Source organism: Piliocolobus tephrosceles, chromosome 5 (assembly GCF_002776525.5).
Source record: "Piliocolobus tephrosceles isolate RC106 chromosome 5, ASM277652v3, whole genome shotgun sequence".
NCBI lineage: Eukaryota > Metazoa > Chordata > Mammalia > Primates > Cercopithecidae > Piliocolobus > Piliocolobus tephrosceles.
The window spans coordinates 100,939,467-101,011,555 of NC_045438.1; the positions used below are offsets into that span (position 1 = coordinate 100,939,467).

The following is a 72,089-nucleotide window of genomic DNA, read 5'->3' on the forward strand; positions in this document are numbered from 1 at the left end:
CTTCATCACATGGTATTAGAACATGCCACCTAACGCCCTATGCAAATACCTCAAATAAAACAAAATATCATTGATTTGGGCCCAATGCTGTAAACTTCAGTTTCCAAAAGCTTTTCAGTGTCAATTACCTCCCACAGCAAAGCAGTCCACAAGCCTCTTGATGATGTTCAGAGTCTTATATCATTAATTGCAGCCCTGTTTATACTTCACAATAAAATCTAATTTCTTGTAGTTACTGTTAGAGTTAGGCTGCTTTAATGAACTGAATTCCTAAAGAAAATGATGATCTCAGAAGTAAACCCGAACTTATTAAAACAAGCTTGCAATCCAAATTTCCAGCAGCAATAGGACTTCCTAATTCAGTTCATTCAATACATGCTACTCAGCAGTTTTAAGGATATACTTTGCAGAATATAGTGAGATCTCTCCCCATTAGAGGTAAAAAGTGAATGGAATGCAATTCATACAATATTAATAACTTGCTCTACTTTACAGCTTAGTAATAAAGTTATTTATGCTCCCAGAGGCGTTTCATGACGTTCGCATTAGAAAGATGGCAGTAGACAGGTGGGCCGGGCCTGTGACATTTAGAAATAGCAGAACTGTAACACTTTCCTGCAAGGCTACATAGGACGATGGCCAAGGAGAATTACCCTGGGACAAAATATTTATATGCAGCACACTGAAGAAGAGACATAGACTCTAAATAAACTTCTGTCCTACCTTTTGGAGCAAGTTAATAGCAAAAATTGTAATTTAGACGAACATAATCTGGACATAGATCAACTAGCTACCACACCACAAATTTATCTTTCCCAGATCAACTATATCCTTTCAAGATTTAAATTACACATTTCGCCTAGCTCCTCATACATTAACATAAGTTATACTCAACCTCCACTATACACATAGATGAAATTTTTGTCTTTAATTATATACTGTTTTATGTTCTTTTATCCATACTATTTTCTGTTGTTTCCTATATTCAGTTCCAAGCACCTAGAAAACAATAATCACATCTTATCCAGTGTTCTTCTATCTCCCATAACACCTGCCACAGTAGTAAATAAAAGACCAATGCTGAAGAAGTATTTGTAAATAAAGAAATAAGATGCCAAAGTTTTGTCTGATAATCATTTTCCATGATCAGATGTAGGATATGCAAACAGAAGGAAGTGGTGTCATAAATAATTCAAAGTAGCAGATAGTTGGAAGGTCATTTCTATTTTACTTTGAAATGCATTAAGGCTGGCCGCAACTTTATAGAACAGCCCACTTATAGTCTCATCAGCAAATGATGAGTTATGTGCTGTGGTAAGCTAAAAGATGAAGAGGCATGGAACACAGTTTCCATATTTTGTCTACACAACATTTATCACCCACTTCCTTCTAGCATCCTATTAGCCTTCTAGGTAATTAGCTCCCCTGTTATGTTCAATCCTGCTGGGAAAGTGAATCCAGGCATCACTGGATTCACTAATTTCAACTCATTTATCTCTTATTCCCTGTCATAGCTAAGGGCTGGTGCATCACTTGTACTTGGCCAATCAGACCCACTTTTCCAGGGCTTGAACTTCAGGCCATGTTATGCCAAGGCAGAAAGGAAAAAGAACATTCCAGGGCTGGTAACATATATGGGCATCCATCAGATCTTGCTCCTAAGACTTAGTGGAAATTTTTAGGTCTCTGAATTCCAAACAGGTTCTGGTAATCTGAGTTTGTAATGAATTCACTTGTAATAGAATATAATAGACTTATTTTCTATTGTTTACAACCAAAACACCCTAACTGCCCTATTGGGCCATTGCTTCTCTGAGAAATGTGGAAGTGGAAAACCAGGACACAGACACAGCATAGCACAAGAATAGAGTCTGAGAGGATATGATGAGTAGAATCAGGGTCAGAGAAGGCACAGAAAGTGCGGGAAGGTTATCATTGTGCAGTAGTCAAAGGTAGGGAGGTTCAGAGGAGGCTGATGCGTAGGGTAAGGTCAAGAATCATACAAAGAAGATATGCCTGAAGCATAAGACCCTGCAACCTCTAGGTGGCCTGGCTCCCAGCGGCAGTTCAATTCCCAACCCTTTTTCTCAGAAGAGCCCACTGTGTATTTCCCTGGATTTTCATTCATTTAATAATCTCCTTTGTACTCTTCCAGGGCTTTCCAAAAGAAACATATAGTGATTAAGTTGTGAGCTCTAGGGTCCAACTGCCTATGTGAAAATCTCACTCTGCCACTTATTTAAATTTTCCTATCTGTAAATTGAGGCTACTAATAGGTACCTCATACCTCATAGGATTTTAATGAGGTTTCAGTATGATAATCCAAGCACCCTGCGCTCAGCCCAATGCCATTCTGATATATCAGAAACAAATCTCATGCATCTCTTCAAATTATCTCTACTTCTCACCTCCTAGACAGCCCACATTTCTGGGAATGCAGGGCCCTCACCCTTGGCCAACCCAGGTAGCTGGGCAAAACACCCTGAGCAGCCACCGAAGCTGCCTTGTGATGCAAGCTAGAAGTGACATGGAGTTGAACCCCCGTTGGAGCAAACGCTGATCAATGGAAAGGGGATGAGAGGGAATCAGGCAGGTATATTCCCCTCCTTCCTGCATCCCTGGACTGCTGCAAGGTACAATTTCTCCCTATGACTTGTCTGGAGAAGTTCCTGGTAGACCGGCTGAATGACTGGCTATCTGGACACAGCTCCCAGAAAGCAGGAGCCAAGGTGGTAATGTTTCCCATCCCAGTGATTTCCCATCCGTCCTTGCGTAGTTTCCCTTCTTCCTCATTCTGGCTCCCCTAGTTTTGCACCTGTCATATAAAACTCAGATTTTAAAATCCCTGTTCAATTCAATCTCTACTTTCCAGGTAACCCAGTCCAATATAATATTAATAGTGTTATTATCATCACTTGAACTAGCTGAATTGGGCATCTGTTACTTGAAACCACGGGAGTCAGGATAGAGCAATGAGGCAGAGTATGCATTGTCACTCTGAGCTCAATACTGATAAACAGGTGAGCTACTCAGCTACTCAACGCTATGACCAGAAAATACTTTTTAGAAGGTATTGAAGGCTTGAAGACAACTTTAAAGACTAAAACTAGACGCTTTTAAAAATAGTTACTAATAAATATAATAATATGCAACAAGATGCTGTATGTTAAAAGCATAGATGTTTCATATAAAAATTCTCAGATGAAAACTTTAGAGAAATACTGAATCAAAGAAACAATTTATTTTTCTTTTTCTCCCTTATGGAAATATTCTTAAGCCATTTACCAGCTTCTTCCCCATACATTGATGCTCATAGTCTTATTCTCTTGAAAAGAAACATTTGCAGGATGATAGTTTGCATGGAAGATAATATTATGAAGTGTTGAACAATACAGTTATATTATCATAGCTGATGAGAAAGCTAGTGCAGTTATATGCTATATGTCACAGATGTTTTAAAATATAAAATATGTCTTATGGCTGAAAGGAAATAAAAAGGTTCACAATGGTAGTTGCTGGCTGATAAGCAAAAGATAATCTCAAAATGGTGATTATGACACAGACCCTGGACTCAGGCAGAACAGGCTCTAATCCCTGCTCACTGCATTCTAATTTTGTGTCCTTGGCCAAGTTACCCTGTAGTTCTAAGGTTTAGTTTTCCTTTCTGCATTATAGTATATATATAAGAACAATATAGATATAGGTTAGGTATGTAGATACAGAATAAAATAGATACAGGAATAGGATGGGATAGGTGCAGTAACAGAACCCAACCTAAAGGACTGCTGGGAGAAATGGAGTCTTCCTCATCTCAGTAAATATTACCGTTAGTCACCTACTTGCTCATCCTTGATTTCATTCTTTCCATAGCTTTCTCTTATCACCCACATCTAATCCATCACAAATTTCTATCAGCTCTCCCTCCAAAATGCATCTTGCATCCATTCTCCTCTCTTCTGCCTTCGATGCTCACATCAAAGCTACCATCATCTCCTGCCCGAGGTACAGAAATAACTTTAATTGTTCCACTCTTCTCCTTATATAATCCGTTTTCCACACCGCAACCAAGTGATCTTTTATAGCATGAATTGCATCATGTTACTCCCTGCTTAAGGCCTCCAGAGGCTTTCCACTGCACTGAGACTGAGTGGAGAGAATTACCATTGCCCACAGGCTCTCATGACCTTGCTCTTGCCTGCCTCTCCTCTCTCCTCCTCTAGTCCTCATCCCCAGCTCATAGCACTGCCCTCAAGCACATATGCTGGTCTTCCTTCTGTTCTTCAAACAGATGCCGTCCATTCCTCCTTCAGGATCTTCATATCTCCCCTTCCTCCTGCTTAGAATACTCTTCTCTCAGGTCTTTGCATGACTTTCTCCTTCTCAGCATTCAGGTTTGTTTTTAAATCCTGCCTTCACAGGCAGACCTAGCCACCTGTCCCTTAGCAGACCCTGCCCCATCACTCTATTCCTTAATGTTGTAATATTTCTTCAAATGATTTCTTGCTATCTATAATTATCTTATTGATTTAGTTATTTAATGCCTGTTTACCTAATTTGAATTAAGATCCACTAGAGCAGAGACATTTTCTATCCTGTTTACCACACTACTGTCAAGGCTGAATAGGTGAATGTGTGCAGTGCTTAGTATAGTCTCATTTCCCTGGCACTTCCCAGTGCTGGGATCATGAATTGCTTTTATAATGGAAGAAAATACAAGCTACTTTTTCTTTGACCAGGAAATGATGGGTTTTTGTTTTTGATCTGGAGTCCCGCTCTGTTGCCCAAGCTGGAGTGCGGTGGCACGATCTCGGCTCACTGCAACCTCCACCTCCCGGGTTCAAGCAATTCCCCTGCCTCAGCCTCCTGACTAGCTGGAATTACAGGCGCATGCCGCCACACCCGGCTAATTTTTTTTGTATTTTTAATAGAGAGGTTTCACCATGTTGGCCAGACTGGTCTCGAACTCCTGACCTCAGGCAATCCGCCCACCTTGGCCCCCCAAAGCGCTGGGATTATAGGCGTGAGCCACTGCACCTGGCCAAAATGTTGTTGTTTTAAAGTCATCTGTCCTAAGTCCAAGTACTTGGAAAATTCTTTCTCTGTTGTCCTTTAGTAGCATCTTGGATTTCACAATAAAACCTAGTTTCCAAAATACCAGGACAACATGAGGTGTTCCTGGAGTGGAGACAGAATATGTACAGATAACATGGAGGGACAGCTGGCTGGAATAGACAGTCCTTAGGACAGGTGTCCAGAGGTGTGAGGTCACAGACAACGTTATCAGGAGCTGCTGTCGAGGAGCTGGCTCATGAGCTGGTGACTATGGAAAATGAAAGCAAGTTCACGCTGACAATGCCCTTAAAGAGCTTTGTGAAGCCATGACAGTGCTCTTCAATTTTAACATGAAGAGAGGGCATGTGAGTTAGCAAGACTGGCCAGAGGCCAGAGCCCAGGGCCAGCAAGCCTTTCCCTGCTGTGAGGTGGGCAAGTTAGTAGCTCCAAAAACAAGATAAAGTGATTGAGTTCTTTTCTCAAGAGGGAGTTGGAGTTTATCTGCTCTGAGGTAACCTGCATTTAAATCTTTACTATCTGTTCTTTGAGAAATACCCAACTTCTCAGGTGATTGTAGACCTTTTCAGAGTCATCACTCAGGCCCTTAATGCCTTAGAGAGGGTTTCTGATTTGCCTTCATCAGTGTCTCCTTTGCCAGGGATCTGCATTCCCTTAACCTGATCTCAGGGTCAGGAACTGGGGAAGCAAATGAGTTGGAGGTGGCCATAAGGCCCAATCTCAAAAAACATGGCCAAGGAAACAGACACTCCTGGCCAAGGCCCTGAAAGAGAATAAGGCTAGTGGAGAACCTGCATTCGTTCTCCAAGTAACTGACATAATACCCCAATCCAAGCCTGGGTAATCTGAAAAAGTCCGTGAAAGTCCTAGAAGCAAAGAAAGCAAACTAGTTAACTTCCAGGAGACACTAAGTCTTCCTCCCAGACATCTTCTGATATCACACACAGCTGGCCACCTGGTGCAGGGATCAGTGAGTCCATATGATACAAACCCCAGCATGGTCTAGATCCTGCCAAAGTAATTAACTTATATCAAAAAAGTAGATTCAAAATTAAAACAAAGGGATTTTAAATGTTAAACTGTAAATGTAAAAGTGCACAGCTGCTTATACTAAGTGGGTAAACTGCTTTGAAATTGGTTCTGAATTGGCTTTGGGTTCATAATGGGACTTGATTATTTCCACATGGTACTTAGCAGGCACATAAAATTCCACTAATATGAAAGAAATGTGTTTTAAATGTTGGTTGATGGAGGAAAGAATACTTTTATATTACTAAAACAAAGACACAATGCAATTGTATGGCAACTGAAGTATATTATCTCAGAATACTGATTTAAAACTCTTTGAGTAAGATAGAATAACTTAAAATGATCATTTAATATTAATGTGTATCAAGTTGATTAGGATAGAACCCTTTTTGGTTTGTAAGAAACTGATTTAGACTTTTAAATAAACTTGAATTACGTTTGAAACCTTCTGGGAAAAATATTTCCCAGAGATTGACAAGACTCCTTGATCTAGGCGTCATTTGCTGTCTGGATTAATTTCCAACATTTAGGTCCTTCTGCATTTGCACTGTGGCTTGTCCATCCTCATGTTACTCTGTCCTGTTTGGACTTTGGTGACATAAAAATAAACAACCATTACTCAGCACAGTTTAATTGCTAATGTCTTAGCCTCTGGAGTCAGTCTAGCTGGGTTCACATCCTGGCTAGGTCTCTTATTAGCTGTGTGACTTTGAGCGAATCACTTAACCTTTTGTGAATTTGTTTTATTCTCTTTAAAATACAATACTTCCTACTTCAAAGATTGGAAACCAAAGAAAAGTAATTCAAAATCCCCCTCAACAGGGTCATCCAACTAAAAACTCTTGAGGAGTTGCATTGATATGCAATATGGACATGTCCAAGGCCTCCTTCCAGACCACTAGATTCTAGTAATTTGAACCGGCTTCTCCTCTCCCTCAAATCAGCTCTGCTTAGTACAGTATTTGGCACAAAGCAAACATTCAATAAATGTTAGCCAACGTTAGCTGCTCATCTGCTTTCCTTAAAAGCAAAGTCATTTCAACAAACCACCCCTGCAGCCCCAAGACACAGAAAAACAGCATCCAGTCCAAGCCCTCTGGCCCAGGTGGGAAACAGCAATCAGACTCTGCCAGACATATCGCATTGATAAATGTGTGCCTGCCTCCTTGGACCACATAGTTGTAGCTTTTAGAATTAAAGATAGCTCCACTTATGTGCCCCGGTATGCCAGGATATACTTGTCATTTATAACACGATCTCATTGAATCTTTGCTTTTAATATTTGCACTGCTGTGGGAGAACACAAATGTTAATCTCTGATGTTAGTATCTTTAAGGAAAACTAATTTCATTTCCCAAGTTCCTCAACTAATGATACTTTTTTTTTTTTGTATCAGGATTTGATAAGTATGCAATGATTCAGTATTCAATTATACTCTTGCTCAGTATTTTTATGAGAGAATTATGACCTTCAAAAAAAAAGTTACTATGTAAAGTGTGGCAAAAATTTTAACTCATTTTTTAGGCTTTACTTTTTATTGAAATGTGATATACATACCAAGAAGTGCACACATAATAACTAAACAATTTGCTATATTTTCACAAACTGAACACAACCATGTAACCGTTATCCAGATAAGAAAACAAAACATTATCAACATTGCAGAAATACCCTTTGTACTCCCTTCCTGTCACCAACCCTTCCCCAAGGGTAACCATCATCCCGACCTCTAACCTCACTGATGTGTTTTCCCTGTATTTGTACTCCATATGTATATAGAATCGCAGAGCAGAAACTCTTTTGCATCTGACTTCTTTCACTCAACATTCTGTTTGTGAAAATTGGCCTCATTGCCATGTATAGTTGTAGATGGCTTATGATCATTACTATGTAGAATTCCATCTTTGAATATACCATATTTATGACTTCTGCTATTGATGGGCAGTTTGAAGATGTTATGAATAGTTTACATCTTTTGGTGCACATATGTACACACTCCAGTTGAGTATCCACCCCGGAGCTCATTGCCAGGCCACAGGGTATACATACGTTCTGCTTTAGTAGCTACTGACAAATCATTTTCCAAAGTTATACCTGTAACAATTTACAGCCCACTATTAGTGAATGAGCATTCCATCCACTGTTCTTCCACGTTCTAAACAAAACTTGACATTTTTCATTATTAAAAAATTGTTTGCCATTCTAACTAGTATGTATCAGGGCATCTTTGACTTACTCCTAAGTCAAAGTTCTTAAACCTATTTTTTCTCTGTGGCACGAAGTCTGCAAATTCTATCACACTCCCTGGTGGTGATTCAGAAGGACAATGCACGCAGACTACACTGAGGCACCTGGAGCACAATCTCAGCACAGTTTCACAACCTGAAATATACAAATCTTAGCCATGAAAAAAAAAAAAAAAAAAACAAAGCCTTGGAAAGTCACAGAGGGCTTCACTCAAAGGGCTTCCTCTCTTGAGGAAGAGGTGGTGGGAGAGCTATAACACACAACGTACAGCAGGGTTTCCTAACGATGCTTTTACCACTGTCATGTTAGGTGCCCCCTTCCTCCTCAGGACTCCCTTCTCTTGTTCTCCTCTTTTCCATGATTGGGCTCCTCCCCTCCTTTTATCCCCATTCCTTTCTTTGATCCTTTATGTCCAATTGTTGACTCCCGGGCTCTCTCCCCGTCATTCCTCATCCTGGGCAGCATTCCTCAAGTCTAAGAGGACGGTCTGGCCAAAAAATAGCCCTTTCTCCCTAGAGAGAGAAGGAAAGGCAGATTGTAAACATTATAACTGACTTCTTCCTCCCGTTAGTACTTGTGCAGCAGAGGTTTTTGAAGTACCAGTGTATGCTGCACTCTTAGCTTCACCTATCTCCCCTGGTAATCCCTTTCCATGGGTATCTTGACCAGGCAGAGAACAAAACAGCCTGAACCCAAAGGACTTTTTCACTCTTTTGTGAAATACTAAATCCTCAAATGGGATTTTGCTGGGAGTCCTGGAAGAGGACGGGAGAACAGTGTCTTTAAGAAGCAGAAATGCTGAGAGAAGGGATTTCTTTCTCATGCTGTGGGAGGAAGCACAAGATCTGAGGACTCTGTAAGTAGCAGGAACTTGGGCTGCGCTCTGTAGCAGTGCTAGAAGGTGGTGCTGGCCACATCTAGTCTAGGTAAGTCTACATAAGAAGACTCTGCGCCAGCTGAAAAGGTGTCCCCTCTAGGCAGATGTAGCCCAACAGGCATACAGCTTGATGAGCAGCAGATGGTACCTTTGTCCAGAGGAAAATGGATCAGCCCATGCCAAGGCACAGGGCCTGGCTGCCTCTAGGCCCCCTCATCCCCTCAATGTAGCCCTATGGGCATTGCACAAAATGCACCTCTGTGTCTCTACAGAAATATAGCCAGACATCAGAGGGAAGTCTCTGTAGTGCACCTAGGGAGGAGAGACCCCGAGTGTTGACAACCTCAGCTTTAGCAAAAGCCCAATACCCCCCTTACTATGGAGCAGGGAGCCACAACACTGTAAGGAACCACAGATGTTGAAGTTTAACTGTGATTTGTCAGCTGGGGTCACAATGATCTAGCAACTAGAGACCTTGGTCTTGATCCCATACCATTCGACTTCCTGGAGATTGATACAATTCTGGAGGATCAGGGATCTCGAAAGTAATTGAAATTTGGTTTCCTGGCAGCCTGGTGAGGGGGAGTAAGGGTCTGTTTAATATGATTTAAAGGCAATAAGAACTGGGATGTTTCTTGTATACTTGAGTTGATTTGCTACACCTATCATACCTGAATTACAGTTCCTTTTAAAAAATAAACCATTTTTGTTTAGTGAAACTATAACATTTAACATGCAAATGACAACAAAATGACTTATGTTTAGGTCTACATACATAGTTTTTTATTTAGTCCATGTAAACATTAGAATGCATTCTTAACTTCGAATGTATTCCTGTACAATTTTATTGATATTGTTCCTACAAGAGGTTATAGTGCTCATCATATAAAACATGAGGAATTCAATATTATAATGGACAAGGGCCTGACATTTCCAAGTATTCACTTGGGTACTAAAACAGATTACTTTTCAATATTTTCTCCTCGTGGCACTGCTTTTTAGATTGTTTTCTTTTTTTTTACCTGAAAAGCAGAAATATCTGAAATGTTACTGCTCTCATATTTACAGTTACTCTGAACTGTTTGCAAGTGTCTACAACTGAAATGTTTATTTTTTCAATACACAGTAGTGATTAGTTTTAATGACACTTAAAAGACTAGTACTTGAACATTATATAGCTTACTTTTGTGACAGCCAAATTAATGATTGAGATTGAAAATTAATTTTATAACTCATTGAGAGGAACAAATATCACAGTCAGAGACATCCAAAAATACTTAATAAAAATTAAATGAATATCATTCTCATTTAACCTAAAATAAGGATGATTTTCAAATAGCTTTTCCTTGTGAATAAAAGTCCAGATAATAAAACAAATATTTACTTAAAACATGTGATACCTTTTTTTTCTTGTAAACTTTTCACAAAAAGGACTGGAAGAATAATTATTTTATCTTGTTATAGTGAATAAAATCATAATAGTAAGAATGAAAAAAATCTGATATTCAATTATGCCATAGATCTTTAGGTTCCTTTTCTCTCAAGAATTAATATTTGAACATGGCTTATCTTCACATAGTCCATTTTCTAGAATGGTAAAAGACAAATATGACCATTCCCAATGCTTAAACAAGAAAACTAGAGCACCAAGTTTTCATAAATTCCCCAAGACCATAGTCAACTATTAAATTCTCCATATAAATGTACAGTTTAATGCCTCCATGTTTTTCTTTTACCATAGGATGATTTTTCCTTATTCTCTCTGCTTCAAAGTGCTTTTTATACTCTAAGATCAAATTGGAATATTACCCCTTACATCAAACCCTCCCTAACCTTCAGGCAAAAATAACTGAGTAATCATTCACCAATTTCATTAGCTTTAATTATGGAATCTTATCCCTTTGAATTTTGAAGAGTTTTTTTAAACTGTGTCCCAGTACACGCCAAAACTGTATAGAAAATACACCAAAATTGTTACCTCTGTTTGTGGTTGTGAGTTGTACCATGTATAACTTTTCAGTTTTTCTATATTTTCTAAATTTTCTGTAAAGGTCATATAATTTATGACTAGAAAAAGCAAAACAAAACAAATATGACATATTAAGTTTTATGAGCTATAATTTATAGCTAAGAAAAACCAATACTCTTAAGACTAAGCCGTAAGTAGAGATATCTGAGGATGAATAAAAGGACTTTGGATGAAGGAGGAACAAAAAATCCCCAAAGAAAAATGTTACCTCCTCCATATATTATGTCTGCATACTATGCCCCTCAGGCAGCTCAGGGGTCGTCAAATAGACCCTGGGAATACCTCCATCATTTTCAATAAAGGGTAAGACAATAATCCAAATGGACAGAGGACTACTGACAAAACTAATCTACCTTCCTTAAATAAAATGAATGGAATAACTTAGAGCCTTCTGGGGTAACATAAGACTCAGTGAAGAGTCAATGTCAAATGGCTGGAGCTCCAGACTAAAGCTTCCTGCTCTCAAATGTGAAGCTGAATCTAAAAACGGCCAACAGTGCCTGCTCATGTGTACTGAGTAGGGGAAAGGCCCAGCTGCCACATGAAGAAGCCCCAAAGTACTGTGGCATAAAGAAAAGAAGGCTCCCCTCTCTCTCATAAACTGTCCGGAGGAGAGCAGTCTGGTCTAGGGCAGTTCTGTTCCTTGCAGCCATGTAGGCACCCAGTTTCTTTCCACAGTTTCTTCACCACAAGGCAGGGATTAGAACACTACAGGCCATGGACCAAATCCAGCCTGCCACCTGGGTTTGCACATAACATTTATCAGAATACAGCCATGCCCATTTGTTTACATATCATCTTTGGCTGCTTACACACCATAGGGTAGAGACTGAATGGTTACAAAGCTGAAAATATTTACTATTTGGCCCTTTACATGAAGAAAAAGTTTGCCCACCCATGTTCTAAAATATGACCATGCTGAGCAGGGTTGGAGGCAGATTTAAGTTCCAGCTTGTGAAAAGAGCACCCAGCCAGCATTACTAGGCCCAAGCTCAGAAGCAGCACATATCGCATCCCTCACACTGTACCACAATGGTATAGTCACAAGTCTTCACGTAGTTGTAAGAAGGCTGGGAAAGGAGTCTCTGGCTGAACAACCATGTGTCCAGCTACATCTTTACAATGGAACAAAAGGAGGGCTGTCAGTAGCCTCCACCACGTGTTGTGTTTTGTCCATCTGCTTCAACTGACATCTTTAAAGTAGCATATATCCACCTGAGTGTCATGTCATAGGCAAGTGGCTATATTTTTGTCCACACCAGAAATGTACTTTTGCTGCAACCAAGACAATATACTTTCTAGTATTGTCTTGGGAGAACATTGAAGTATGACTTGGCACAAGAAGGAGGCAAGTATAAGAGCTATCGAAAGTGCCAAGCCAACCCAAAAACAGATTGTGTTTTCTTGGAACATGCAGTGTCATAAGGAAGCTGGTTTAAAATGGTATCCGCTCTTTTCAAACGACATCGTGGTGTCAAAGGGTGGCCTGGTGAGTGTGCCACATTAAATGTATTTGGAAGCTAATGCCTTCAAAAATGTGCTGTCCAAAATTCTATTTTGTAAAAATATTCTTCAAACACACACAAAAAGTTTGAAGCCATTTACAAAGAATTGACCACACACAAAATAAACTGTAAGTCTCCAATCAGGCTCCGTTTAAAAAGAAAAAAGAGTGTACGTAAAAGGATCCAATGAGTAGTAACAATTTCCATAGGAGACTTTATAGTCCATTTGCTCTACCACCATAAGAGATTAGAAGTAAAAAGGCATCTAAGCTGATCTTTCTGCTAGAACGATTCCCTGCAGCAAGTTTTACAACCTTCTTTGATTCCGTTTTAAATGTCTGGAGCAGCGTGTTCTCCCCATCCTTCTCCAAAGGCAATTCAAAGTCCTGTGGGAGATTTTTGCAACAGCCATGGTGTAAAAAGTAATAGAATGAGGAATGAGGAATGAACAGTTAGAGATTCTGGTCCTCACTCTTCTGCTTCTCAACCACATGAACTTGCATGATTCATTCCATGAATTCACTCAAATTGTGTCGAGGCCTCTCTGTGGGAGAAATAAAGATGACAGAAACTAAGCCCAGCCCTTTAAGAGTTTGTGATCTAATGCAGGAGTAACTGCAAGAGAAAGAAAATGCTTTGATGAGTGGCTGGAATCACACCTGTTGTGAGTGATGGTTGAGGAGAGGCAGGCAAACTGTTATGGAAGGTGGATGAGACCTGGAATGCAAAGAGGAAGGAAAAGGTGGAGGTAGAAGAGGAATGACTGGTGGCCAATTTCAGCTAGAATATGTATCATTCACAGGGGAACAGTGGGAAATCAGGAAAGATAGAATGGAACCAGTCCTGGAAAACTAATGAATTTTGTGACTGAAGGTTTCTGAGAAGGGGGATGATTTGATTAAGGAATAGCTTTAGTAGGATTATTTACATGGTGATATTCACACGGTGAATGAATTGGGGGTAGGGAGACTACTTCGAATCTCATTAGAAAGCCATGATAACAAGACAGATGTGGAAGAGATTATCAGTAAGGAAGAAATTCAAGGAACTATTTTCCCTGTGTTGAGCATTATCCAGGTGCTTATTTTAGAGATGCCACAATCAAAAAATGATGAAGCAGAAAATACAATACTTAAGATGACAGATAAATACTTGAAATTGATATGATAGAAAAATAACAGACTAGAAATGCATTTCCTTCTTAATTTAATGTTTATGAGGATTTTAAACTATTTTGTAAGCTATGAAAGGCTGTGAAAATGAAACTCTGGGAAGGATGTAGGAGCAGGTTCCTCTTATTAAGAAGATAAGAGTCATAGGGAAGAAATTACTATCCTCTCTAGGCTTTTCACATTTATGCCGAGTTAGATGGACCTTTTTTCATATCATAGAACTATATTTTGCATACAATAAAATGTACCTATTTTAAGTGTATAGTTCAATGAACTTTGATGACATATACCATATAATCATCCCCATAGTTAACCTGTGTAATGCTTCTGTCGGCCTTTCCCTTCTTTCCCCAGGCCCCACCACATTCTCTCATACCTCTGCAATCAAACTCCAGCCCCTTCTCAGGCAACTGCTAACCTGATATCTGTCACTATAGATTAGTTTTGTTTGTTCTATAAACTTCATGTAAATGCAGTCATACAACAGGTATTCTTTTGTGTCTGGCTTTTTTTGCTTAGAAGGTTTTGGAGCTTCACCAATGCTATTACATATAAAAGTAGTTTATTCTTTTTTACTGGTACGTTGCATGAATATTCTACAAATTGCTTATGCATTCATCTGTAAATGTATATTAGGGGTGTTTTCATTTGGGAGCTATTATGAATAAAGCTGCTGTGAACATTAGTGTACCTGTCTTGTTGTGGACATAGGGTTCATTCCTCTTGGACATAGCTTTTCATATACTTCCATATGATCTAAAACTGAGTCGTATGGAAGTATATGTTTTCCTTTATAAGAAACTGACAATGGTTTTTCAAAGTATTTATAGTATTTTGCATTCCTAGGAGCAGTGTATGAGAGTTCCAGTTGCTCCACATGCTTTCCAATACTTGTTTTTGTTAGTCTTTTAAATTGTAGCCATTCTAGCAGGTTTGTAGTAATATCAGGGAAATTTGCACTTCCCTGATGATTAATGATATGTTCATGTCCTTCTTGGCCACTGCATATGTATTTCTGTGAAGGGTATGTTCCAATCCTTCACTCCCTTTTTAAACTTGTCATTTGTCTTGTTTTTGAGTGGTGAGAGTTCTTTACATATGTTAGTATGTTGAATGTAAGTCTATACACACATCTATATATTGAACATATTTCTGAACTCTTTGTTTACTCTATTCCACTGATCTATCTTTATACCAAGACCAAACTGTCTTGATTGTGTAGCTTTGAAGTAAAGCTTGAAATCAGAAAATGGAAATCCTCCAAATTTATTTGTCTTTTAAAGGACTATTTTGACAGTTGTAGGTCCTTTTTATTTCCACATATCTATTAGAATCAGCTTGTGGGTTTCTACAGAGAAGTCCTCTGGGAGGACTTGCATTGAATCTAAAGATCAATTTGGGGAAAATTGATTTCTTAACAATATGAGTTTTCTAGTTCAAGAATATGATACTTTTCCTTTTTATTTGACTTTTAAATTTTCTCTTAACAATCTTTTGTAGTTTTCAATGTACGGATCTTGTACATATGTTGTTATATTTATCCCGAAGTATTTCAGACAGCCTATCTTAGGAGTTAACTATTGAGGAAAGTAATCTCTTTCATTATTTGTCAGTTTTATTAGTTTAATTACCAGAATAACAATTTCTTCAAATTGGTGGTAGTAGAGGAAGGGTTGTAATGGAGGAGGGGTACTTCTCAATTGGAATGATACATATCCAATTAGAGATATAGATATATATCCAATTATATGTATATACACATATATGTATAACCAATTAGAAGATAATTTCCTGACATACTAGAAAAAAATCTGTCTAGATGAAGCCTCACTGAACCCCAGTTTGCAAGCGTGTCAGTACATGGCTATAAATGAACAGGTCTCCCTGGTGTCAACTATGAAGCTACTTACCAAGATAATTAGGTCCAGCTCTTTTATGGATTACCCGCTCTACAAATCTACATATAGTTACCACTTAAAAATTATCAGATTTGTCACATGAATGGGCACTACAAAAATGTTTTTCTAGGGCTGGATTTGGTTTAGCATAATTCTCATGCTTTAGTTTGAATCAGCAATTGCATTTGTGCAATTACAGAGTGCTTGTAGGAGGCCTAAAAACTAAGAGTAGAGAAAAAATGTTTTATCAGCAAAAATTTTCCTAGATATACAAAATTCTCCTGAAAACACTTTTGGGAAATCTAACTACCTAACTGATGTTTTTCTTTCCACACAGAAATATTGACGATAAAGAGGAAACTAACTTTCTGAACCATTAAATGTGATATCGTTTATCTCACCAAATCCCATGATGGGTATTTTATAGATGGTTCTTAATTTTAAAAGTAGATTACCCAAAATTCCTAGAATGATTATATTATAAATATAGTAATAACATTAACTTATATAATGTTTCTTCCATTTGTGATCTCAGTCTTTTCTCATATGAATCAAATTAGATAAAGAAGGATTCAGTGTTATTTAATCAGGAAAAAACTCTAAACAAAAGTCAAAGAACAATCTAAAATATTAAATAGAGATATTGCTCTGTGTCTTTTCTTTCTTTCCTTTCTTTTTTCCCTCCTTACTCTTCTCTTTTTGATTTCAGGCTTTAAAAGAACACTCAGAAACCACAAATATTCAAGAAATATTAATAACATTCATATATTATCCAGTCTGTGTCAGGAATAAACATTCCAATTTTATAATCTTCAGGCCTCTGCCAGGTATTATTATTTCCACTTGACAAAGAAACTGAAGCTCATAGAGTGTCACTTACCTTTCCCAAAGTCACATGGCCAAATCTCAAAGATAAAATTCAAATTACAGGGCCAAATCTCTCTCTATCATACAGATGCCTCCCACATTGCCCATGGCTTTACAGAAGCTTGGAGTCTAAATGATGTGGCTGCTGTTAGTAACAACTTCAAGACTGAAGGCTATTGGGCTATTGGGTCCACCATGGGCACCACTAGGTTTAAACTCAAACAGCCAGATGAGACACTTGAACCTTGGCAGTTACCAGTTCAGAGGAGCAGCCTAACCCAGCCACTCCACAGTTGCAATTTGAGAGCATCTAGAGAACACCACATACACCTTTTCACCTGGTCTCTGCTGCCACAGATGAAACCTCCTGAATGCCCCCAAGAAGCCATCTTGGACAGGAAAAAGAGAGGTGGGTGTAAAATTTGGATGACTAGTAATTTGCCAAAAGAAATAGAGTCATTCCAAAGAGGCTGTTATACTGGCCCTGATTTGAATTTCAAATAGTCTGGATGTTTAAACTAAAAGGAGAAATATAAGCATGAAGTGATAGTAGTTCCCACTGGCAAAGGGACAATGTCCCTAACCGTGAGGCTCATGAGGATCAGATAAACTATTAAGAACAGGCGCTGCATTTCTTGACCTATCTGAGTTTGGTGTGAATGATCTTGTGACCTCATTACAGTTTTTATAATTTAAATTCATTACCATAAGCTATAAGAGGATAAACAAAATGAGGAACCACCCCTTTCACAAAGTCTTTTAGGTGCAAGTGTTTTCCAGCCTGCAAAACACTCAAGCTCAGGAAGGTTAACGGAATTTGAGTGATCATTTACTTCCATCGACTAGAACATCCCTAGGGTTTCTATTTAAGAAAACCTTCGCCGGGCGCGGTGGCTCAAGCCTGTAATCCCAGCACTTTGGGAGGCCGAGACAGGCGGATCACGAGATCAGGAGATCGAGACCATCCTGGCTAACACGGTGAAACCCCCGTCTCTACTAAAAAAAAATACAAAAATCTAGCCGGGCGAGGTGGCGGGCGCCTGTAGTCCCAGCTACTCAGGAGGCTGAGGCAGGAGAATGGCGGGAACCCGGGAGGCGGAGCTTGCAGTGAGCTGAGATCCGGCCACTGCACTCCAGCTTGGGTGATAGAGCGAGACTCCGTCTCAACAAAAAAAAAAAAAAAAGAAAAAAGAAAACCTTCAAATAAGTGAGCTTTTAGTTTCAATTTGGTTGTCAACATGCAGCAAAAAGGAAAGCTGAAATCAAAGTTACAATACAATCTGAAAATTAAACATTAAGGGAAAAGCCATACCTTGAAGAGTAGCCTTTGCTGTCAATCAGAATTTCTGTCTACATTGTAAAAACAGAGGAGGGGAAAATCAGCTTTGCTGTGAGCTGCCAAGGGAATTGTCTTTACTTTGCCAGATGCTCCAGATGGTTTTCTTACAGAGAGACTTCGTTTCGTGCTCACACTTGTTTATTTCCATGCATCTAACTCTCAGTCAGCCACTGAAACAGATACTTCATTGATCCACTAAATATGATTGTAAAATTACTTCATCTTATTTAAAATTGCAAGCCAAGCAGGAAAAGTGGGACCATGTACTTCCCTTCCTTTCTTTTAACCTCAAATTTGAACCTGCTTTTAAATCAGTTTAAAACTAATTAATGATGCTTGTTGCTCAGTGACTCGAGAAACCAGGAAGGAACTATGATCTGACTTTGTAAAACAAAACATTAAATACTTATGAAACCTTTCCATATAAATCTCTGTACTATCATACAAATAATTTACTTTGGAGGCTGTTTGTCTTGAAGAAATCTTATCTCAAAAAGGGGTCATAAGTAGCTGCCTGTAGACTTATATATCTGCTCGTATATTTATAAGCAGCTGTATATTTATTTCAAGATATTACTTGTTTTAAGATATTACTGCTGAACATTTTTTTAAAATTCAGTGACTGTTTATTGAGTGTTTATCATGGACCCTGTTAGGCACCTAAGATACAAAGAAACACCATGGCATTTTGTGAAGGCTGCATGCTTTCTGGTGGCAGAGGAAAGAATTTGGAGTTTCTCGCAATAGATAAACATCTGTGAAGGCACTGGAGGTGATGATGAAGTAAGGATTGGAGACAAATTCAAAGAATAGCATTGACAGAATTTGTATCAAATTACATGTGTTGATGAATGAAAAGCCAGGAATAGCTCCCTGGCTCCCAGTTTGGGGATCACGCTATGTCATTCAATGAGATTAGAAATGTCAGGGTTACAGCAGTACAGCAGGCTCCACATTATCCCAGAGATGAGATCTGGAAGAGCTACTATGTACAGTAAGGCATGCTGTCAGAGATGATTATATCCAAAGACCATTTTTCAGAGACCCAGTGGTTTGTTTCCCAAATGGAAGTATTTGGACCTACTTCAGAACCTACCAAACATAAGCACTGGCCAGGTAGCAAACACATTAAGTGGTGAGAAAGCCTCTTTAATGAAGAGGACTCTGGTCTTAGGTTAGTACCGCAGCACAGGTCAGCCCACTGTCTGGGCTGATGCTCTTGAATGCATTCTATTAAGAGGTGTTCACTGAGTTAAAAAGAACCACACATAGCAAAGCCACTGAAAAGAGTCACATAGCTTGGGTCCCCTCAAACTCTTGCATCTGCAGCTTTTAGAGGAGCAGAGTTATGACACCTGTCCATCCCTCACCTTCATTATCTGCAAAATTAGGATCCACACTCACTGCCATCTATACAAGTCTATAATTTCCCTTCTCATTTCTGGACATCGAAACAGATAAAATGAGGAGAAATTAGTTGAATGCTATATATATACATATATATACACATATATATATACATATATATATACATATATATATATATACACACACACATACATACTTTTTATTTTTTTAGACGGAGTCTCTGTCACCCAGGTTGGAGTACAATGGCACGATCTTGGCTCACTGCAACCTCTGCCTCCCAGGCTCAAGCGATTTCCCTGCCTCCGCCTCCCGAGTGGCTGGGATTACAGGCGCACGCCACCATGCCCAGCTAACTTTTATATTTTTAGTAGAGACGGAGTTTCCCCATGTTGACCAGGCTCGTCTCAAACTCCTGACCTCAGGTGATCCACCCGCCTCAGCCTACCAAAGTGCTGGGATTACAGGCATGAGCCACCGTGCCCGGCCTAGATTTTTGTTTTTCAAAGAAAATAAAAATGTTCAATTTCTATTGGAAACAATGAGAATTTATTTCATTTCTTCTGTATAGTACAGGGGTGGTGCTTTGAGGGGATAAACAGCTGAACAAGACAATGACCCAAGACTTCCAGTGGCCTCATTTTATGTCACAGTATGAAAATATCTATAATTTTGAATTTTGAAAGACGAATGTTTCTTTAGCACAAAATTCTTCATTCTTCTAACTCCAGTTGTAAGAATGTAATGGCAATTAGGCCACCATGTTCATAGAATTAATTACATACACATTTTTAAATAGTGTTAACTTTAAGTGGCCTCCCACTAAGATATGAATTACATATCTATTTGGAGGATTGGAAATTAAAATTTCCAGCTTTCAATAAGAATCAAACCGATAGCGTACTAAAAATAAACTAAGGTCATCTGATTGAAAGGCTTCACGTCTGTCTCACACTCCAGCTGTTTCCTTGGAAGAGAAGAAACCATTTCAAAAAATTATTAAGGGAGCAACAAAGGGCTGTTGTACATTCATTACATTCACAGTGAGGGAAATTTTCTGTCCTGTCAATATCAGTGTGTCTAATATAAAATCATTAATTCCATACCTGCTAGCTTTTTTAGTAAAACTATATTAAAATTAAAAGTAAAACTTACAGTATTTGTTTCAACCTATAAACCTGGTTAACATCCATTCGATTAATTTTCATTAAAATAAATGCTACACAAGACCTGTCATAACTAAGCATCTTCTTGTTGTTGTTTGTTTTGTTTTTCTAGAGCCCTAGCAGCTACTATTAACGAGTGTCTGGAATATGTTCCTGGCATTTCACCTACACTCTCTCCAATCCTTTCAAGAAACTCACAAAGCAGGTATTCTTACCAACAAGAGACCAGACACCCTGAGAATTTACACTCCTTCCCCAAGACCACACAATTATAATTGATGATGTTGCCACTTGTACCAAAGTCCATCTGGCTTCAAAGCCTGCTCTCTCCCCATTCAACGAAATGTCTCTCTGCCCTTACTTTTTTTCCCTTCAGGGCTTTTTCTTGAACTTCTCTTCCTCACAACAGTTAAATCATCCATTTAAAGATGTCAGACAACCTCAGTGTTCTAAGGTGAGTTGTCAGATCTCATTTGGTTCACCTTGTCTACCACTTATCCTTTGTTTATTCATTCTTCTTATAACCTCTTTCTTTTCCAAAGCTGAGAGCAGACAAAACTAGCTATTTCAATGACAAAAATATATACCATTTGAGGAGAAAATATTTGTATATTATTTGGTAGTGAATATGCAATAAAGTTGTAAAAATAGAAGAATGTTAACTACTGTAGCAAAATTAATAAACCCAGTTTTCCTGAATAGTTAAGTTGAATCTATGCTCACTCTCAAATCTGTCTCTTTAGTGTCCTATTTTAAAATGCTCTTGTAATTAATCCTACATATTCATGGGGATAATTCCAACGGCAGGGTAATCTTTACTTGTTCCCCATATTAGTCTGACAACTCATTCAGTCAAGTTGCCAAAGCCTAAAATTACCCACAAGAAGCCAAACTGCCTGTCACCATTTTTATCCAGGCTGGGATTTCCCTCCATGCCGGAAATACCAGCTTGTCTGTTTTGCATCCACTTTAGGATTAAAATAAGGAAAATGTTATGAATCTTTTCCCAGAATCTCTCCCATATTAAAATTTACATTCCTGCAGAAGTGCAGGCTCAGTCCTGCATTTATTACTATCCTGAGAATCTTCATTTTCTTTGACTTTTTCAGTACCTTCAGACATTCAATCTGTGGGGAAAAGAAAATCGTATTTTCTGTTACCAGAATGTATTCATTCTTCCCTTATGAAAATGACTGCATGTGTGCACTTCTCTCTCTACTAAACCATTCATACAAAAGGCTGAAGTTAAAATCATGCTCATTCACCACTGAGGCTATTATTTGCTATCAGTTTCTCAGTTATGCACAATCTAACTTCACTCTCTTACTACAACTTATTCTTAGTTCTTTCATCCTCTCTCCCTGCTTATATGGAATGCAGCCAAGCTCAAATGTTATGCTTTTCCTCATTTTTGTCTACATTGTCCTGTGATTCTTAGAGTAACCTCCTCACTTTCATCTTGCAATTTCAATTTTTCTTAATGAAAAACTTGACTACTTAAATATTAGCCCACCTAAGTGAAAAACATATTTCACCTTCATTAGCTATTCATATTCATTCATCTGTAAGAAAAATACTTTTAAAACTGCATTACACAAAGAGATAACAATCAATATTCAAGTATTTATATATGTGATCTGTTCTGTAGAATCTGACAATAGAAATAACTTCATATGTTATTTGAAGGGTGAATATGATTCACCCTTCACAATATTTATTTTTTAGGATAAAAGAAAATAATATTAGTCTTATATGTTAATCATAAAAAATACATGTTTAATGACAGGAAAACAGCAAGTCACTTTTTCTAGTTCTTTAAAAATATTTTAATCGTGCAAAATCACCATAATGTACTCTAGCACAATGCTAAAATGTTACCTAAGATATAGTGGCTTTTATTAGTTTTACAGGATGTATATTTGGCAATAGTTATTAAAAAATAATTACTCAAAAGGAACTCTAACTCTATTATTTTAGAAACAATATTTTAAAATACAGCAGTAAGCAACAGAAACTATTGCTCTTTATACATTTTTGGCATAACACTGCCATACGGTTACAGAATTATAAAATAAGTATTTTATAGTACCATACAGATCCAGAAACTGGTTACAACTTCTACCACATACACATGGTATTGGTACTAACAAACATGCACAGCATTCTGTAATTCATACTGCAGTTGAATACAGAGCACAGAGAAGGCCCAGTGGCCACTGGAGAATCAGAGCTTATAAGTAAAACACACGTCTATGTAACAATTGTAGCCATTTTCCTGAAATACTTAAAACACAAGGGACATAATAGTTTCCAAAATGACATAATCTGCCATCCTTCTTCTTAGATAATACTAAAAAAGAAAGATTAACTTACTTAAGAAACAACTTAAAGCCCTTTTGAAAAACAGGAGGAAAATGCTTGTCAAAGGACCTAACATTTTGCTCTCATTTGTTTCTCACAATTATAATGCCACACAATACGCTGTCAGCTCTTGATGGTGTGGGAGTTACTTCACTCACAAACCACCTGTCACTAGTCTTTCTCTTATCTGCAGCCAGTCCATCAGTTTAACTTGTAAAACTACCAACTATTGCTACACACAGGCAAAGGAATTAAACTTGGTAGCTGGTCATTTAATTATATCTATCAGTCTACTGGAGGGCTTCAAAGCAGAGTAGGTGGAATTCATGGTTCAAATCAGAGTATTAATGGGATCTGTTTGCACACCAATACCTGATCTCCTTGGCACAAATACAGAGCTGATTCTTAAAGCATGTCCCCACAATAAAGTTTTTCTTAATCATTCGTCACCTGCTTCCAATAATTCTGGCACTTACACAAACTTATCAAGGGTTTTGTCTTTATTTCTGTAGTGAGTTTCCTGTTGCTGTTTCTAGACTTTTATTTCATTTGTGTTTTATTTTTCTTCACATGAAACAAAATCTGTTAGCACTGGAAAAAAATGTTCATTTGACTAATGAGTGCAGAACGTAAATGTTTCTTAGTACCAAAACTTATTATCTATCTAATTTCTCTAGTTAATGTAAATTGTTACACAAACTATAATTTAAAAAGTAAAACTATGACAAACCCTAAAGCTTAAATATTTTTAGAAAAAAAAGGTATTTTAGCACAGTAAGTGACCATTACTGCCTTTTCTCTGAATCATTTTATAAAAAGAGATTTTATATTAATATACAGCTATGAATGAACAACTTCCCTCATTTTTTAAATTAAATAAATAAGGGTGAGGGAAAAACTCATATTTCAATGTTTCCCAAGATCGTTAAGATGTAACTACAATTTACTAGTGCCCAACTTCTCACAATTTTCTAAATAACTACAAAATAAATTATAGCAGGTATTTTATGAGAACTGATATCCACCAAAATTGTGTATGGAGTCCACGATGGCCCATCCTCCCCAGAAGTCAGAGCTCACAGTGCCCAACACCCTCATTATCCAGAGCGGAATCTGAGGACCCATCATGCCAGTGGAGAAGGGTGGAGCCCAGCACTGGCATCACCTTCCTGAGACACCTACACTGATTCTTGTCCCTTCTCCCTCTCTGAACTCTACTTCCAGCCAGTTTGGGTCATAATACAAAACATTTCATTGTATTCTCCACATGAAAACTTTAATTCAGGAAAATAAACATATTAAGAGGTTATTTCCCTCAAATAACTGAAACAATAAACTTCACAACAGAATAAGAAAAAAAATGACAAAGAACACTCTCTGTAATCTAGGAAAAATGCAAAAACAGTGCTTTTTACATGATTCTAATGAGACTATGGCATAAAAGTTTTTCAAATTAGCTTCAGATTTCTCCAACTGCCTACTGGAATTAAACTTTTAATAATTTCTCTAATATAATTCTATTTCTGCATCCGTCTACATCTAAGAAGAAGCAAAACAGAAATAATACTTGTAGTAACTAAGGAATGTTTAAAATGAAAATTGGGCTATGTAGCTAAACTACCAAAAGCATAAATAAATGTAACAGACAGTATAGTTAGTCTTTCTTACTCTAAACACTTTTTGTCAAATATAACACATTGTTGAATATCATGGTGAGAACACTTCTTTATGAACTGATGCTATCGTCCCAAACAGCAACTTCTCCAAAATGATAAAGCACCAACTAAATTTCATTAAAAGAACTGATATTCATGGTTTAGAAAGTTCCCAATGATGAGATTTTATAATGGAGTAAAAATGTAAACTTCTGAATGAATACCATTTACATTTGTTAAGGCACATCTGGATACCTCCAGACATTCATATTTATAGCTATATTATTATTAATTTCAATAATAAGGGATATCGAAAACCACATTCTGTCCCTGAACACAATCTGCTGGGTGGGTTGGATAACTAGTACTCCCTGTCACCCGAGAGATTACCCACACAAATCTGTTCCTGTAATAAACAGTACAAAACTCAAAGAGAAGCCAGCAAATGTACAATCCTAATTTTCTAGATCCTACATTGACCCAGGCTATTTTTCTCTACAACTTCACCTACATTTAATGATTCTAGCGTGTCTAAATACAGCCTACCTTATACTCAACACATATACCCCAAATGAGAGAGGGGAATTTCCTAAGTGGAAAACAAAATAGAAATCTTCAAAAACATTCCTACAAAAGAGGATCGCCACTCACCCCAAACAGACATTAAAGACCTGTAGATGTAGTTACAATCAAGCAAGATCAAGAATATCCTTTATATCTTAGATTAGAAAACAAAGCTTTAGAAGAGCCTCAATTATAGTTTTAAAAATGCTTGATTACTCAATATGGATGAATACTCAGCCATAACTCTATTATAAACTTGAAAATGTAATATTCAAACAATTAACCAAATATTCTCCCCCCCCCCCCCCCACCTTGATTAAACCAATTTTTGACCACTCAATGTTGAGGTTCATTTACTACTATGATTTTTCAAAGACTAACTCAGATGTAACACTGTACTGCTTTTCCTTTCCACCACATCATACTTTCACTCAGATTAAAGTATAAAAGCTAGAAGCAGGATAGGTAATTTTATATGAGAAAATATGAAACAATGACTATGACAGGCATTATGGCATTTTCGTATGTTTATATTTTTAATACTTAGCAAAAAAATACTTAGAACTTCTCTAGTAACTCCTGAGTTGTAGATTTTATTTTCTCATTGACGCTGGAAAAAAAGTAGTCCCAAAACCTAAATTCAAAATAAAGCTATACAACATAATTTTTGAGTTGACAACCAGACTTGATTTAGAGAAAGTAAACATATTTTCAACTCTATCATTAATCTTTTGAATTTCTTATGAGATCGAGCATGAAAATGTATAATGGTACAATTATAAACTCATGTTATAAACTCTCTACTGTACAGAAATATATCTTATAACTATATGTCACTTTACAGTATTTCAAAATAGTTTCACATAATCTCCTTTGATATATGAAAGCACAAAATATTAGAAATGTTCTAGACTAATCAAGCGATATAACATCTATTTGCCATGAAATGCAAGTTAGTATTTTATCAATAGCCAATATTTAGTATCCTTGTACTCCACAGTACAACAACAATAAAGACTATAGATTTGTAAAGATCCAGTAATATTTTTAGCTATTTGGTCATGCTTCACTGCATTTTTTGTAACAGCTTCTCAGTGAATTTCCGCAAGCATGTCATAGTTTTTAAAAATACAAAACATAGGAGTCAAACCCAGAGAACTGTTTCATATATAAGACACACATAAATACATATCTATAGATCTTATTTAAAAAACTAATATACAAAGCATTAATAGAAAAAATTCTAGACACTCAATGTTTTTCTCCAAAAGGAATGATATCCTTTTACTTGTTCTCCACTGAATGATTATAAGTTATTTAGGGATTAAATGTAAGAAACATACTATTATATGTGAATATGCATTTTAAAACACCATAGTGGGAAAAGGCCACTATTTAAGATGGATGCCAGGAAGTTTTCCCCTTGAGACTAAATATTCTCAAATTTAATGGTACAATCTAATCAAAATCCCTAAGTAGGAATAGTATTCTTAAAGGTAAATTGCTAAATGAAATGTTTTTACACATAAGGGCTCTAATATACTATAATTTCTAAGTAATTCAGATTATATTCATTGATTTTAGTATCTGGTAACTATTAATATCATAATATCTGGTCACAGTATTTTAATATTATGCATTTAGAAAATGGTCTGAACACTTTATCATCTATATAAAATTGGTAAGTTATTTTGAATTAAATTTTGTTTCTACAATTCAGCCTAATTTGACAATCGCTTCTCATCCTGTAAACCGTGTAGAACTATTTACTGAGCTCTATGGAAACACAGCTACAAGCACCACATAAGAGTGTCCATGTTTTTCTTGCATGTAAAATAGAAATTGAAATGCAAAAGCTGACTGCCAAATCCTAATACTCACAGAACACTAGGAAAACAAAAACTGGCATATTATGGGAACTAAAAATGAGAAAGTGTTCCATACTATACTTATTGGAATACAACGTACAACAAAAGTGCTACTGAGATTCATATAAAAAATTAGAGTTAAGCAACTGGCATGTTTCATGTAAACTTCAAAGCAGTAAAATCATATTTCTAGAGGCATACTGTAAGTGTGATTATTTTCAAGAAATCCATTGCAGAAAATGTAGATCAATAGAGGCAACAGAAGATGATGTGTGATATGAAGTAGGACATATTACAAATTCCCTAGGGGAATAAAATGAATAGAACTTTTCTTAAAAGCCTAACAAAAATGTTAATTCATTTCTAAATGAAATAAAGTATAAATGTTTCATCTATTCATTGCTTTAACCATATTTGTATGTATGCTTTGAAGTTCTTATCACAGTGTCTTTTGATTTATAATAATAATTAGTAATAATATAGAAAACAAAATTGTTCTTAATCAGTGCTATGTAACATAATAAGTGCTTACTAGAGTTGCATATATGAACTTTTAAATTTGTTCTCAATTTTGAAGTTTGGTAACTTAGAGATGCACAAAACTATACTTTTGTAAAAAGACACATTTGAGCTAAACAACATTACTAATTTCATAATCCATAGAACACTGACATATTCATGGTTTAAGGAACTATTGTCCTGTCCACAGTGCAAGAGGCATGCCTTTTAAAAATGAGTAATTTCTTATTTTTTAATTCTTCAGTCATTTACATTCAGAATCAACCATCAAATTTATATGGAACAGCCACAGAGAGCAAAGTTCTTGTCTTGAACTTTTCAATCAAAATGTGTTTTTAAGCACTTAATACTGAAAACAGTGTTATTAATTTAAACAAAGCAAAATCTTGAAGTCATACAATTAGAAGTCCCACACTGTTCCATGTAGATTTCAATATAGATCATCCTAACGTACACAGTGGTCCCTTGATATCTGTAGGGGGTTGGTTCCAGGACCCTCTGCAGTTACCAAAATCTAGGAATGGTCATGTCCCTTATGTAAAATACTTTAAATCATCTCTAGATTACTTACAATACCTAATACATACAATATAAATGCTATGTCAATAGTTTTTATACTGTATTGTTTAGGGAATAATGACAAATAAAAGGACTGCACATATTTAGTAGAGATGTAACCATCCATTTTTTCCAACAAATATTTTCAATCTGCAGTTGGTTGAATCCACAGATGCTGGACCCCTGAATATGGAGGGCCAACTACACTAGAAACATACATGCTAGCTGAGAAAGATGGTGGCTTAAGGACATGGAAAGAGGCAAGGAGGTGAGGACAGCAGGACTGACAGATAAGCTGGGGAGGTCACAGTTCCACAAGGACATCCATTTCACTTATCAGAATCTACAAATAAACACGTTGAGGTACTAGAATCAAAGAATCCAAATTAGTTTCTGAATACATTTGAAAAGATCAAACTCTTACAGTTAAAAAAAAAATTAATCAGCCGGGCGTGGTGGCTCATGCCTGTAATCCCAGCACTTTGGGAGGCTGAGGCGGGCGGATCACAAGGTCAGGAGTTCGAGACCAGCCTGACCAACATGGTGAAACCCCCATCTCTACTTAAAAATACAAAAATTAGCCAGGCGTGGTGGCACATGCCTGTAATCCCAGCTACTTAGGAGGCTGAGACAAGAGAATCGTTTGAACCCAGGAGGCAGAGGTTGCAGTGAGCCAAGATCATGCCACTGCACTCCAGCCTGGGCAATAGAGCGAGACTCCGTCTCAAAATAAAATAAAATAAGGTAAAATAAATCCATAAATCAGGTAAAGGTGTAGCAATCCAATGAAATTATCCTCTTGATTTCCTTTGTGTAGACTATAATGTCTCAAAAGGATGTATTTTGCATACCAAATACTACATGGTAATTTCTAGACACTCTGAAAATATTTTCAAAGTAATTATTATACACAAAATTTGAAAATTCACATCCTAAAAGCATTACAGAATACATTCATTTATGGGGTCTTATCTTAAATCTCCTTATTAGTTATTGACTTCATTGTCATCCAAAATAAAAAAACAAACAACAACAAAATGCTTATGACAGAAATCACAAACAGATGGCTAAAATTTAAAATTGACCTCGTCTCTGTTCTTTAGGATAAATGATACAGTAGTTTTTTCCTCTCTAACCTAAACTGGCCTGTGGGTTTTCTGATAATTCACTGTGCTAGTACAACATCATGGCAATTTGTATCTCCAGGATTTTCACTGTCTTGGTTATGATTTTCACCTTCTTCATTATTTTCAGGAGATACACTCTCCTTTTTTTCTGTGGGATTAGTACCTGTTTTTTCGGGTTGAGAATTCACATTCTCAGCATTACTGTCCTTCTCTGTATTTCTTGGCTTGGCAGCTTCATTGCTGGGCTCTGGGCTGGGCCTGTCTGTCTCTTCCACAGGCTCTTTTGGTGCCACTTTTTTTTCTTCAGCTGTTTTGCTATTTAAATGAACAGCTGAGGAGGAATTTTTGGAGTCCTTGGCTTTTTTGTGCATAGAAGTTTGACTGTTATGACTGGAGGCGAGAGGGGAAGACATTTTCTGGGCTTTGCTTCCCTCCGACTGTTCTTTTCGAGGCGGCCCCCAGATAAAGTTCTCTGAAGGCGTGTAGTGTTTCTGGGCAAACCGCAGGAGCTTTCTCCTTTCTCTTCTGTCTCTAATTGTATAAACAAAATACTCTAGAGCACTCTGCTTAATATTGGGAATAGTATTCTCCACAAGAGCTTCATGAAGAATAAATTTCACAAGAGGAGATTTAAAACTTTCATATCCAAGCTCACCAAGGCTTTTAAGAATACGAGTGATTCTTAAATAGTTGTGCTGGGACCTGGAAGAGAGGATTGAATAAAATGAGTGGGGGAAATCAGGTGTAGAAAGGCAGGAGAATGAAAACTATTGGGAAAATATTTTTTATGGAAATGTAAGCCATGGAAATTTGCCGTGTAATGACTTTTTAACGCCATATTTGATACCATTAAGAATAATCCAGAGGGTATTAAATCCTTAGGCCACAATGTAACGTCAATCTATGTGAAAGTCAAATTTATAAAATAAACTTCCCTTGTCTATTGAGTTCTTCACATTAGAAAAATATTTAGATTTAAATTTATTACCACTGTTGAATTGTTGTTTATTACCGAAAATACACTGAAGATGAATTTTCTAACAGAGCATTTATTTGCACCAACATCAGTGTACTGTACTCATCACAGGTAACCATTGCTAAACATAAACACATTAGCTAACAGCTGACTGGTGCAATTTATAGTGCCAGCTGATCAGCAAAATCCACCACATAAGCCAACTCATAAGGAGGGTGGCAAAAACCACTCTACTTTGCTAGAACAGTTCTGACAAAGGATACAAAACTGACTTATTTAGCAGAGCACAGTTTAACAGTTAAGAGCATGGGCTTTGGAGTCAGACCCAGAGTTCACACCCTGGCTCTGTAACTTACCAGCTAAGTGCAACTATGTTTCTCTGTGTCTCAATATCCTTAACTGTAAAATGGGGAAAAGTGCCCAGGACTTACTGGACTATTCTAAGAATCAAATGAGATGATACACATGCTCGGTATAAAGAACTCAGTAAGTACTAGATACTATTTAAAACTATTAGTATTATAATTTTAAGATACGAGATTAGGGACCACAATATTTGTACCTATCCCAACTTAACCTAATTTTCTTCAATCTCTGGTCATTCTCTCCTCCTCTTTCCCTATCTGAAGATTTTAAATCTTATTTCTAATGGCCTTGATTCCAAGGGTACATTTTCCCCCAGATTACACTAACATCTTTCTTCTCTATCACAAAACTAATGCCATTACTGGATGAATGTTTGCCAAATCTATTTTGTCACAATTCATAATGTAACTCCCCAAACTCACTCAGCTCAATCTTTGCTTTATTACACATGCCTTGTCAAATTCTAAAAGAATCATCAGCCACATGTATTAATCATAGGTGTTGTCAACAGCCCAGGTATTTATTTACCCAATATTGCCACATAACCATAACCATCACTTATTTCTAACTTCCTAAAGCCTGTTTTATACCTCAGACACGGAAATTTCTGCAAACATTATATATACCTGTCCTAGCTTCCAAAAATGCTTAAAGATTTCATTTTGAAATAGTTAGCAAATTAGTTGGGAAGCAGGGATAAAGATGTTGATGAATTAAGGGATGGCAGGGTATGGTTCCATGGTCTTATGTTTCAATGAGAACATTTCTTTGCACAAAACAAAAACCTTATTTCAGACTAACCAAACACTGGAAAAGCTAAGCCCAACAGTTGATTATCTTCATCTTTCTGGATGTTTACTAAAAAATTATTGTCTTAACATTCAACTCTGAAGCCCAGAGGGTAAAATGCAGCACAGATGTCTCAGTTTTATACATCTGTATTTTTAAATAGGAAGTAACACACTTGAGACAATACAAATTTGGGTACAGTTAAGACAATGTATCACTAACAGCAGCAGCAACTTAGTTGTTACATTCCTGTGGAGTTTGCATACTCTAAATACTTAGTGACAAAACCTTGGGCAATTCTGCTTCATATGTCTGTGAGAAAAAGATGTATAGAAAGGTGGAAGAATTCGTTTTTTAAAAAAGAGGAACTCTATGACTAAAGAAAATTTACTATATTTGCAACCAGCTCAACTTTATATAGCCAATCCTAGATGAATGCTGAAGTTAAAATTTCTGTACACATTTACTATATCTATATATTCTCCAATTAAAAATATTTATATAAAAGTATAAAAGGACAAAAACTTGGGTTAAAAAATGATGATGAGCATCCTAGAACAAAACTACAAAATAAAGCAATTGGGTATTTCAGTATGACTTGTAATAAATGTCATAGTGAAAGACTAAATGGTATAGAAGAGACTGGCTAAAATCCTTATTGTGTACAAACCATCTTAGGATTACACAATAGGCAAAAGAAAGAAGCTGAGGTTCCAGACAGAGGTTAAGGGTAGCAAATAGTGTTGAAATTGCAGGAAGACTAGGGAGGTAAAGAGAGAAGACATACAAGGTGAGAAGTAGGAAACAGAAAATAAAAGTTAAAAGGCATCCCAGAGTCTAAATGATTCAGTAATCCAAGTTGATTACAAACAAAATTGAAAACACAGTCTAGTGGTTGGTCCATATATTTGTACTCTCATGTTTGAAAATATTTTGCCTCTTTTAAGGTCAGTTGTTCACTCAATGTTATTTTATTTCACCTTGATTCAATATTTTCCTCTGCTTAGCTACTATAAATATATTGAGTTCCCTGCCTACTCTAAACTACTCAAGATGCTATACACATTAAAATACAAATAAGTTACGACATTTAACAATAAGTCAGAAAAGGACCCAATTGAAGAAGAAAATAGAATAGACGTTTTCATAGAATCCTCTATCATTTGTTCAAATCTAGTCAGTAAAGATGTTTTGCAACTAAACTAGAGAAGAAACAGCATGTTTTCTGGCAGATTCTCAGTTACAGTTAATTCACAGCTCGAAAAGCTCTATGCTGACAATAGGTGGCAGAAAGAAAGGATGGGGCACAGGAGTGAGAAGTGACTTAGCTCAGGCTCCCCTCCCCTGCCTCAACCCTGGAAATTGTTTAATTAAAGCCTTAAAAAGAGATTCTGTTTCCACCTATAAATCAGAGGATATGACAACAAAACTCCAAGGAGGATTTAAGCTGAAGACCATATTTTATTCATCATTTATTCATTCAATAAAAATTAACTAAGCAAGATTGCTATTCCAACCAAAAATAACAAGTTTGAGGTGAGTCTCTAAACTGGTAGTTGTTATATACATGAAAGATGAGGTACTATCAAATCCTTTCAAAAGATTTACTTTTGCTGTCTTTCATGTCAATAGGCTGCTTGCATGTAGTTCTTTCACAGTGTAACGTAAGTGTTTAGAAACTTTGTCCAGAGCTACCTACCTGCATTGCTTAGGTAGAGGTATATATACTTATGCTTTAAGTGCCCTATATAAGTCAAATTTAACTTCAGTTGTAAGTTAATGGGTCTTCTAGTCAGGAACATAAAGCTTTATGTCCATATCTTTAGTGTTTTAGTACAAATTACCATTTTAATATCATTGATTATAAGTAATAAAGTAAAAAGAAGGCTTAACATTAATATTTATACCCATCTTACCAAAGCAAGATGAAAGTTCTATAAAAACACACAAAAAAATAGTTAACTGGTACACAAAACTCAGACTGCTGCGGCCAAAGGAAAATTCCTTAGGTTTTAATTTTTTTGCTCTTAGTATTTGCTCAGTTTAGCTAATTATAATATGCTTAAAAGTACTTTAAAGCTGGTGGCTGTCTAGGTCAGCATTCATAAATAATACAACTATGATTAGTTTAAATGTAACTATAATTCGTTAAAATTTAACTATAAAAAAGAAACAAGTTTGCATATGAAGAAAATATTAAGAAAAATACACTTTGGTTATGAGCACTAACAGAAGTTATAAACATCCACCCAAATGAATACAGCAAAACAATTCCACATAAACTATGTTAAAATGTTCATAAGTTTTGGGACTTATTACCCAAAAATGATTTTTTTGTTTTTTACCTTAATATAGTGAAGACAAGTGTAATTTTCTCTCTGTTTTAGTAAAAAGTATGGACCCATCTCATTCTTATAAAATGATTTTTATCCATCATAGGCTTAATTCATGCATTTAAGAAGGCATCAGGCTTAGAAATAGATTATGCCCCAAGAAGCTTACAGCCTACAAGAAGGGATACACAGAATTGTACACAGGCAGTAACAATAAACTCCGAGAAATGTGGCATACGGAGGAGGGTGAGAGGCAACATTTGGCTGTGGGCAATAGGAAGGTTTCAGGGAGAAACACATCTGAAACTGAATAGCTGTGTTTCTACCTAGAATTTTGTTCCTTTTTGTTGTTGTTTTGTTTTGTTTTAGAATGTGGTACAGGAATGTAATGCATTTCAGACTAGCTTTTGAATCCAGATTCCTGGGCCTATCTCGTCTGTTATTGTTTCTGTGTTTCACAGAGAACCCTGACCAAGGGAAAATAACTATGCTGGCCCCTGATTTATCACAGGGGCTTTACTTACTCATTCAGGTGCTGAAATCTTTCCTGCCAGTTAACAGCCCGAGCAACATTTCCAGTTTTATCAGTCAGTTTTATTCCAAAAAATTCTAGCATCATTTTATAAGCCAGGAGAAATCTTCTAATCGCTTCTTTTGTTTTTTTGAATTCCTAATATAAAAAGTGAAAAAAGTCAACTGAAATGATTCAGGAGCTATAAGGACAGTCAAATAGCAATATTATTTGGCCACCCTGTATAAAATGAAATGAGTTTGCATTACCTCAATTTCATACGTAGTTAGTTCTTTAGCATAGAAGTTCAAGCCTTGTTCTCTCAGGGGGAAAAGCCTATTTTTTAAAAAAATAAAATTTTTCTATGAAGATTGGGAAACATACATGATTAAATAGGACATGGTTCAAGACAGATAATATGTAACTGACCATTGAATGTAAGTGTGGTTGTGCTCCAGTTTTTCATAATCTCCTTTCCATTTATTTAGAACTTCTTCAATGTAAACACCTAAATAGTGAATATTTAAAAATGAATCAGACATTTAAAACATTGTGAAGGCATTTTAAGACTTGAATCACTTGAGTTTTATATTAAAACTTGTTTAAATTTAATAATAGCACACAAGAATAATGCTTTTAAAAAGATGAATACCCTATGCCCATATATTCAGTTATGTGATAAATCTAATTTAAAAAAAATAATAGCACCTCAAATTGCAGAAGGCTTTGTTGGGCAATGTACTCTAAAGCAGAGCTGGGCAAACTGTGGCCTGACAGCTGTTTTGTAAGTAAACTTTTATCGGAATATAGCCATGCACATTCATTTATGTACTGTCTATGGCGGTTTTTGTACTACAATAGCAGAGCTGTGTAGTTGCAATACAGACCCACTGTCCCCCAAAGCCTAAAATATTAACTATTTGCCCCTGTACAGAAAAAGTTTGCCAATCCTTGCCCTAGGAGTTATATAGTTCTTTAAATACTAGATTGGTTCAAAATGAAATGCATCCTAGGGAAAAAGAAAGAAAGGGGAGTAGAAAGGGAAGAAAAGAAATGAGAAGGAGAAAACAAAGAGGAAGGAAAGGGAGAAAAGAAAAATATAGGAAAAAGTTGTAAGTGCTTACCCAATACTGTGCCCATATTACATAGAGTGCACATTATCTAGCTTAGTCTTTACAGAATGCTCCCAGTGTTATGATCCTCATTTTAATAATGAAGAAACTGGGCGATTTGTTCAAAGTTACACACTAGTAAAAAAAGTAAATCTTGGAGTGCAACATAGATCTTTCTGGTTCCAAGAAGTAAGCCCTCTTTACCCCATCCATTTTTCTCCTACAAGAACTCACAAAAACAAAATCCTCCTGGTTCCTATGTCTGTCAAAGTCCTTACAATTGACTAGTCATTCAGTCAGTCTTGTAGGGAAAAAAAACCACAGCAATATAATATTTCTCCAAACATAACTCATCTCATTCTTGTTTCCTCCAGAGATCACCAGTTTACAGTAGAGGCCCACTCTCGGAAGTCTTGGTAAAAAGTTGTTTTGAATCATATTGTTGGCTTTATTGGCATGTTGAAACCATTTACCTCTGTAATTTTCCATTTGTTTTCCTTTCCAATTAGCACTCCTCCTGCCTGATAAGTGAAATATACTATTGCAAGATTATGCTTACTGGCAAGTAGTTTGTGTGTGTGCATATGTGCATGTGTGTGTATACTAGGGAGGAAAGTGAGTTAATATAATTTATATAATAAACTAGGATAACATTTTATGTGACTTTAGCTAAAACTTCTGACCCCCACCAATCATAAGATTTCAAAATACACTTTATAATAAAGATGAACAAAAATTCAATATATTGCTTGAAATTACTTTTTAAATTAATATTTACAAAATAAATTCCCTAGTAGAAAAAAATAGAGTTAAATACTATCATAGTTTTATGTTCAATATTTTTAATACGTGAAGGCATTCCTTTAGGAAAATTGTATGAAATTCAAATCAGACTCAAATTAACAATCTATCATTGCATTTTTTCAAAAGATTTTTTTCTACCCCCAGTCCTAACAAAATGAATAATTTAGCCAATATTTTTCCATTAGTAAATAAAGCAGCACATTTCTATCATTAGTAAATATAACTGTGCAATTTTATCCAGAGGTTTCCCTCCACATCACAGCAGACTTTTGGGATACCAGAAAGCTAAAGACAAGTAGATCTGGCCACGTCAACAATGTTCTCAAATATTAACTCACACTGGTAGGTCTGCCGGTATACAATACTGGGACTCCCTCCTCCCAAACTCCATCCAGGCTTTAGACCTCTTGCCTCGAGTTAGTTCACCAAAGAATGCAAGGTCCTGCCCCTTGAAAGCCTTGCAATCTATCACCTTCATTCCATGACTCACAGTGCTGTGGAACTGGCTCAGTTTCCACTGAGAGCAAATAGCAGAAGCCAGGGCAGTATGACCACCTCACACAGAAAAGGGCTCTTGGGAGAGAAGCCAGCTTTGCTAGAGTGACCTAGATAAAATTAGGATGACCACCATGAACCACAGCATGATGCCTCAATGAAATATGCAATGTTGTGGTCATATTACCATAGCAGCTGCATCTTCTCACTATGGGTTTGGAAAATATCCTAGGAGAGCAATTGCAGAGTTGGGAAGGACACAAGTGTATTTGGCAGAGTTGGATGGAGATCTACTGTATCTGCAGTTCCCTTCCCAGAATATTGGAACTCCAAACAGGAATTGCTGTAGATTCCTGATACCTGAATCTGAAAACTGACAGGAAAGATAATTCTAAATACAAACAGCACTTTTCAGTCACATGCTAAATAATTTTCAGCTATGGTACAATGGAAAGAACAGTGGACTCTAGAACCTGCAATCAAGTGACCTAAGCTTTAAGTCCTAGTGACCTAATCTTTGACATGAGAAAGCTGAATTTGATCTTCTCTACTGTTCCTTAATTACCTAAAATTCTGTGGTCTATACATCTCCTCTCTCTTCCTCGCACAAAAATTGTCCCTACTATCTTTCAGATAATAGCGATGTAGACAAGGAAGATACCATTAATCCATAGCTCTTCCTCCAGAATTTACCAAGTGCATGCTCACAAACCTATGGTCTAGGATGTGGGGGACACATTAGACTGCATAGCAAAGTAAATCCAATCAATGGAACAAACCACAAAATAAACAAAGAATAACCAAGTGTATGTGATTATTTAAAGTGCAATTTATCAAGTAGTACATTACTCACCATCTGGCTTGAATGGAATTTTATTCTTATAAAAACGAAGATTGCTCAAGTCATTTTGATATCGGATATCTTTGAAGTTCTGCTAAAGGAAAAAATAAATCAGTCTCTAGCACATAGAAATACAGTAAAGGTACAAGGACCCTTCGTGCATGTTTTCTCAGTGGCACCATAAAAATTTAAAAACAGAAGGAGAATAGTTTACATTTTAGAACATAACATTCTATACTCTTACTGGGTACTGGTGTCGGTACTTGTACAAATCCCTCGCAGCATAAAAACTTCTCTTTGGTTTGGCAGTTGCTTCAGTGGAATCACCACCCTGAAATAAAAAGTGAAACTCTGTTTATATGTTGACGCAAGATAATTTCACAAAGAAATTTCCAGAACAAACTTATAAGGAAGAGCCATAAAGAAACACTGAAAATTGTCAATCTGTTCAGATTAATGAAAATATTATAAATGTTCCTTTAATAACGCTTACTAGCAATATTTCTTAGGGTCCTGTTTTTCTTATTTGAACCAATAGTATTTGTCCTAAGATATATTACTGAAAAAAACACTTTATTATTAACCAAAAACCGAAAGAGGCCAATGTTATTGATCAATAGCCATCAGAAATAGAATTCAAAAGGAATTCAATACATTTATTTACTAGAGGATTATGCAAGTGATTCTATGATAAAACTTACTTCAGAATATTTTACATAATATTAAGAATGTGATAAGATACTAAATCAATTCTGCAAAGAAAATTTTCATTAAATTTGCAACATTTAGCTGTACTTGGAAGTCAAGTAATATTTATGAAAAGAAAGGATTTTAAAACAAACTATCTTTCTAAACTCCATCCTTTATAACACCATGACAGGTACACAAAGGCATGAATAATCATCTGTTCACTGAATAATACAATGTGATATAAACATTTAAAATATATGCACACAAAGCAATAAAATGCTCTTAAATGGAATGATGTCCGATTGAAATAACTTATATGTAGAAGTTTACTCATACTATTTAAACTCTAAGCAAAATTCCTATCATCATGAACTGATTTTTAAAGTATAAGATGTGGGTTAATATAATCGATTTGCATTCCCTATATGTACTATTATAATGTATGAGAAAGTGCTGATGACACAGATGAAAAAGAAAAACTTTAGACCTTTAAGAGTCATTAAAAGCTTTGCCCAAATTCTTTTCTCTTCAACCCCTGTCCTCCATCTGTGTTGACAGATTGGCATCCTCTAAGTAATTTTCACACATTTTTGAAGTAGTGTGATTCTCACTATTACTACAAGTACCGAGTTACTTCAACACCAAATCTTCTGATGCTTAACATTAGTTACTCTGTCATGTTACATAAGCAAGGAAAAGCTTCAATTCTGGTCCTTGCCACAAGTTTCAAAATAGCTCTGCCTAGCAAATTTCTGAATCTATTTAGCCTGAGCTACAACCATATGAATCATCATCCTACATTTGTATAGAAAGCACTCTCCATTTACAAAGCACTTACATATATAGTGGAATAGACAACAAACAGGGTTGACAGTCAAAAGGCATTATTTCATTTGATTCTTAAAACACACCTGACTGACAGTTAATTAGTATTTCCATCTTAGAAACAAGGTATCAGGAGCTTAGACAAGTTGCACACCATCCAGAGTCCAGTGACAGTGCAAGAACAAGAATCCCAGGCTCTGGGTTCAAGTCCAGGTCTGAATCAATCTCAGTCACACTAAAAAATGAAGGATATATGGAAACCTTGGTGTAGTATCAGTAGCCCAAGACTTGGAGTCAGAAGACTAGGAATCTTAACGCTGCTACTTGGTATTTGTGAGACCTTAAGCAAATCATTTAGCTGAATCTTAGTTTTATCATCTCTGAAATAAAGCTAATGACTCATGCCCTACCTATTTCTCAGGATTATCATAAGAATGACTGTGTCCTGCCAGCATCTGCTCCTGCTCTTCCAATCCCTATTCCCTTTGGACTCTATCCAGACCCTTTTCACCTGCTCAGACAAGGATTCTGTTGTTCAATATTGTTCCTCTTTCCTGGATCATCAAAATTTTCCTCTCTTCTGGATCTCAAACAAACATGCTGCAGTATCTTTAATATTAAAATAAACATACAAAACATCCTTGACTCAAGCCTACCATCAATTACAGATCCATATATCTACTCCTTTTTTATAGTAGATCACCACCAAAGAATTGCCCATACTTTGTCTCCTTCTCTTCTTTCCCCATTTTCCCCTGACCCACCTTAATCAGGATTTTGTCCTCAGCACTCCAAAAAAATAGTTCTTGTGAACTTCACCAATAAATCTCCATCTTGCCAAACCATTTCTTAATGTTCACCTCAGGTGACTTCCCAACAGCACTGGGCCAATTAAAGCATCCCTCCTTCCTGAAACTGTCAGTATTTGGCTTACAGGATACTACACTTTCTTAGTTTACTTTCTGTCTCACTGGGCCCCCCTTGTCAGCCTTCTTTTTTGGCTCCTCCTCCTCTTCACACCCTCTAAATGGAGGGGTGCCTAGGGTCCTCATTCGTCATCACTCCTTGATAACCCCTTATCTTCCCATGCCTTTAAATACCATTGATTTCAGATGCTGAGGACTCTAGTCCTGGACTAAGTCTCCATTCATAGATGTAATTTAACTACCCAACAAATAATTAACTACCTAACAACTCTACTTGGATGTCTAATAGGATATCAAACTCAAGAGAATCTTTGATTTAACCTCCACAGCTGCATTCTCCCTAGACTTCCCTGTCGTGGTTAATGTCCCCATCATTTGTCCAATATTCAGAGGGACTAGGATGATGCAATGGAAGTGGTGTGAAGGAGTCAGTCTGGGATAGCTTTAAAAGTAGCTCCAGTATTACCTGCAAGTGGATTGGCTCTGAAAAATAGACAACAGGGTTGTCAGTCAAAAGGCAAAATTGAAAAGCAGATTTTTTGGGGAAGTCAGATGGTGATACTAACAAGAAAAATTAATCATTAAAAGGGAATAGGGAGGGCTGGTGTAGTCTACTAGTTACTGGGGTTGCAACTAACTGACTGAACATTATTAAAATGTTTTATATAGATGGACCTGGTAAGTTGGATTGAATCTTAGCTGGTGTTTTTTGATATTCCAAATTTCTGTAGGAGGTTACTTAATTGGGAGACAAACGGAAGAGAAAAACATGAGAATGCAGCATCTAATAATTTAATAAGATTGAATTAGCAATGCAAAACAACAGCAGCAAACCAGACACAGGGGCAGATGGAAATTCAGAATTCCACAGGTCCAAGGCGCTGATATCAGTGATAGACAGACTTGGGTTTGCATCATCCTCTCCTTCAATGATCTTGGGCAAGTTTTCCTTTCTCTCTAAGCCTCAGTTTTCCCTAAAATGGAGACCACACAGCAAACCCCCACCCCAAAATTGTAGGTCACTTAAATAACATGTTTAGCACAGAGCCTGCACTAAGACTTTTATGATTTTCTCCTCACCTAAATAGAGTTGATCATCAAGATGGTTGAGGCAGTGTTAGCTGTAATATTTCGGTTATGATTCCCCCAAAACCCTGTGGTCACATTGGACTTTGGGCTCCGTTTTCCCAATCTCCATCACCCCTAGCTGATAAAGAGAAGGGCCTAATGCGGAGCTCAAACCTGAACCACCTCTATCTAGGATGCACACTTTTTCAGGGCGCGGACTACATATTTCCTCCTGTTTAAAGTTCCTGATTATTTTCAGTGCATCAGAGGTTAAGGGGATTACGTATCTCTTGCCTAACCTCTCCTCCAAGCTGTATTAGTCAAACGGTTCAAACAGTTGGATCAACAAGTCTTCTGGTGAAATAAGATTCGTGAAGAATACCCTGAATCCTAGGTTGAAAGGCCTGAGTTGGGCAGAACAGTGACGTACGAACTTCAGATGGGGGCCTACACTTCTGACGGTTTAGACCCCACTGTAGGAGAGAGCGCTGGCTGCCTGCACTTGTAGCCCCACCTTATTCTGAGTAATTTTTGTTGTTGTTGTTACCAATAACACGGACTAGAGGGGTTGTCACAAACCTCTATTTTTAGACAGGTTCCTCCCACCCCACCTTCGCATAACCCAGCTGCGCTGCAGAGGCAAAGAAAACACCCATTCAAGTTGGGTTCTGCCTTGAGCCGTGCCCTCGGCCAGGCCCCAGGCCGGCAGTAGGAGGGTTCGGCGCTTTGGGCTCCTGCAGGCCCCCGGGCTCCACCTGGAGACAGGTCAGCCGCGGCGCGGAGGGGTCGGGTCGCAGTGGCGAGCAGCCCCCTGGCGCCCTTGCCCTCCCAGTGCGAGGGCGGTTTGGCACTTGCCCCTCTGGGGCGCCGGGGCGCCCTGGCCCGACCCGAAGCCACCGCTGGGCCGCGTACCTGCTCGGCGCCCGCCGCCTCGGCGTCCTCGTCCGGCGCGGAGCTGGCACGGGGCCGCCCGCCGGCTCGCTCCGGGGGCTGCGCGGGCTGCTCGGGCTCCTGCCCCGGGCCCTCGCTGCCGCCGCCCGGCCCTGGCTCCTCGGGCTCGGGCTCCGAGTCGGTCTGCCAGGTGGAGTCGCAGTCCTCCACGGTGGTGGGCTCGCGGAAGCTGACCCCGCCGAGCAGGTTGCCCATTGAAGAGGCGGCGGCGGGCGCGAGGCTGCGGGGCTGCGGGGCTGCGGGGCGCGGGCTGCGGCAGGCGCTCTACGGCCCGGGCATGGCCGCTGCGAGGGCGCTGGGCGGCAGCCTAGGCGCGCCCGCCCCGCACTGCCTCAGCGCGGCGAGCGGCGGACAGGCACCCTCGCGGGGAGGAGCCGGCGGCCCCGGGACCGCCGCCGCGCGCGCCTGAACCCGCCCATCCGGCTCCTTCTCCTCCCCACAAGCGGGAGAGGCCGCCTGCCCAGAGTCCCTGGGGGAGCCAACTGCGGCCCCCAGCCGAGGGCCGCCGGCCCCTGGCCGCGCCTTACTTCCCCGTTTCTCCCCGGAACAGCTGCCTTCACGTGGCCCCCGGCGGTCCCCGGAGTGGATCGGGGTCAGCTGCTACCCTCGCAGCCCGGAGCCGGGGGACGCCCTCCCGGGGCATCTCCCAGCTGAGCGGGAAGAGGGATCCCGCGCAGCTCCGGGAGCTTAGGACTGGCGTGGACGTGATGTCGAGGAGGTATCACCGTCAGCAGGCGGGTCCTGTCGGCACCCCCTCCCCCTCTCCCTGGTCCAGGAGGAAGACACTTTAGCTGCAGCAGAAGACAAAAGCTGATGGTGCTGGGCACCATATAAACAGGAAATCCCAGCTGCCACGACTGTACTTAGGGCAGCCACCTAGAGTGCGTGTGGTCTTAAAAAACTCAGAGCTATCAGTCACCTCATCTAATGAGCCTAACGAGCGAACGTCTCGTGAAACAAAAGGAATAGTAACAACTGGATGATCACATTGATTTGTGGGTAACCTTATACCCACTCCAAATTGGTGCTCTGGATAGGCAAAAATCTCGGAATCATAGAACATATGGCTGTTTCTAAGGGAAGAAGCCTTGGCCCTTTGGTCTCTCCTGCAAATGAAACAAGGAGGGAGAACTGTGTTATAGAAGTACTTTTTTCTTCTTCTTTCTTCCTTTCTGAGACGGAGTCTCCCTCTGTTGCCCAGGCTGGAGTGCAGAGGCGCGATCTCGGCTCACTGCAACCTCCACCTCCTGGTTTCAAGCGATTCTCCTGCCTCAGCCTCTCGAGTAGCTGGGATTACAGGCGTGAGCCACCGCACCCAGCCTGTAGAGGTACTTCAAGATAAGGTAGCATTATCAAATACGTGACCCAGAGGAAAGTGACTGTTGTAAAATGTGTCTTCTGACTTTCTAACTAGAAGGGAAGCCCAGGCAGCCCCCGTCTTAAAGTGTGTCTGTATTTACAGTGCTGTCAACTTGGTGGGTGCTCAGTAAACATTTGTTAAATATGGACCGAGAAAAACAAGCTAGATATTTGAAGATTAAACTGTTGAACTTGGAATGAATCGTTTCTTTTTAAATGTTTCATGAAGAAGTAGGAAGCCAAATCATGTTAGATGGACTGTTTCTAAGAGAAGAATCAGGTAAACTGTCTGCCTATTCCATGGATAAATCAGGATTACGTAAATGCTTCATGCATTGCAACAAGACATCGAGGCTGTGGCTCTGTCACTAATCAGTTTCTGACTTTAAGTAGGTCACATGAACCTAAACTTCCTCGTCTGTAAAATGAGACCAGATCTTTGGGATCCCTTCCAGCTCTGACCTTGTGTGATCCTATGACTAGGAAAAGCTCTGAAGCTAATAAGAAATAGACCCGGGATGCACAAAAAGACTTTTGGGGCCAGGTGCAGTGGCTCACGCCTGTAATCCCAGCACTTTGGGAGGCCGAGGCAGGCAGATCACCTGAGGTCAGAAGTTCAAGACCAACCTGGCCAACATCTGATGAAACCCCATCTCCACAAAAAAATACAAAAATTAGCCTGGCTTTGTGGCGGGCGCCTGTAATCCCAGCTACTTGGGAGGCTGACGCAGAGAATCGCTTCAACCTGGGAGGTGGAGGTTGCAGTGAGCTGAGATCGGGCCACTGCACTCCAGCCTGGGTGATAGAATGAGACTCCATCCCCCCCAACCCCCTGCCAAAAAAAAAAAAGACTTTTTGGTTATAATGGCTTAGCAGAAGATGTGGGGCAGCCACATACCACGGGAATCCAACTGCTCAAAGCTGGGGATTTGATTTTCCATTGGTAGAAGACCAGAACACATTGCAGAAGTAGATATTGTCCATCCAGCCTTAAGTGTTCCAAGATTGTTGATGTAGAAAGTCTAAGAATAGTTGTTGAGTCCCAGGCGCTCCATCAGTTGGTCTAGGTGTATGTAGATTAAAGTTGGCCACGTGTTCTTTGCTCTCTTCCCATTGAGAAGTAGTCTTATTCCTTACTCTTGAAGGAGCTGGCCTCAGTGGCTTGCTTAACTATAGAATATGGAAGTGATAGTCTAGGATTTTCTAAGTTGAGCCACAAGGAACCTTGCATTTTCCACTGGGGTCTCTTGGAATATTCTCTCTGCTAGCCCCACGCTGCCATGTAAAAAGTTCAGCTAGCTTGAGACTGCCATACTAGAAAGGCCACTTGTGTGTGGCCTCTGGTCATCCTCTGGTCATGGTACCAGCTGAGCCCTACCTTCCAGTACTCCCTGTTGGATTCCACTGTTTTTTTGTTTTGTTTTGTTTTGTTTTTTTAATTGAATCCTCCAGACCAACCCATCCACCATCTGAATCCCTTTCAGTGACCTCCGTCGATCCTACTTGGAATAAAGGGACTACCCAGCAAAGCCCTGCTCAGATTTCTGACCCACAGAAGAGTGAAATGCAATAAAATGGCTGTTGCTTTAGGTCACTAAATTTTGTAGTAGTTTATTATACATCAGTAGGTAATGGAATGATGAGAAGTATCTGTGTAACCCTATCTGTGTTTGTGCATATAAACATTTAAGTAAAAGCTGCAATTAAATCCTTCCCTTTTACGTCACCTTTTGAAAAATGTATCAGTTTTTATAGGACCACAGATGATATGCCAGAGTGTGCAATATATTTTTAAAGAACATAATTTTACATGAAGCATAACACCAACCTTATATAATATTTAATCAATTTTAAGTCCAGAGCAATAAGCATGACCACATTGTGCCCAATCTATGTATTCTTTTAAAAAATTAATTCTGGGCCGGGCGCGGTGGCTCAAGCCTGTAATCCCAGCACTTTGGGAGGCCGAGACGGGTGGATCACGAGGTCAGGAGATCGAGACCATCCTGGCTAACACGCTGAAACCCCGTCTCTACTAAAAATACAAAAAACTAGCCGGGCGAGGTGGCGGGCGCCTGTAGTCCCAGCTACGGGAGGCTGAGGCAGGAGAATGGCGTGAACCCGGGAGGCGGAGCTTGCAGTGAGCTGAGATCAGGCCACTGCACTCCAGCTCGGGCGACAGAGCAAGACTCCGTCTCAAAAAAAAAAAAAAAAAATTAATTCTGAAGGTCTGTCATCCCAAGGTTCTATACACAGGAATTAGGCTTCTCGAATACGTCAACTTTTTTTATTATCCCTACCTTTCAGAGTATTTAACATTCCTGCATCAACAGTAAAGAAGCATACCTTTGCTTCATATAAAAATCATCACTTAGCTCAGTGCCAGGCATCTATTAATTTATTAATATATGTTAGCTGTAATGATTCATCCAATATGTCTTTAAAGAACATATAATTCAACAGTAATATAAACATGTATGGAACAAGGAGAAGTTATTATCACGATGGTCTATAATATAGTTTCTGACTCCCTATAAATAGAATCTACTCTAAATTAAGCAGATACTATAGCCATGCTTCAGTATAACTCGGTTTTCAACTTTGTTATGAAATCCTTTAAGGGTGAGGCCATCTTACAAAGGACAAAGGAACTGGTGCTTCAGGAACTAAACTTTTTTGGATGAAACCCAAATGTATCTGGCATATGTTGAATTGTCTTTTATAGTCAATCCTGTTTTAGGGACATTAACAAAGGTTTATTATTACATAATTTGAGAGTCTCTCAAATAAAAGGAAAGGGCAGATCAAGGGTCGTTTTCCCCAACCTCAGGAGGTAACTCCTCAGTACCTCCCAGGAACCTGAAATCTATGGAGGAAAAAAAATAGTGTTATTTTTAAAATTAAAAATAATAAAGATGGCTCTGTAAAGAAACATCTGAAATTAGTAATAACATGCTGTAATATTGTTTTCCATTGACCATAGCCAAGGACCTCTGCTGGCACCCATGGGAACTTTGTGTTCTTGAGAATAAGATACCTTTCCTCCAGGGCTTAGTGAGCAGGACCTGGACTGGAGTTCCCTCCCACCACCTTAACTGAACATTTTCATACAGGATATAGCGTGTACAACCTCACATAGAGTTCCTGACCAGACAAGACTTGCTGGAAATTTCCCAGGATCTTCCTTCCTTAAGGCAGGAATTTATAATAGGTTATAATTTATGAAAACAAAGTATTTTTTCCCTCCTTCCTCCCTGCGAATGTTCTATACTTTTTGTATGATTCTGAGATATCTTCTCCTATATCCTCGTCAACCACTAACATGCCATAGCCCCTCTTACCAAAATCTTTCTTTCTTTTAGGACAATGCAATTGTGTAATTCAATGTTTTTCTGCATGTTTCTTTTGTCTTTATAAGGCTTGTTGCAAAAATATCTCTGCTCTCCATTACGTCTTCCTTAAAATTCTTTCTTCTTAGTCTTCTCAAAGAAATGACCAGCAATTAAAGCAATTCCTGTATACCAAAACCAAAGCTTTCAAAGTTGTTTTAAATGAGATACAGAAATAAACACACATACGTCTAACTTCAACTAAATTGAACTTGTAGTAGCAAAGAGATTTCTGCAGTTTTTTTTGTTTGTTTGTTTGTTTTCTTTTGAGACGGAGTCTCGCTCTGTTGCCCAGGCTGGAGTACAATGGCTCAATCTCAGCTTACTACAACCTCCGCCTCCTGGGTTCAAGTGATTCTGCTGCCTCAGCCTCCCACGTATTTGAGACTATAGGCATGCACCACCATGCCTGGCTAATTTTTGTATTTTTAGCAGAGACAGGGTTTCGCCATGTTGGCCAGGCTGGTCTCGAACCCCTGACCTCAGGTGATCCGCACACTTCGGCCTCCCAAAGTGCTGGGATTACAGGTGTGAGCCACTGTGCCCGGCCTGCATTTTTTATTCCAGATATAAAGTGTCAAATATTTTACTATCAAATATTGGTAACAAATGAATTGAATTCCCTCACTGGCACCTAAATTGCTGCCAAGACTCTTCGGAACCCGTGTGGTCTTCCAAATCTTATACATCAAATTTATCAAAAAGTAGCAGGATATGTTGTGTGTGTACTGCTGGGATCATTTGTTTATTTGTTCGTTCATTCATTTTTGTTATTCTCACTTAATTTCTTTCATCAACATCCATCATGGGAAGCCACCTTGCCCTAGGGAGAGCTCCTGACCTAGGGTGTTTAGAATATATTAAGGAAAACAGCAATTAACAAATTCAAAAATAATAATAATTACAAGTTGTAAGTACAATGCAGGCAAAGTGAGATCATGGGGTTTTGACTTTACTCTGGGAGTCAGGGAATTTCTCTGGGGAGGTGACATATAAGGGAAGAAATGAAGGACAGAAGAGAAATTAGCCTGACAAAGAGCAGAGAGAAGAGCATTCCTGGCAAAGATATTGGCATGGGCAAAGGTCCCAGGCAAGAACAAGATTAGCCCCTATGGCCAGAGTGGCCAGAGAGCAGGTGTGCAAGGTGTGTAAGGTACAAAGCAAGCCGGGGTGTTTGATTTCAGGTTTTTGGATATTGGTTCGTTTTTGAAAAACCAATCTTTAGCCTCTTTCATCAAAAGCAACACTGTTTCCATTTTTTTCTGGTAGTTCTTTTTATTGGTTTTATTATTTCTTGGTAAAGTAACAGATAGGAAGTAGATGACTGACCTGGTTGCATATGTCAGGCACCTTTGCAGCCTTTTCCAGGCCACTGGAGCATTGGCTAATACACCAAAGCAATAACATACTGCATTTCATGGAACCTAAGAATCATTTATTCTCAGATGCATGTTATTTCATATGTATTTAAATGTAAAAAATTGTACATTCTAGAATTCATGTAGTATGGTTTGCTAAAAGAGAATGTTTAACATTTTTGCAGAACTAATTTATTCCTAAGAAATAGTTTACAATTCAAAGGCCAACTCTAGACTCATAACTGATACTGAGTATTTTCAAAGCTTAAAGACTTTTGTTTACCAATCGCACTAAAGTTAGCAAAAGTAAAAAAGGTCCATAGAATTTATGAGTGTTGAATTAGTGCATAATAACATATCAGTGGAGCTAAGTTGAAATTAAGATAAGAATTTGGTAAGTCATCATTTGCATAAATTCAGCCTGTAGACGAAAATAGAGCCATATATAAATTTTAAAAATAATGACACGTTCAAATATAATGTTTAGAGTTATTTGGATAATTCAGCAGCATTTAGACCATATTTTGATTTAAAAAATAGTATCAATACTATGAAATATAGAAATATTTGACTTCAAAGGAAAAGAATTTTGCCCCTACCCTCCAAAATTATTGCTTATTTTTCCTGAATAAAAATAGATATGTATTCCACAATCATTTTTTCCCAATTATTACATTGAGTATGTATTGCTATTTTATTTAATTTTTATTCTCGGTCCTTGACATTTATCTGTTCTGAAGCATTACAAGTAACAGAATAAAAAATGAATGAGTAAACACACTGGACTCTCCCGTGGCTCAGAAGGGCACTTGTCATTAAATCTGTAGCCAAGGAATATGTGATTCTTAATGGGTTTCCTCCAGCCTTCCTTGGAGTTTCTGCCTTCTCTTTATCTTATAAAAGGACCCCAGGGGCAGTTGGCAGGGATGGGTTTCCTCCAGGCTCCTCTGAGTGCAGATGATTTTGAGGATACATCAAAACCAGAAGTCCTGCTGTCACTGGCCCTTGGAACATGCCAAAGGGATACAGGTAGATGCATTTGGCACTTTATCCTAAAACCTAATTGCAGCCTCAGTGCACCAGATGAACCAAATCTTGTTCCTGCCCAAAGAAAAGTCCAGGCTGCTTAAGCCTAAACCAACCCCAGACTCTGGTCTGGCCTTCTATGAGATGGGTGTGCTGTTTGGGGGATGGGTAAAGACGAATTCCTTATAGACTGTCAACAGCTTCATCAGAAGAGAACTGAGGTATGGCTGTAGGTGTCAGGGAGAAATACAATTAATCCAGATGCCCATCTCTTCAAAGACAGGGGGCAGCCTATCAAGCAACAATTGTTTCTTCCAGGCTTCATAGCTTACAATTACCTTTAGAAGTGTGCCTGGAGAATAGATTTGCCTTAATTCAAAACTTTTCTTTCATGGCCAATCATCTGTTGTACCCAGTTTCCAAGTCAGCCCTAATGATCTTCACTTCCTGATATTCAGTCCCCTGCGGGTCCTGTGTGACCAGTAAAATGTGGTGGATGTAATGGCATGTGACTTCTAAGGCTAGGTCATAAAAGACATCACAGCTTCCACTTTGGGATTGCTTACTCTGGGGGAAGCCAGTTGCCATGTCGTGAGGACACTCAAGCAGGCCAATGGAGAGGCCCACAAGGAGAGGGACAGGGCTCCCCTGCCAACAGACAGCACTAACTCGCTGACAGTGAGAATAAGTCACTTTGGAAGGGGATCCTCCAGCCCCAGTCAGCCTTCAGATTCCTGCAGCTCTAACTGACATCTGACTGCAACCACATCTATGGCCCTTCCCTTCCATCTCTTAAGCAGTATGAGCTATCCAGCCCAGCTCTTCCTAGATTCCTGATCAACAGATAAAGTGAGAGAAAATAAATGATTATTGTTTTAACCCACTATATTAGTCAGTTTTCATGCTGCTGATAAAGACATACCCGAGACTGGGTAATTTATAAAGAAAAAGAGGTTTAGTGGACTTAGAGTTCCACGTGGCTGGTGAGGCTTCACAATCATGGTGGAAGGCAAAGGGCACATCTTACATGGCAGCCGACAAGAAAGAATGAGAGCTAAGTGAAAGGGGAAACGCCTTATAAAACCATCAGATCTCGTGAGACTTATTCACTACCATGAGAACAGTATGGGGAAATCACTCCCTGATTCAGTTATCTCCCACCAAGTCCCTCGCAAAACATGTGGGAATTGTGGGATCTACAATTCAAGATGAGATTTGGGTTGGGACACAGCCCAAGCATATCAGCCACTATATTTTGAAATGATTTATCACAAATCACTGGAGTAACTAGAACATCATCATTGTGTCATTAGTCACCAATTTTATTTATTCCACAAACTTTTAGCGAACACCTGTTATATGTCAGGCCCTTTGTTAGGCTGGGATACAAAGAACTACAACACACAGTTGTTGCTCTCAATCCTTGGGAACACAGATAAGCAAATATGAATGACAGTACAAGATCCCATGAACAAAATGCTGTAAGAACACAACAAAAGGGGAATGTTTTTCTTTCCTTTGTCAATAAAAGAAGTTATTTATGTTTTCAATAAAAATGTATTTAGTGCTTTCTAGGAGCCAATCACTGTGATGTGTGATACAAGCTGATAAAAATAGGGTGAATGAGACACAAACCTTTTCTCAAGGTCCGTGTCAAAAGCTGAGGAGATACCATTTAGAAAAAAGCTAAAATGAGGCCATCAAATTTTGCATATTGTGACCTTAGTGAGAGCAATTTCTGTAAAATGGTGAAAATAGATAACAAATTCAAATAGGAAGAGGAGGAAGAGGCTGCTGGTATAGAACATATTATTTTTTCAAGAATGTTAGTGACAAAAAGGAGAAAAGAGAAAGGTCAAGAACTTGGTTCTTCTGCTTACCTTCCATAAGGTCAGCTGATTTCATCACCAGTGACTTACTTCCCTTCTTCACTGAAGCTGGAGATACAGGTGACACAACAATGCTCACCTAAAATAGGACTGCTCACCTAAAACAAGGCACTGGTAGGACCCTGAGAGTGAATGCCTCCTTAAATTTTGCACCCTAACCATCTTACTCACTTCACCCTAGTCCCAGCCCTGCAGGTAAGGGATTGCTTCTTGATGTTAAAATGAGGCTTAGAGAAGACAGAAACAGCTGTTACAAGCTTCATCGCTGCTTAAAGACAATGACATGATGTATTAATGCAGAAAACTAACATTCAGTAACTACTGATGATAGTAGACGTTCCCAAGGATAAGCTGTATAAGCAGAGAGGGGTCATTGGAGAGACTGGCTGGCTCATCCCACTTCTAACTGGGTGGCATTCCCCACGAGGAATTGAGTAGGGTAGAGAGGCTGCCTTCAGACTTGAGGATGCTCACTCACACTAACCTATTCTTGGGCTGAGCTCTCAAGAGACTAGCCTGTAAAACCAGAATACCAATCTTAATTCACAATGGCAACTGTAACTGGTAAGCCTAGGGCATGCCAGTGTCTGCCCACCCAGCTTGGTGAGCCTGAAATCAGAACAGGGGATGCTATGGGATTTAAATGTTAAAAGATCTTAAGGTCCCAAACTCTGCAGCCTCCTTTTGTATATGATGGGGGGCATAACAGTGTACCCTCTAATCCAGAAAATCTTCTATTGGGCACACTGTGCTTCTTAGATGCTGCCTTTTCTGAAGATACATAAATGATTAAACTTCTTGAGTGGATGACTCAGGGAGGATATTCTAACTGTATAACAACCCATACGTCATGGTCTCCAGTCAAGCAGTATGCCAGCAGGAGGCGGCACTGCTGGAGGCTCCCCGTTCTGTCAACTGCTGGATTGTGGGGAGTTCCAGAGTGGGAGAGGGAAGGAGTTCTGGGGGTTTGAGTGTCATGACTATTTATCAACCCCCTCTAAGTATTTTGATTTTTGATGATTGGCAGTCTGATTTTCAGTCTTCTTCTTGTATGTGAATATCGTGATCAGGGCACAGGCTGCCTTGGAAGCCTTGCAGCTACTCTTGCCATGGTAACTTCTCTTTTTAACCTGAATTCATTTAATGCTGAATCAAATTTTAGTTCTCAGAGGAAAACCGTATTTCCCAGTTCTTAAAGACACCCCATTGTTACCTCAACTGCTATCTCTCATAAAAATTAGCAAATTGCAATGGCATTGATATTTTTCTTTCTTAGAACCTTTTATAAGAAGTGATATATATTAGATACTTCTTAAATTCTTTCTAATAAATAGATAAATGAACAAGCAATAAGAGTATTCTAATTACAATTTGTGTTTCCGTAAATGGCTAATAATAATGGAACATCTTTTCATATCATTATCTATCTGTCCATCTGTATATTTCCCCTGGTAAAAATGTTGCTTCACATCTTTTGTTCATTTTGAAAATTGCATTGTTTCCTTATTGTTCAATGTTGAGAGTTCTTGATATATTCTATATACAAGTCTTTTTTTGGGGGGATACATGATTTGCTAATATTTTCTCCCAACCTATAACGTGTCTTTTCATTCTCTCAATAGTATCATTTTCAGAGCAAAAGTTTTAAATTTTGATAAAAAATAAATTTATGACTTTTCAAAAATTGTATGGATGATGTGTTGTTTTCACATCTAAGAACTCTTTGCCTAATACAAGATGTCCATGAGAAGACCAGCCTACTGAGAACAGGCCTTCATAAACTTGAATGAGCGATAAAGACAGACCAGCAAAGCCAAGCTCCCATCTTAACAAGAGGTGTGAACTTCTCAGTACTCTTCTCTCTCTCTCAGCTGTAGTTTAGGGCCCTGTAGATATTCTAGTGCCTCACCCGGGATGGGGTGACCAAGTCCTCCTAGCTTGTCAAGGACTCTTCCAGTTTTAGCTCTGAAAGTCCCATGTCAGTCCTGGACAAACTGAAACTAGGAGTAGAGAGTGTTTTCTGTTTCTCAGCTGCAATGGGTTTTCCCCAGAGTCCTAAGGGTGGTAGTGCTGACTACCCTCCTCTTAGGTGAAGGCTTTTGTTCCACAGAAGAGATGAAGGAGAAGGTCCTGGTGGGGGGTTCTTGCTCCTTTCAGCAAAGGCTGCTATTCTGCTTTCTCAGTGTGCTCCTGGTGGGGCTTCTGGAGAAGAGCTTGGAAAAGGGTGCAAACTCTCCTGTACCTGAAACTCCCAAGGGTTCTACATTCTCCTACCAGCCCACATGCAGCCTCTACCAATTCATTAACTATTCTGACTGGGTTCTTTCTACCAGTGTCTGACTGTGTCTGCCCTAGTTCAGCAAGCTGTCTTATCTCTCCCTGCAGACACTTCTCATTCCTTAGATTTTGGGCTAGTGGGTTGTCCTGCAACCTCAGTTTTCTGATGGGTTTAAGGAAAGTGATAAACTTGCAGTCTGTCTGGCAGTGGATTATCACACACAATAATGAAGTGAGGTTCTTTCAAACTCTGTACATCTCTGAGTCAAACATTTGATTTTTAACATGTGTAACTAATAAAAAACTCAAGTGCACACACACAACACATACACATGCACATACACACACACCCCACTATATTTTCACCTCATAGCTGGCATAGGTTGATGAGTATATACTCATAATTGGCTTGTATTCGTCACATGTTCAGATAAGAGTGGGCAGGTTTTCAGTGAACTATCCTGAAGAAGTATCATTTCCATTTCTCTTTTACATGCAATCTAGAAATGTTGTGGAAGTTTCTTTTGCATTTAGAATGTCAGCCACCATATTGACATTCTGTCTCTCTGCACATTTGGCCCTCTCTTTCCTTTACAAATTGGATTTTTAAAGGAAATTTACTTAGATTTATTCTTATTGCAGGCTATTAATTTAATAAATATATATTGGGTGTTTACAGAGAGTAAAGTATATTAGAGATACAAAGTACATGTTGGATTCTTTTTATTTTTTGTACATGTTGGATTCTTATGGAAAGTCACAATATTTTAAAAGTTTGGGGCACAAGCGTATCTTGTAAGTTGATGTCTTGTTATTTTCAACTCTGTAGATGTCACTGTGTTAGGAAAACTTGGATAAGCAGGTCCACAGAAATTCCTCTGCTAGCCCTGTCACCTGGCGTTTCTACATAATGGCATATCCTCAAGTAGGTACAGATTCTCTTTACAATCTATGTTTTCATTGAATGATTAACAGAAAATTTTATACTAACTATTTGATGGTCATTATACTTATATTTGCTCTATTAATTAATAGCTATTATAACCACTATGGTAATTAGTATCTCTTTTATTACCTAGTACTATCTAATGGTTACTTCTGTCTCATAACTATCTTTAACTCATAAATGTTACAAAGATCATTTGTTATACTTCTGTAGATACTCAAAAAATGTTTATTGAATTATATTGAGTTTTGCATCCCTTACCTTAGTATCAATATATTTCAAAGAAAACCTCTGTTAAAAAGGGAACTATAACACTTTTAACTGCTATAATTTTTATTAAATATATTCGTTAACATTAATGTTTAATGGTTGTTTTTAATAGCAAAACATTCTAAGTAACCTAAGTCATAATAGGAAAGTTTTTTGCCGCTCAAGTCAAGTTTCTGTCATTTTAAACCCTGTTCAAAAAATTTTTTTAGTTGAAATACCCATAAAAATAATGTATTGGTATATAATTCTATGTGTTTTAACACATGTATAGATTCGTGGAACCACTGATACAATCAGGATACAGAACAGTTCCAGCATCACCAAAATTACCCTAATACTATTTCTTTTTAATCATCACTGCTCCCACTCGTAACCCCTGTAAGCCGCTGATCTGTTCCCCTCATAGCTTTACTTTTTCCAAAGTGTCATTTACATGGAGTCTTGCAGTATATAACATTTTATGACTTTCTTCTTTCAGTCAGTATACTGCCTTCAAAATCCATTTATGTTATTTGTATATCAATCATTAGTTCCTTTTTATTCCTGAGCAGTAGAATACTGTATGGACTAAATCTTGCTTATTTATTCACCTATTGACATTGGGATAGTTTCCAAATCTTGGTGACTGTGAATGAAGATGCTGTAATCATTTGTATCTAGGTTTTCATCTGTGAACATATATTTTTATTTCTCTAGGCTAAATGGGATTGCTGGGTAATATGGCAAGTGTATGTTTAACTTTATGAGAATCTGCTGGGCACAGCAGCTCACTCCTGTAATTTCAGCTACTCAGGAGGCTGAGTCAGGAGGATCTCAGGAGTTTGAGGCTGCAGTGAGCTATGATTGCATCACTGCACTCCAGCCTGGGCACTACAGTGAGACCCTGTCTTTAAAATAAATAAATAAATAAATAAATAAATAAATAAATAAATAAATAAATATCAAAAATAAAATAAAAAACCTGCCAAACTGCTCCAGAATGTCTGTACCATTTTGGATTTCCACTGGCAATATATGACAGTTGCACTTGCAACTTGCATCATTGTTAGTACTTGATACTGTCAGTTGGTTTTGTTGTTGTTGTTTCAGGTTATTTTTTGCCATTTTCCTAGTATGAAATGGTATGCAGTGGTATCTGGGGCAGACACAGTCAGACACTGGTGGAAAGAACCCAGTCAGAATAGTTAATGAATTGGTAGAGGCTGCATGTGGGCCGGTAGGAGAATGTAGAACCCTTGGGAGTTTCAGGTACAGGAGAGTTTGCACCCTCTTGTAAGCTCTTCTCCAGAAGCCCCACCAGGAGCACACTGAGAAAGCAGAATAGCAGCCTCTGATGAAAGGAGCAAGAACCCCCCACCAGGACCTTCTCCTTCATCTCTTCTGTGGAACAAAAACCTTCACCTAAGAGGAGGGTAGCCAGCACTGCCAACCTCAGAATGCTTGGAAAAACCCATTGCAATTGAGAAACGGAAAACACTCTCTACTCCTAGTTTCAGTTTGTCCAGGACTGACATGGGACTTTCAGAGCTAAAACTGGAAGAGTCCCTGACAAGCTGGAAGGAGTTGGTCACCCCACCCTGAGTGAGGTACTAGAATATCTACAGGGCCCTAAACTACAGCTGAGGGAGAGAGAGGAGTACTGAGAAGACCACACCCCCATACACAGTGCTGCCTAAGACAGGGCTTAATAGGACAGACAGCTCCTCCTCCCCATCACCAGGCTCACAAGTAGGGTAGCAAGTCACAGTGAGATGTTACTGGAAGAGGCCCAGAGTGTGGGCACAGACCATTTCTGAGGTACAGTGCAAAGGGAAGATCTAAAGCTGAAGGTGGAGCAGAATTGAAAAAAACTACAGGCAAACCAGCTCCCAGCTGAACCACAAAGTGTCACCAAAGGAATTTGATGCTTGTGGTGCCCTAAGGGTAACCACTGCAGTGGAGGAAGAGAATTAAACTCAGCCCAACTCCTAACTCAGACTCACACTCTAGAATCCTAGCAGGACAGACAGGTGTATGCATTTTCGGACATAAAATCTATTTTCCTCATCTCTGCCGTCCTTAACAAGGTGTCTGGCTTTCAGCAAAAAATTACAAGTCATACAAAAAGGTGATAAAGAAAACAACAACACATTGTCAAAAATAAAGCAGTCAGCAGAACCAGACCCAAGATATGACAGAGATGTTGGAACTATCTGACAGGAAATTGAAAATAACTATGAACAATATGACATAGCTCCAGTGGAAAAGGAGAACATGCCAGATCAGACGGGTGATTATAGGAGAAATGGAAACTATAAGGATCAATCAAAGTGCAATGCACAAAGTGAAAATCACAGCAACAGAAGTGAAGAATGCCTTCAATGGGCACATCAGAAGATGTAACAAAGAATCAATGAAATTGAGCATCAGTTTATAGCGATCACGCAAACTGAAACACAAAGAGGGAAAAAAATTCAAAGCCTCCTACATATTCATCCAAGAGAATTGAAAACTTATGTTCACACAAAAGCCTTTACATGAGTGTTTATCATAGCCTTATTCATAATCACCCCAAACTGTGTGGCCCAGATGTATTTCAACCAGTGAATGGATAAACAAACCATGATACGGCCACACAATGGAATGCTACTCTGCAGTAAAAAGGAATGAACTATTGATGCTTGCAATCATATCGATTAATATCAAATATATTTTGCCAAATGAAAGTAGACAGACCCATATTATTCCGTGTATATACCTTCCTGGAAAGGACGAAAATTGCGACAGAATACGGATGAGTGGTTGCCAAAGATTGCAGGTGTGGGTAGTGGTTGTCTACAAAGGAGCAGCACTGGGGAACTTTTGGGGTGAGAGAACTGCTTCGTGTCATGACTGTGGAAGTGGATACATGGCCCTAAGCATTTGTCAAAACCTCAGGAATTATACAACTCAATGAGTGGATTTTACTTGATATAAACTAAATGAAAATATACTAAGGTGTGGAGGTATCCCAAAATGGAATACGAACTATCAGATGTTACTTGTCTAACCTATGAGTGACATTACCACACTGACACAGACAGAGAAGAGAACTAACCTAAGTAACTTTTAGAAGTCAGTATTTTGATTGGATTCTATTAAAACTAAAGAAAAAACTATTATACCTAGTTGCTATATGCTAGTTAATAAATGCATTTCTCACAGGGGTATGAGTTAGCAATTCTGAAACTACTTGTGTATACTAACATTGAATAAAAAAGTAATTTTAGGCAGGGCGCGGTGGCTCAAGCCTGTAATCCCAGCACTTTGGGAGGCCGAGACGGGTGGATCACGAGGTCAGGAGATCGAGACCATCCTGGCTAACACGGTGAAACCCCGTCTCTACTAAAAACTACAAAAAACTAGCCGGGTGAGGTGGTGGGCGCCTGTAGTCCCAGCTACTCAGGAGGCTGAGGCAGGAGAATGGCGTAAACCCGGGAGGTGGAACTTGCAGTGAGCTGAGATCCGGCCACTGCACTCCAGCCTGGGTGATAGAGCGAGATTCCGTCTCAAAAAAAAAAAAAAAAAAAAAAAAAAGCAGTTTTATTTTAAACTGTGAGAGCCAGTTGTACATTAGAAAAAGAATAACACTGTATTGCTGAACTGGAATTGGATTGGAACTCTGAACTCATAAATATATATACACAGACTAATGTAGATATAGACATAAATATGCATGTGTGCTGCATGGGGCAAATATATATATTGTTTATTTATACATGCACTCACATATGTGTATATACACGTGATCTCTTTTTTATTAAGATTCACGCACCTCTTTCAAGACCAACTCAATGCTAACCTTCTCCATGAAGTCTTCCAATTTGACTTCTGTAGTTTCCCATTTTGCTTTATAATTCTCTTATAGCATCTGTCAGATTTGACTTGCACTTTTGTACATATCTTAAATTTTTGTATATTTCCAGATATCAAGCTCTTAAAGTTTGCTTGTTTGGATTTTATCTTTTACAACACCTTCAATGGTCTCTTAAATTGTATAGACACTCAGTAAATGTACTGAATGGGATTTTATATTAGAGATATCTAGGCACAAATCTGAACATGTAGGAATTACAACATGTCCTTTAGGTAATCAGTTATCTTCAAGCTAGACTCCTACTTAGGGCCATAGAAGGCCAAAGATACTCTTCAGGGTTCAGTCCTGGGCCCTCAACATTTTCCCTTTTACTGTATCTTCAATATTATCTAGTCCCCATGGCTATGAAAACTAAATGCTGATCATCCTTGAAGATATATATCCAGCCTTAACTTCTCCTCTGGGAAACCTGGGCATCTTCCTGATCCCCTTGCCATTTCCCTCTCCTCATTTGCCTCCAACCAACAAGGGAGGTGTGTGCCAGCTCTCTTCCAGTTCTCCCCCAGTTAACCCATCACTGTCATAGTCTAAGCCAGCATCATCTCCCACCAAACTTCTGAAGACTTCTGAACTGATCAATTGTTTTACATACTTTATTTCAACTCATTCTTCATCGAGTAGTTAGAATGATTGTTTTTAACATCTATATTATATCACGTGTCAGTTTAAATTTTTGAAAATTCTTCAGTGACTTCCCATTGTACAGAATAAAATCCAGTCCCTTTATATTTTTGTCCTCAAAAATCTGCACACAACTGTGCTCCCAGTCATAAGCCTACAGTCAGTTCCTAAATTCAGCAGTCTCTTTCCTTCTTTAGGGCTTTTGCAACTGCATTTTACTTCTACTAGAACAGAGTTTCTCAAACTCTCTGTGGGGAAGGATCAAATCTTTTTCCTCCCAGTCTGTCAGAGAATTATATGTAAAAAATCAACTATTAGAAAAAAATTTTAAAGAGTGTTTTATTTTTAGATTTAACAGACATAAACTTAGTCTTATCAAATTGCTATAAATGTTACAAATGCTTCTTCTCAGTTTCTATACAGATCTCATTAGGTCCAGGAACAGTTTTCTACTGAGTAACCTAATGTTAGAATACTGTGTGTGACTGATTTCATCTGATTCTTAAGATCTCAGCCTGTCACTTTCTCCAAGAGTCTGTCCTCACCATGCTGTCTGATGAGTTCATTCCCCTTTGTGATAGTGTATTTTCCATCACTGCACCCTATTTGTTTCATCCGTAACACATATGTAAATTATACACATAACACACATACATACATTTCTCTGCTTACTTTATTCTCTGCATCTCCCCCAGAAATTCCAGGTATCAGGGACTACGACTGTTTTGTTCACTAAAGTGTATAGAATACAAAGTCAAACAATGTCAAATATGATTTGAGACTGATGGATTTCTCAGAGCCTTTACTGTGCTAATAAGAAGTGTGAAATTCCAAGAGACAGGTATAAAGTACAGTTTCCCAAGTTCATTTGACCTTTAACCATTTCGTCAGGATATATCATATAGAATGCATTGTAGGTAGTGATTATCTAAAGAAACACCTGGAAAGTTTGAATATGTTAAAACTGTTTTTACCAGGTTGTAAATGTTAAGGTATACTGATATGAAAACTTAACCTGCTATGATTATTTTGTTATTGGAGAAGAAAATAGAGTACTGGAATTATGCCAAATATTTTGTGGGATAAGTGTGTGTGATGCTTATTTGCCAGTTTTTCTTTCAGTTTCCTTTCTTCTCTTTCATTACAGAAAATTAAATTTCCCAAATTTCTCAGCCAAATAATTTTTGGATGGGTTATTCTAAAAAGAAGCACTGGCAGGAGATTGGAAAAGAAAGAAAAGAAAATATTTATTTTGTTTATTTATTTGTAATTCTAACTGCTTCTGACAGCAATAGTAGCCTTCTGTGGTTCCAGGACTGTCCACAGTTCCAGCAGCAGAAAAGCAGCAGTAAAGCCAGCAGGCTGCGCTCTCTATGGTTTTTGGCAGCTGCAGCACAGTGACAGTCAGGCTGGTAGCAACGTGGTTTCAGGCCTCCAGCCATGTCTGCTGGGAGCTGCCCCGCAACCCCCACTCCCGCCGCGGGATCTTCCCTGCCCCTGGGTTCCTCCAGCCATGGCAGGGCTGGTAGCGACTTTCTGTAGTCACTGGCTCTGTGTTGCACACCTTTGGTCTTTTGCTCCTTCAGGCCTTCCAACACTTTTGAAACCAGTTTCTTGTATGAAATCCCTTCTGTTCGAAATACCTAGAGTGGCTTTTGTTTTTTTCTGACTGGACATTGGTTGATTATGGGGCCAAGATAGGAAAAGGTGACACTGTCTCTCAAACAGATTGCATGAGAGTAGAAAAATGCTCTCTCCTCTGTCTGGTGTCAATGGGAGTCAAGAGCAAGAGAAAGACCCAGAGCAAAATGAAATAAAAAATAATGGGAACAATACCATGAAGAAAATAAGAGCCCAAGATTCTAATTTCCATCATTCATTTTTTTGTGCATTATTTCACTGTTCTAAACCTGTTCTTCCACTTCTTTCCTCACTTGATTGTTTCCAACCCCAAAGGGCAGTTCCACTGATGACCTCTCTCAAGCCACCCAAAACTACCCTTAAATAAGTACCCTGAGTAAAGGCAGTGCATTTGTTCTGCCCACACAGCTTCAGGACAAGTCTCCCAGTTTCCAACTGGACCGTCACCCCAAATTCTAAGTAAAATCTGGAGTTGCCACTATTCAACAATTGTTTATTAAATATTACTCTTAGGAGGCACTGGGCAGAGGAAATACAAGTCCACATAATGATGTGTGTGAGACAAGCAATATGTACAAAGAGCAGAAAATCTTTCAGGGAAACAAGAGCTATCATAGAGGTGCAAATTAAGGCAATAAGAACTGGGAGGAGGGAACAATTAATTCTGTGGGATTCTTCAAAAGGCTTCCCAGTTGGTGCATGTAGTTGGGTAGAGAGTTCACAGGGTGGAGTGAAAATAGTGGAGACCAGAAAGATATAGTGGAATCAGATTCAGTGGGACCTTCGGATCCCAGACCTGTTACTATTCTTGATGGCATTAGGGACCCCAGTAGGCTTTTAAATTAAGAAGGGATGTGAAGATATTTTAAAACTTGCAATATATAAATACAGGATACAGTTGTTGAGGAATAAGGTTGAAGAAGGAAACATGGAACGTTTATATTATTTTTATACAACTGTTACACTTAGGGTATTTATATATGAATATGAATACATATGAATATATATGGATATATATATATGAATGATATCAGTGGGATGCTCAAGACATAATAAGCAAAAGGAATTGCCCTAACAAATTGTCATAATAATAACATAGCCCAGTCAACTGAAAAGTGGAAAAAAATAATTATGTTGAAACACTAAAAATGAAGTTGCAAGAAAGAAATTAATATCTCTTTGAACAATCTAGAGTGAAAATAATATTTTTTAAGTTTCCAGATATTACTGATTTGAATGGATACTAGGAAATAAGAATTTTGTTTATAGATATAAAGAAGCTGGAAATGTGATTCAATATTGCATATAAGAAACAAATTACAGAAATATATTCTGAACTTATTTAATTCCTACGTAATCCTTGATCAGTGAAGAAACAGTAATGGCATAAATATTTCTGAATACCATTACATGGGAAATTAGTTATGAATTTTCGAAGCTAAATGACAGAAAAACCAATAAAGTCAGCACTATTCTGAGCTACATATAAATGAGGAATTTTAATCCTGATCAGAAAATTTTAATGATCTCAACCAACCTTAGGATAAATGTGCCTGAAATATCTCATTTGCTTTGATTAGCACCATATCAAAAGATGGAGACAAATTGAATGGAGAAATAAGAAAAGCAGTTCAGTATTGAGGAAATTGATGTATGAAAAAACATTATAGGAATAAAATATGTGCAACTCTGTGAAGAGATGACTAAAGAATGATGATAGCCTATAAATATTTGAAAGGTATAAACATCCAGTAGGAGGAGGAATTATTTAGCATGTTATAAAGAGCTATAATTACCGTTTATGGGATGAAATTAGACAACCAAGGTTTAAAACAGTCAAAACCACTTTTCTGGGAATAATGGAAGCCTTGTATTTGAAAACATAAATAATGTTGTCTTTGGGACACCTGAATGCTTGTGACTTTTTTTTTCCAATTTATATCTTTTTAGAAAATATAATTAATTCAGTGAAAAGAGATAGACTTAAATCTTTTAAATACAATAAATATTTGATTGTTTTATATATTCTGCACATTTCTTTGTTTTAAGAGATTCTCAAGTGGGCTCACTCAATCTTTTGGCAATAGAAATACAGAAGACAAACAAAATCCATAAATACTTTCCCAATCTAATGCTAATCTTCTTTTCCACTAGACCTACTTACTAGCAGTGAGCAAAACTCATTAATTGGAATTTTGCCTAAACATTACTAAAGGATCGTAACTCATTGATAGAGTAATTGGAATTATGTACCTAATTGAGGTAAAGACAAATGTTGGCTGCTTTTACACTGAAAAGAATCAAGATTTTATTTGCACTTGACACTAATTACTACCTCTTTCTTCAATTGCTTCCTTCTCTCTAAAAGATCTAAATTTCCAGCCACAACCACTTTCCTGTGCCCATGTTCCGTATCTCATACTGGATGTCCTGTTTCCTCAAACTCAATGGACTCCAAATCAAATTTGCTTGACAAATGAAATAAAATGTGCTGCACATTTTGTGTATTCCAGGCCCTGTGCTGTCAAGCTAGAGATAAAATCATGTATATAAAAGGAATCCTACAGGAAGAAGTTCCCAGATCTCCTCTTCCTAACATTAGCTATTTCCCAAGTTTTAAACCACCTCATTCTGTTATAAACACTAAGTCTGCATTCCCAAGAAGTGCTTAATTTATTGAGACCCTGGTGGGCATGATTTATTGAGAGAGGGCTCTCAGGTGAAAGGAGGAACTGTAAGCAGGATAGGGCAGGGGAAGGAGCTAAATTAGGCTGGAGTCCCAGCTGGAGTCCAGCTTCAGCCTGATCCCATGGGCAGCTCTGGAGCATAAATCGTGCCACTGAATTGATCCCACCTTGATGCAAGAAGGATTGCCTCTTATATCTACGTCCACTAATTATTGATTGTGGATGGCTGTCTCCCCAGAGGGTACCATAAAGGGGGCAACTGTGAGCCCTTATCAGTTAACTCTCAAGGCAGCTGGGGATGTATGCACCATCTGGTAAAGGACATCTGACTCTCTGCCAATCATGCCTGCTATCAACACCATCACTCATCTGACCACTTAGGATCATAACTACTATTCCAGTTGAGCCATGCCTGAGATTTGTCACTAAATCTTGAAAATTCTTGCTTTATACTCTCTCTGTGTGTCCCTCCCTTCTCCTTTATTCCCAGTCACCACTTGGAGTAGTCTAATTCCTTATTAATTCACCCTTAATCTACAATCATATTCAATTAACCAGTCTCAATATTTGCAGAGGCCAAAAAAAAAAAAGGCATCATAGATGGGCAAAGCCATTAGGTGGGAACTGGGGTATACCGGAAAGTTCATGCTCAGTTTGAAAGGGCCAACCTCTACTTAGCTCCAAATGTGCGAATCTGTACCCATGTTGCAGATCTTCTAATATTTTAAGAGAAGCCAGAATCATTTTTATCTATAGACTTCTAAATTTTATAAGCGGTAACTAATTCTAGTTTTTTTAAGTTCTGAGGGAGAACAAAAAACACATCTACATATCAAATGCATTCACCACAGCCATTTTGCAAATTCTGGCCAAAAGCCTAAGACAAAAGATGATATGTAAATAAATAACTATAGGTCAGCGTGAAGGGAGATAAAAATCTCAAGGAAGATGCAGATAAAGTGCTTCACCAGTTTAGAAACAAAGTGAGTAGACCCTGAGCCTTCATGACTAAGGCCCTTGTCTTTATTAAAATTTTCCTCTCTGGTATCTAGCACAGTGCGTGGCACATACAAATACTAGACAAATGTTCAAATCCACAAAAAAGCAAACAAAGGAACTGTTTGTTGTTGGGCTTGCAAAAGAGCAAGGACAGAGTACATAACGAAGCAATTATCCTAGTAGCTGGGAAGCAAAGCTGAAGCTGTCACACGCTGTCCACTGGGATTCTGTCAGCCCAAGTCGCTCAGAGTCCCCACTTTCTCTCAGCTTCTAGCACAAAAAGCATGTGTCAGCGTATCATGAAATGCTGTTCCTGAGCTTGCAGGCAACAACAGCAAACAAAGAGAAGAGGACAGACCTAGTCTCTAACAGTAAATAGATTTCGGTCAATTCTGTTTTATGGGGTGTTTGGCAGTAGTGTGGTGTATGGTCACTACACATCACAATCTCCTTCGGAAGTGACCTGTATCCCCCAATATACCCAGTATGGATAGCTCTTTCTTTTCACGCCACAGACTACTGACTGCCAGACCTTCTTAAGGGACCTGAGTCAGAAACGGCTCTTGGAGTCATTGCAAAATGGTAGTGACTTTGGACGGCATTTGGCCATCACCTGGCAGGGCTCTCTTCCTGAGCCAGCGCCAGCATCAAGGTTCCACTGTGCCTCTAGGAGAAACCTGAGCCACCGAGCAGAACTGAGACTAGGGAGGCACGTTGTCCAACTGGCTGACTCCAGGCATCTCAAGCTTTTTTTCCAGAATAATCCACATGCTCATGCACCCTTCCCATCACCATGGAATCATGTCATAGCAGTTTGTAATCACATGTTTCTCAGTCCTCAGTGGCATCTAAACATGAGGTGCTTTCACCAAGTGTTTGATGTCTGGGCTGATTTCTCTAGGATGCTTCTCTACTGTCCACTGTGACTGAGTTTGGGTAGGAAATCATCCCTACATCCTGGAACTCTCAATTGCCTCAGATTTAGCAGGAGGCATTTGGGATTCTCCTCTAGCATGCCTTAGGTTCATAAATCTCGAATATAAACATTATCTGTGTGGTACTTGTTGTTTGAACTCTACCACACAATCCTCTTGGCTGCTTTGCATTTTTTTAAAAAAGTTTCTTTATTACATAATGGAAATTATTTTCACTATATACAGAAGTAGCCTTTGACGAATTAGCCTTTTGCTAAGTGGCCCATCTCTGCCTTCCCCTTCTTGTGCTCCTAGAAATACCTATTCACCTTTTGCATGCACCTCGCAAAAACCCAATCTTGGATGAATCCAGCTCTCTGCCTGCCTTGCCTCTGCCCTACTGAATGCTGCAAAAATATTACACAACAAACAAAGTCCTAGTCCACTTATTTGTTCTCTTTCTGCAGACACAGGCTTCTTCCTTAATAGAAAGGAAGAGCTTTCAGGCAGGAACTTCTAAATTCCTGGTGGCCGCACACCTAACTGTAACTACAGCACTGCCACTCCTTCTGCCTGCTGCAGATGCAGCTGTGTCCTCTGCGGGGAACACCTCTGATGGTGTCTGAAGCCAGCCCGCTCACCTCCTCTGGTCTTCAACCTCTCCCTCCCTTCTGCAGCCTTGGAGATGCTAAGGACATCCTCTTCTGGTTTCCTTGTCACACTTTCCCGTTTTACTCCAACCTTCCTTTTTGTACCTTTTCCGTGATTTTACTGCCTCATCTTTCCATTTTGAAATGCCTTGGGAGGCCATCCTAGGTATCCCTCTTCACTTTCCACTGCACTGTATCTCAGAGGATTTCAGTCCATCCTTGTGGCTTAAATTGCCATCTATCAATATATGCTGATAGCTTTTTAAATAATTTTGTATTTCTGTCTATAAAAATGAAACATGGTCTTGTAACAAATCAAAATATTCAGAAATTTTATGAGAAAAATTCTGTGCCCTCTTCCTTACTCATACATAGCCCCACATACCGGAAGTGCCCTCTTTTGGCCATTGCTGTCCTTAATTCTGTTACCTCCAGAGCTCTAGGTAGTATGCTTACGCTTCCATTTCAAGATGTTTCATATTAGACAATGTCCGCTGACTTTGAAATGTGAGAGTGTAGCTCACGAAACACCACTCATTCCCTTCTTTCCCTCTTCCCCTTCTAGTATTTATAATTTATATCATTTTTCTCTCAGTTATCCTTGTAACTTTAAATAATAAAAATCAAATCTCTGGGTTTTTTCCCATCAACTTTCAAAAGTATTTAACTCCTCATCCTGTGTCTTGACTGGCAGAAAGCAAACAGTGAACAGTCTTGTCTTCCTTGCCCTTCCATCTCCTATCTTATGTCAGCTACACTTGTGATACATAATATTTTGTGATCCTAAATGTCCAAAATGGAGTCACTTATGACAAGTAACTCAGCTCACTTGTGAAATTGCTGACCCCTCAAAGTATGGTGGACTGAGGTGATAAGATAGTACCTACTGTGGCCAGGCACCCAGAGACCCTACAAAAAAGTGAAGCCAAGAGGTGGCTGAGGTAATGACCATCACACTCCGGTGGAGGATCATAAAAACAGCAAAGAAACTGACTACGGCTGAGACATCTGCAGAAGCTCTGCCCATGAGAACTCTGAGGACTTCTTTCCATTTGCAGTGACCTCTGGAAGCTCGGCTAGAAAAGCAGCAAACCAGCCCACCCCTAACCCCACCCCTATCCCTGTTGGTTGCATATCCAGGGAAATCTGGACCTGCCTGGTTCATCAGTCAGCTGCTCATCGTGGTTCATTCCTATCTCTCTTATGACTGCCTGTGTGTGTTGAACATATTTGCATGATTGTTGGTGTGTGAAAGTCTTGCCATAATCCAAAAGCATTTAATTGGCCATTGAGTCATTGTGAAGAATCCCCCGACGCCCACTCCAATCAGAGTCAGCACAACTAGGCTGATTTGAACCTGACACTGTAACTTGGGCTTTGCAGTTACTTTTACCCTTCTACTATAACCAAATCTCTTTTGCTTAATGTAGAAATTCATGGTAAAAGACAGAAACCAACAAAGAGCATCACTTTTACTATTAAATATAAGCAGTGTTTATATTGCTATTATGTTGTAAGCACTGTTTATTGTTGAGCCAAATAACGGACTGGAACTACACTTCCTTATCTTATTTCGTGACCCCTAGGCCACTGTTGGACAATTCCAAGCATCAAGATCAAATGGATTACCTTCTTTTATACTCCCCAATTATTTAAAGTTATGCACCATTATCATTTCATCATTTTTAAATAATGACTTTCTTACATATTTTTGCCTGAAATCTCTAGTCGCCTTTCTCTAGTTCTTGCATCATTTGCCCTGATAATCTTCATATTTTCAGACTCTATGTCATAGTATTCCATGAAGTTCCCTTTCTCCACAGCCCTCTATTTTCTTGGCCAATCTGATAGGCTTTGTCTTTAGTCTTCTGCGTATCTGTTATCCAGGAAGTTCCCTTTCAGGTTGAAATCCCTATTGGATATGCCCTTGTTTTCCTGGAGTACACTCAGGTAATTTATTAGAAAAGGATATGTATGGGACAAATGATCTGATGCTCTGCATGTCTGAATTTGTTCTGTTTTGTTTTGCTTTCACCTTTGGCTGTGAGTTTAGCTGATTATAAACTTTGAAGGTCCTGCTTCCCTGTCTTCTAGCCTTCACGGTTGCTGATTCCAGACTGATTCTTATTCCTTTGTCATTAATATATTATTTTTCAGTGTTGAAACTCTTATCATCTTTTCTTTATTGGTGCTTTGAAACTTCATGCTGCTTTGTCTATGGAATGGTCTTTTCATTCATTTTCCAGGTACCTGGTGGATCCTTCTCATCTGAAGACTGTTGTCTTAGGCTAGGTGTCCTAGCAAGCAGCACCTGAGATAAAAATTTATTATTGAGAAGTTTAATGACCAAGAAGCAGGAATGAGAGAAAATCAGAGTGAGGCACTGAAAGAGCGAGAAAAATACCGAGGCCACAGCTTCATGAAAAGCTGACGACTGCTGGGTGGACAGGACAGCTTCAGAAAGGAAGTTTAAAGATATGCTTCTCCACACAGTCCTTCTAAAAAGAAGAAAGTGTGATTTGCCCAGTCCCATCTCCTTCTGGGCAAAGATTGCACCATGGAATAATTCCTACACGCTTGCAGGTTGCATAGTTATTGGTGTCAAGAGAGTCCTCAGCAACAATGGGTCCCCAGGGTAGAAAGCAAAAGATCCTGCAGGGGCAGGAGGAAAGACGCTGTCAGGTCATGTCCTTAGGTGACACGAGGGACAAAAGGCAGCTGCCACAGCAGGCCCCTTTCAGCAGCAGCAGCAGAAGCAGTGACCTGACTTCATCACCATGGGAACAGCAGCTGTCACTGCTAGATTCAGTCACTGTGGATCTGGGGTAGTTCATAAACTGAATCTCATGCAACTACTATTTTGGCAGATCTGGAAAATTGTCCTCTGGTACTTCAATTGTTTTATTTTGCTCATTCCCATTTTTAAGCTTCAAGAGCTCTTTCTTGATCTCTGTTTATTCCTTTCTTTAGCATCCTATTCTTGATTTAAGGTCATGATACTTTCTGAAATATCCATGAGAACATTAGTTAGATTTTAAAAGTTTTCTTCTCTTAGGAGGCAGCCTGCATAGTGATTAAAAGGATGGACTCTAAAGCCACAGGCTGGATTTGATTCTCAGCTCTGCTGTGGCTTTATGACCTTAGGGAACTTGTCTGTGCCTTAGTTTTGATGGAGTTCAGGACACAATACTCCGAAAGATGACATCTTGGCATAGTGATTAGGAAAATGGCAGGAGCAGCAGAAAGGTCTCTCTGACCTGGAAGGAATTTTCTGACCTTCTCCTGAAGCAGGTCCTAAAACCCTCATGTGAGAGGTACTGTCCCTATACCCAGGGGAAAGGAACATCCTGTCTTCAAAGATGAACACAGTGGTATCTGAACAAACAGGCCTTGCCAAGTTTCCCCCAGTTTACTACACTTACCTCATACTCTGCCTTACGGTATTTCTGCACAACTGTCCACACTTCTTCAAATCTACTGTAAAAACCACTCCCATTTCACATTTGAACCCTTTCTTCAGGTCTTCATTTCCTAATGAAGGCTCCTGTGTTACATAAAACTTATATGAAATAAGTGTATATGCTCTTCTCTTGTTAATCTGTCTTTTGTTACCGGGGCCCAACGAATAAGCCTAAGATGGGGAAAAGGAAAACGTATTTTTCTCCCCTACAGTTTCTTTTCTTTTTTGTTTCTATTCTGTTTTTTGTTTGTTTGTTTCAAACAGATACAAGGTAACTATTACACAAAAATTTAAAACTACCAATTTGTTAAACTTAGAAAAGATACTGATTTGTAACTAAAAAAAAAAAAAAAAACCTTTACATTTTTATTTCTCAAGCTAGCTTACCTCTACTTTCTAAAAGTTGTAAAATTTTTGGTTTAAAAATTGTCACTCTATGATTGTCACAATTTGTTTTTCTATGCCATGACAGAAACAAAATACTTTCAAATGTTCTGCGCATTTAAATGAACTAATGTATGTACACAAACTTATTTAAGTAACTTTTATATTAGTAATAAACCAACACATACATTAAATACCTCTTCAGTGTAAACAGGAAATACTGATGATGATGCCAGCATGGAACTGTCAATTCACATTACAGCACAATTAATAATCAATCTGACTAAGTTAGTAATGTTTAAAGAACACAATTAGTCACTATATCTGCCAGAATAATTGAATATGTTAACATTCTCATCACGTAAATACCAATTTCATTATCTCATATCTTTCTCTTTACTCGTCTCCGGGTAGCAATAGCCCTCCCCTGTGTGGGGCATGTAGAAGTGGCCCAGAACTTGTTGGTCTAATATTTTCGGTCTAATTCTTTCCAACCTTTGGTAAACTTAGAAAGCCTACAGAGATCTCATATTGACTATTTTCAATCTTTTAATTGTGACAGTCTTTTTTTTTATTCTGTCTTTTCACCTTCCTTTGCCTGTCCATCTATAATTTCAATTCAAGTTTATGTCAATCTCTTTCTTGAAACCTGGAAATTTCATCAGCTGAAGATTTCCTTTTTTTTTTTTTTTTTTACCTTTTCCTTTATCTCCTTTTCAAGCCTCAAAAATTCTTCCTGTTTTTACTTCTGCTGGGTATTACTTTCAGGTAGTAATTTTAGTTTACATTGGCATTAATAGTTTTTCTGCTACTTTTTCTCTTTCTCCTCTTCCTCTTTTAGCTTCCTTTAAGTATAAGCATATTTAATTGACACTTAAATACTTTTCTGTTTTTTCTAAGCTTCAATCACCAATTTGGTTTTTTTGCTCCTCTTTTTGCTTGTAATTACGTTCTTGTTTATTATCGAGAAGGACTGGCTTATCCTTCATCTTTCCCTTTAACTTGAAAGTGTTCTCCCTGTTTGCTGTCTTTTAGTTTTCCAGGTTTGAATAGAATGTTTCCCTTTCTTCTAGAGTCAGACATTTTTAATGTATTTTTCATGTTGTTGCACTTTATCCTGCACTCTTCCAGGATGGTGTTGCAAAACTTCCCCTATATATCGTCTCTTCTTTTTATGTTTGCTTCTCATGTTTACAAAGTTCTGGCGATCACAATCATACAGCACCCTTGACATCCTCCTGTTTACTGAAGGAATTTTGCAAAATCTACCATTTCTCCTAGAAGACTACTTTGCTGTATTCTGTCTGCAGGAACTTTGCTTAACATTCCTCTTAAAGTTCTCAATGTTTCTAGTGACCCAAAGCCCATATGTCAATTTTCCTTGATACAGTATTCAACTAATTATTGGCTGTTTTCTTGTCTTTATTAAGCTTTTCATGTAATCAACCTCTGCTCTTTCTTAAAAATATTTACTGTATTTTTAATTGCTTATGTTCATTTCTCTGACCTTTGCAACAAAATCAGGTGGGGGCGTCACACCTTTCAACTGATGCTAAAGTCACTTTACATTGTTATATATTTTGACCAACTGTTATTGGGTTTTTGCTCTATTTTCTTGCTGGTAATCAATTTATTTTCCAATTCTTGCAGCACACTGCCAAATTGTGAAGTTTTGTTGTTGTTGTTGTAGAGATGATCTATGTTAATAACTTGATTTTTAATTTTTACTGCTGTACATATGAACTTTGCTTTCTTAGTTTGAATAGCTGTCTGGTTCCAGTTTGAAACTGAAAAGGTTAAATTCTACCTGAAGGATGAAAACAACCAACATTCTGTGCCAAGACAGTCAGGAGGGCAGCCATGTTTCCTGGGGGAGTCTTTGGAACCACTCAAGCCAAGATGACCGGGGATTTGCCTGGGAGGAGATGGGGAAACTACAGACCCTACAGATGGTTTCCTGTATCATGAGGCTAAGCCTGGGGATGCTAGCATGGGGGCAGGAGAGGCTGTGCCTTAGTTTCTTCATCTGTAAAATGAAGTAACACAGCACCTACCTCATAAGGATGTTGTAATGATTGAACTTTTTATATGTAAACTTTGAACAGTTTGTGGCTGAGATAATTATTTCTAGTTTCTCAGGTCAGTTTTTCTGTGTTTTACCTTGCTTATTCTTTTGAATGCTGCTGACATTTCTCACATTTCTCTTTATCCTTGGTCTTCCAGCCATGTTTTAAAAAGAAGGTGTAGAACACTATGGTTTCTTTCCTCTGCTGTTGCATGAGTAGGATTATTTTCCTTCTGGGCCTCTCTAATAAGAAGGGTTTTGACTGAGAACTTCATGCACTCTGTTGAAATGAAGCACATCCACTATAAAACTTCACTTTAGGGGCTGATGAGCAGGAACTGAATGTTAAGCTATGG

At 38.5% G+C, this 72,089-nt stretch overlaps 1 protein-coding gene across 6 annotated transcripts; it reads right to left on the reverse strand.

Moving 5' to 3' along the window:
* Positions 1-8,654: 8,654 nt before the first annotated feature.
* OGFRL1 (opioid growth factor receptor like 1) lies at positions 8,655-42,616 on the reverse strand. 6 transcript variants are annotated; one of them, XM_023195144.2, is made up of 9 exons: positions 41,865-42,616; positions 37,688-37,774; positions 37,456-37,537; positions 34,621-34,699; positions 34,461-34,527; positions 34,205-34,350; positions 29,380-29,918; positions 21,677-21,691; positions 19,935-20,365 (listed from the first exon to the last, which is right to left on the reverse strand). In XM_023195144.2, exons 1-8 carry the CDS (start codon positions 42,096-42,098, stop codon positions 21,687-21,689), a joined length of 1,239 nt encoding a protein of 412 aa, XP_023050912.1. In that variant the 5' UTR covers positions 42,099-42,616; the 3' UTR covers positions 19,935-20,365; positions 21,677-21,686. The 6 variants fall into 6 exon arrangements, with proteins under 6 accessions (XP_023050910.1, XP_023050909.1, XP_023050912.1 ...); XM_023195142.3 differs by lacking the exons at positions 19,935-20,365; positions 21,677-21,691 and adding an exon at positions 8,655-8,858; XM_023195141.3 differs by lacking the exons at positions 19,935-20,365; positions 21,677-21,691 and adding an exon at positions 9,998-13,301.
* Between the last annotated feature and the right edge of the window lie 29,473 nt (positions 42,617-72,089).

What these genes read in the sequence shown, in the direction of transcription:
- OGFRL1 (XM_023195139.2), bottom strand. Translation starts at nt 42,098, where the DNA reads ATGGGCAACCTGCTCGGCGGGGTCAGCTTCCGCGAGCCCACCACCGTG. An exon ending in AGGCGGCGGGCGCCGAGCAG is followed by an intron (nt 37,775 to 41,864) that starts GTACGCGGCCCA and finishes TTTTTATTTCAG; the next exon opens with GGTGGTGATTCCACTGAAGC. An exon ending in TAACTACGTATGAAATTGAG is followed by an intron (nt 34,351 to 34,460) that starts GTAATGCAAACT and finishes TTTTTATATTAG; the next exon opens with GAATTCAAAAAAACAAAAGA.